A 60,948-nucleotide genomic window follows, 5' to 3' on the forward strand; every position below is an offset into this window, starting at 1 on the left:
AGACATGAAAAAGGAGCTGAGGCCTGGAGGCCCATGGATTTACCAATCTAATATTTTATCTCCTGCATTAACAGTTGTAAGAGATACTAACAGTTTGGATCAGGTATGTATTTTTTTGACCTGAGACCCAAGTTCCATATTATTATTAATGTATGCTTAGAAATTTGAGAAGAAATAAAGAAGATGAGTGTCTAGTGTTCTTAGAAAATTACTACTCCATAAAAAATAGAGATTAAAAATCCTGCAGCTGTACAGCCAAGCTCTTTGTTATGTATGCACAGCTTTCTAAATCCCATAAAAATCTCAACATCTGACCCATTTCACTTTTACAAGGGAAGGGGCTGTTACACTGGAAAATATGCGTAAAAATGTGCAGCATTCAGAGGCATTAAACAGTTTTATTTCACATTTGTTTCCTATGTACACTACATAGGAAACATACATTCCTCTGTTCTATGTACATTGTAGCACCTGCTGCTAAATCTCTACTCTCCGTCAGCTCCCAGCCTTCTCTTTTCAGAAGGGATTAATTTGAGTGTCTTTTTGAATGGCTGAAGTAATGCTGCCATCTCCTGTTTACTGCACAGAATGTAATGAAATTAACCTCAAAAGGAATGAAAGGTAAAATTGGATAAAACTACAAACCAGAGACTGTTGGTTCTTTTGTAAACTTTCTCCAGCCATAGATTAAAAACCAATCTTATTCAAATTGACAGTGTCATAATAATGTTTTAAATTTGATATGTCTTTAAATAAAAGTTATTCTAAAGAAATGTTGGTCTTTATCTAAACATTAAATTGGTACTTCACCTCATTTTTCAGAATATTGCTGTCCTCATGTTACCTACATTTCAGTCATTTATTTTTTACAACATAAACATAAAAAAATTTAAACTTTAAAAATAATAACCATATATATTAAGTTTTAATACTAGCTAAAATGTTCTCAGGAAATGGATTTATCACCAACAATCTCAAATTTAGAATACTCACAGAGAGTATGAGGAAGGCAAAAGTTAACCAAAACAATAGAAGTCGCTGTCTTATTTTGAAATTTTACCAAAGCAGATACAAATAATACACTAACTAAAAAAAATAAACTTAAAAAAAACATTTTTACCTCCAACTCTTAGAATCTGAAAATATATCCACTAAGAAAGTCCATGTCTTCAAAATACATAGATTTTATTTTGCTCTTATTCTTGCTATAAGAAAACTTAATATATATGGGCATTAATGTGATCATATTCCCCAGGTTTCTGTGAATGGGAATAGCATTCTAGTTGAGGATGAGAATCTGTGTCTTAGGCTGACTTGTTAAAGAGATCCTTATACTCTCTTTTCCAATTACAAACATCAGCATTCTGCTGACAGGGTCTCAGAAGAAGTGTATTTAACCCAGTATTATATTTAAAAGCCCAATTCCCTTTACAATCAACTATAGGTACAACACTCCTCATTTAAAGTTATTATACCCTCTTCTAAAAATTAATTCTTATTTGTTTATTTCATGGCAAGGCAAAGCAGCTAGCTGTAATCTTTTATAAAATATACCCTCATCATACACTTCCAGATTGGTTTTCTTCAAATCACTATTTTCTGGACAAATAGCTCCCCTTCCCTTCCCTTTTCTTTAAAGGTGTCTCCTTGGCCCTATTAATTCACCTGTGTTGCTCCCCTACTGAAGGCTTGATAAGACTCAGTGTTGTAAATCCCTCTTTCTGGAGAATTCACCATGCTGAACCACTGTTGTTGGTCTGGATAATATGGAATAAGTAGAGATCAGGAAAATATTGCACAGTTTTTGCACAGCAAAACTCAAAGTGCAGAGCATTGCAAATGAATAACTTATGGAAGACTATGTTTGTACATTTGAATGTTAGCTTTGTATAAACAGTTTTTTTCCAAATCTCTGCATGCCCCTTGTGGAAGCTACCCACCAATTTATAAAATATATTCCTTCAGGGCCAGGCGTGGTGGCTCACACCTGTAATCCCAGCACTTTGGGAGGCCGAGGTGGGTGGATCACAGGTCAGGAGATTAAGACCATCCTGGCTAACATGGTGAAACCCCATCTCTACTAAAATACAAAAAACTGGCTGGGCATGGTGGTGTGCACCTGTAGTTCCAGCTACTTGGGAGGCTGAGGCAGGGGAGTCGCTTGAACCCGGGAGGCGGAAGTTGCAGAGAGCCAAGATCACGCCACTGCACTCCAGCCTGATGACAGAGCAAGACTCTGTCTAATAATAATCCTTCTACATAAATTAAATACAAACTATTCTAATATTCGACAAAATGGCAAATCCTATAATCAGTCAGTTTACACAATGCTCAAAGGTTTCTTGGGTCATGTCCTGGAACTTGGGGTTCTATCTTCTCATTTGGAAAATGAAGGAATCAAACTAGACCATTTCTCAAGTCTCTTCCATCTTAAAAACTCCAGACTCGGCCAGGCACAGTGGCTCACGCCTGTAATCCCAAAACTTTGGGAGACTGAGGCAGGTGGATCACCTGAGGTCAGGAGTTCAAAACCAGCCTGATCAACATGGTGAAACCCCATCTTTATTAAAAATACAAAAAAAATAAAAATAAAAATAAAATAACTGGGCATGGTGGCGCAGGCCTGCAGTCCCAGCTACTTGGGAGGCTGAGGCAGAATTGTTTGAACTCAGGAGACAGAGGTTGCAGTGAGCCGAGATTGCGACACTGAACTTCAACTTGGGTGGCAGAATGAAACTCCGTCTCAAGAAGAAAACAAAAAACAAAAAAACCTCAGACTCCAATTCCAGTAGAATCTGCAGTGGAAAAATATTGTTACATCAGGCCTAAATTCTCTAGAGGCAAGAGAAAGTATCTTCTCCAGAAACACAGGAAAGAAAGTAGGAAGGTCATATTTTGGTCTGGTCATATAATTACTTCTGGAAAATATCAAAACCAATCATTATAATAGAGGCAAGGTGGCTGCTGACACTCAGGAAAATAACTTTTACCATAATTGTCATTAATATTTATTTACCTTCGGTGACAGTATTAAAGAAGATCACTTATGTCATTAGGAAGAATACTTTAATAGTTTGGGTTGTTTGCTTTAATTCCCTAAATTTTGCATCATTTAACAATAAGCTAACTTTGAGAAATGATCATCATAAATATATAAATATACCTTTTTGGTTTATACTAAATGGTTAGTCTTAAATAGACCCTTGTATTTATATTATGTAAGAGTCCCTCCACCATGGTAGAGACCCTCTTCAAAAGACTAAAATAAAAAATGAAGTAATTTGGGAATCACCTAAGATAACAAGATGTTATTATAAAATAAATCCCCAATATTTATTTGTGCAATTATTTAACTCTCATTATCAAGTCATTGAAATAGAAATCAAAGAATCTATAGAATTCTGGAATCACAGAACAAGGTTAAAAGGAGCTGGTTTACATGATCATCCACTCAACTCTACAGAGTTTCATTATTATTTACATATTATTTATATGTTGGGGCCAGGCGCAGTGGATCATGCTTGTAATTTCAGCACTTTGAGAGGCCAATGTGGGTGCGTCACCTGAGGTCAGGAGTTTGAGACCAGCCTGGCCAACATGGTGAAACCCTGTCTCTACTAAAAATACAAAAATTAGCTGGGCATGGTGGCTTGTGCCTATAATCCCAGCTACTCAGAAGGCTGAGGCAGGAGAATCGCTTGAACCCAGGAGGTGGAGGCTGCAGTGGGCTGAGATCACGCCACTGCATTCCAGACTGGGTGACAGAGCAAGACTCTATCTCAAAAGAAAAAAAACAAATAAATAAAATAATACACATACATTATTTCTTGGTTGTCTTCCAATTCAGATAAGGCAATATAAATATTATTAAATATATTGCTTTTCTTAAATAGAAGTTTGCATATCTCATCCAAACTAGCTGTTAATTTTCAAATTTGAATATCTTAGTAGGAGAATAAAGTGCACAGGTAGAGGAACATTTTATTTGCTGCCTTAAAGATTTTCAGCACAAGTACAAATCCGTGAACTGACAATTAATTATAAGTTCTTTTCACTTCAATAAAATGCTATTTCAATTGAGACTTTCTGTTATCTCCAGAGAAAACAACTACTGAGTTCTATCCAATGCAATGAAAGCGGAATCAGTCGGATAATATTCAGTTTATTTACATTTATTTTCTTTTTTTTTCTGTTTTTTGTTTGTTTGTTTTGTTTTTTCAAGACAGAGTCTCTCTCTGTCACCAGGCTGGAGTGCAGTGGCGCAGTCTTGGCTCACTGCAACCTCTGCCTCCCGAGTTCAAGTGATTCTCCTGACTCAGCCTCCCAAGTAGCTGGGACTACAGGCGCCTGCCACCAGACCCAGCTAATTTTTATATTTTTAGTAAAGGTGGGGTTTCACCATGTTGGCCAAGATGGTCTTGATCTCTTGACCTCGTGATTCACCCACCTCGGCCTCCCAAAGTGCTGGGATTACAGGCGTGAACCATTGCGCCCAGACTATTTACATTTATTTTCAACTAACAATTGCATCAAGCTGAATTTCCAAAATAAAAAGTGAATGCTGGCATTTCGTTTTCATTTTTTAACTGGAGAAAATCACCAGCATGGGGCAAAAAAAAATGGGAATCCTCTGTACTAAATTATAGTGACCTGAACATTTTTCTCTCCTTCTGTCTCCCTCTCTCTCCATCCCTCCCTCACTTTCTCTGTCTCTTTTTCCCATTGCCTCCTCTCCACCACCACCAAGAAATACTGCTTTTTTTTCTTTCTTTCTTTTTGTGGAGATGGAGTCTCATTCTGTCTCCCAGGCTGCAGTGCAACCTCTGCCTCTCAGTTTCAAGTGATCCTCCCGCCTCAGCCTCCTGAGTAACTGGGATTACAGGCATGCATCCTGTGCCTGGCTAATTTTTGTATTTTTAGTAGAGACAGGGTTTAATCATGCTGGCCAGGCTGGTCTTGAACTCCTAACCTCAGGTGATCTGCCCACTGCCTCAGCCTCCCAGTGCTGGGATTACAGGCATGAGCCACTACACGCAGCCTAATACTTCTGCTTTTAAAGTATTACCCCCATTTGCTGCAAATAAACTTTGAACATGGACTTTAAAATTGTCTCGTACTGGGATGTATTGGATTCATTGGCCAGGCAGGTTTCTGGATCATAAAAGGTCGTGTTGTTGCCCATTGCTACAACAGGAGAAACACCTTAGCAGTTTTACTGCAATATAGAAGTTTATTTGAAGACCAGTTCACTTCTTACCTGTTCTATTTTTACTGCAACCCAACACAATAGTGTCAAACCAAAGTGACTGTTAAACTTCATCTGTCCTGTATTCTATACTGAGCACTTCTAGAAGGCAGCAGTGCAACCCAAAATACTTTGAATGATACTCACTTCACAAGACAACACAACAACAAAGGTAATATGACAACTTCGCCTTTTATGCCCTGATATGTTACTAAAAATATCTAACAGATTTATTGCGTATCATTTCCTCTTCACATACAACTCTGAATTCTGCTTTTGCACTTTAGCATCGTTCACATTATGTTATCATTTTCATTATTTTGGAGTAAAATTTTCTAGAGTCTTCACATGATAGAAATTTGGAATATAATATTTTGAAATTGGATAATTTTATTTCAAAATGCAGCTTGTGAGGAAATGTAGAAAAGGTTTTAATTTATTCTTAAATTATATGTGTATTTCCTCCTGAAAGAGTGGCATAACTGCATCATGTTATGATCCACGTGGGGCTAAGTACCTCCTACAAGACACAACATGTACCCATTTAGCAAAACATCTGCTGACTCCCAGAATCCATCAAGTTTATCCAGCATCAAATCTACAAGAGAAGGCGGGCTTTTTAATTTGTAGCATTTTGTATGCTAATATTTTATTTTCCCCTTATGCATCTCATATTTATTTATTTTTTTATGTGCATTTTGCTTCTTTTCACCTGGGGGCAGCACTGTGAAATATCACAGACCTTTGACTCAGTATTTCTCTAACGAGCCAACGAGGTACAAACAGGATTTTTATGTCCATTTGTAAATTTTAGTTGGGGGTAGTTGAGAGAAGGAAAAATAAAAAGAAAAATACTACATTTGTATAAGGTTTAATTCACATCACTCGTATAATTCTGTGCTGTTGGCATATGTCTCAATAAATAAGCTTCAAAAAGAAATTATTGCAATGTAAAAATATTTTCCCTGAATTTACATGCTTTTTACTGTTCCCAGGTCTCACAATGGCTTTTAAACTTATTTTCTCAGCTTCTTCGAGCCATGTACTCCATATTGTGATAGGGTATGTTTCTATGCCCTGCTCCCTAGAGTGGAGCTGGAGAGAAAGGAAGTTGAGACAGCTTGGCTCCACACTCGACTTAAAGCAGCCCAACCTGAGAGACTTACTTTCGTTGCCAGAGGAAAAGGAACCTTAAAAAATAGAGGGTGTGGCCGGGCGCGGTGGCTCAAGCCTGTAATCCCAGCACTTTGGGAGGCCGAGACGGGCGGATCACGAGGTCAGGCGATCGAGACCATCCTGGCTAACACAGTGAAACCCTCGTCTCTACTAAAAAAAAATACAAAAAACTAGCCCGGTGAGGTGGTGGGCACCTGTAGTCCCAGCTACTCGGGAGGCTGAGGCAGGAGAATGGCGTGAACCCAGGAGGCGGAGCTTGCAGTGAGCTGAGATCCAGCCACTACACTCCAGCCTGGGCAACAGAGCGAGACTCCATCTCCAAAAAAAAAAAAAACAAACAACAAAAAAAAGCTGCTGTTTATGGCATTACATGCTATTTTCTTATAGTCTCATATATATGTGTATATATATGTGCGTGTGTATATATATCTAGGTAGTACCATTCAGGAAATAGGCATGGGCAAGGACTTCATGTCTAAAACACCAAAAGCAACGGCAGCAAAAGCCAAAATTGACAAATGGGATCTAATTAAACTAAAGAGCTTTTGCACAGCAAAAGAAACTACCATCAGAGTGAACAGGCAACCTACAGAATGGGAGAAAATTTTTGCAATCTACTCATCTGACAAAGGGCTAATATCCAGAATCTACAAAGAACTCAAACAAATTTACAAGAAAAAAACAAACAACCCCATCAAAAAGTGGGCAAAGGATATGAACAGACATTTCTCAAAAGAAGACATTCATACAGCCAACAGACACATGAAAAAATGCTCATCATCACTCGCCATCAGAGAAATGCAAATCAAAACCACAATGAGATACCATCTCACACCAGTTAGAATGGCAATCATAAAAAAGTCAGGAAACAACAGGTGCTGGAGAGGATGTGGAGAAATAGGAACACTTTTACACTGTTGGTGGGATTGTAAACTAGTTCAACCATTATGGAAAACAGTATGGCAATTCCTCAAGGATCTAGAACTAGATGTACCATATGACCCAGCCATCCCAATACTGGGTATATACCCAAAGGATTATAAATTATTCTACTACAAAGACACATGCACATGTATGTTTATTGCAGCACTATTCACAATAGCAAAGACTTGGAATCAACCCAAATGTCCATCTGTGACAGACTGGATTAAGAAAATGTGGCACATATACACCATGGAATACTATGCAGCCATAAAAAAGGATGAGTTTGTGTCCTTTGTAGGGACATGGATGCAGCTGGAAACCATCATTCTTAGCAAACTATCACAAGAACAGAACACCAAACACCGCATGTTCTCACTCATAGGTGGGAACTGAACAATGACATCATTTGGACTCGGGAAGGGGAACATCACACACCGGGGCCTATCATGGGGAGGGGGGAGGGGTTGCATTGGGAGTTATATCTGATATAAATGATGAATTGATGGGTGCTGACGAGTTGATGGGTGCAGCACACCAACATGGCACAAGTATACATATGTAACAAACCTGCACGTTATGCACATGTACCGTAGAACTTAAAGTATAATAATAATAAAAAAAAGAAAATGCCAATGTCCTTTAGTATTTAAAAAGTTTAAATGTAAATGATCTAAGAGCAAGGCTAATTTGGTATTATTATTGTTATTGGAAGCTTTTATTAAACTCAATCCAAATGATGGGTAACAATTTGTAAAAAGCAAATCAATGCAACCAGATATAGTAAACTAAGCTCAACAATATCCTATAATCTCTATTCCTACAAATAGAATTCTCAAAATCTTCAGAGAATGGGATAAGAATCTTTTCCTAGGGTGAACCTGCTATAGTCCCTGCTTCTTACCTTGTCTTCCTGTTTTTCACTGACCTGTCCCTCAGCTGGCATCAGTTTCTTGCTGCCCTCTGTTGGCTAGGCATGAATTCATTCATTTTAAGCAGTTCTGTTTTTACAACTGAAAGTATAGACAAGTATAAATTCACTTGATTCACAAAACATAAATTTTTTAAAAATTATACTAAAGCCGGGTGTGGTGGCTCACGCCTGTAATCCCAGCACTTTGGGAGGCAGAGGTGGGCAGATCACAAGGTCAGGAGATCAAGACCATACTGGATAACATGGTGAAACCCCATCTCTACTAAAAAAGACAAAAAAATACAAAAAAATTAGCCGGGCGTGGTGGCAGGCGCCTGTAGTACCAGCTACTCCGGAGGCTGAGGCAGGAGAAAGGTGTGAACCCGGGAGGCGGAGCTGGCAGTGAGCCGAGATGGTGCCACTGCACTCCAGCCTGGGTGACAGAGCGAAACTCCATCTCCAAAAATAAAAAAAAAAAAAGATTATTATATTAATGGCACTCAAATTAACCCCCAAGAATGTACTGTATCATTATTTCATTTCTTTAATTTACAATGTTTTCTTGGCACTTGACCTTCTTTCTCAGTGCCCACTTGGGTTTCTTCCAAGTAAACTTTCCTTTAAAAAATAAAAATAAATAAAAATAAATATTTTACTTCAAAAGCAATACATGTCGATTAGACGAAAAAGAAAACAAGCAAATGAAAAACTTTCCTAGAAACATTAACACCTTGATGTATATCCTTCCAACCTGTCTTCTCTGCCAGCCTGTACCTTTATATTCTTTTATTTTTATTTTTTTTATTTTTTTGAGACTGAGTCTCGCTCTGTTGCCCCAGGCTGGAGTGCAGTGATGCTATCTTGGCTCACTGCAACCTCTGCCTCCTGGGTTCAAGAGATTCTCCCACCTCAGCCTCCCGAGTAGCTGGGATTACAGGCGCCTGCCACCGTGCCTGGCTAATTTTTGTATTTTTGGTAGAGACAGGGTGTCACCATGTTGGCCAGGCTGGTCTCGAACTCCTGACCTCAGGTGATCTGCACCCACCTTGGCCTCCCAAAGTGTTAGGATTGCAGGCGTGAGCCACCGCACTCTGCCCCTTTATATTCTATGTTATTTTAGTATTTTTTTTTTAAGAAAATGCTATCCTATTGTACGTTTAACTACTTTTCAAAAAATGAATATTAACAAATGCCCTTCCATACTGTCCATTTTGGTGGCATCCTAATATCCCACTATGTAAACATACATTTTATTCAATTATCCTCCATTATCAACACAAAGTATTGTAGCTCTGTGATGAAAATACGTATAGCTATGCCTATTCTTTTATTTGAAATTGGCCTAATAAATGTTTTCTAAACTAAAGCATTCTGAATTGATGCTTTACAATTTTTTCTCTCCCTGGCTGGGCACAGTGGCTCACACCTGTAATCCCAGCACTTTGGGAGGCCGAGGAAGGCAGATCACGAGGTCAGGAGTTTGAGACCAGCCTGGCCAATATGGAGAAATCCCGTCTCTACTAAAAATACAAAAATTAGCCGGGCAGGGTGGCGCGCGCCTCTAGTCCCAGTTACTCGGGAAGCTGAAGCAGAAGAATCACTTGAACCCGGGAGGCAGAGGCTATAGTGAGCCGAGATTGTGCCACTGCACTCCAACCTGGGCAACAGAGCAAGACTCCATCTTAAAAAAACAAAAAACAAAATAAACAAAAACAAAATATGTTTTCTTTCCCTTTATCATCAAAAAGTGAAAGGCAAATAGAACCTCATTGATTGGTAGGGCCTCAGGAGGATCACCAGGGTCTCTATCTTCACAATCTTTGCCGTTCATTTTGCTTAATTCATATTTTAAAAAACAAACTCAAACGAGATAGAAAAACACAGCAAAAAGGCACTTCCGTCTCTTCTCTGGCACATTTCCTTCCAAAAACTAAGGTACTGTGGAAGCCAAATTAACAGTGTGGTGATGAAGACCATCACTGAACATTTAGCCGGGGGAAAAAAAAAAGAAGAAGAAAGGAAGAAGAAAGAGGAGGGGGTGGAAAAGGGGTTCAAAAATACTCTGTAGGAATGTTTCACCAAGTAGGGAAGAGCTTAGAAAACTGCCCATCAACATAGAGGAAGAATCCTTAGAAGATTCATCCTCCACCCTGATTTGTAAGCCTTCCCAAGCAAAAGCCAGATTTGAATACAATTTATCAATAGACTAAGATTACAATCTGTAAACTCTGGGATAAAAGCTGGCTGAAACATCTCACTTATGATAAAGCAATTTGAATTGAGATGTACTGTTATATTTGAAGTGTCAAACCATGTTTTCAAAAAAGAACTCATGATTTATTTTTGCCTGGGATCGGCTTGGTCCCAATCCTTCTGAACATTCTGCTGTGTCAATACTTCTATATCCCAAGCCACCAACAGTGAGTCAGACTGGTGCCCTGAGTGAGTCTTGTGGCCTCTCCCCAGATCACCTCCTTAACCAGGCCATCTCTTTTACTCTTGCTGGGACTTACTGCTGAAGTTGTTCTAGCACATGGATTGACCTTTCTGAAAATGCCTGGCTTGGGAAGACAATGCTGTCCCCTTCTCTACCATCAGCCTGTCCCATCCTTGTCCTGAAGTGGTGATGGCTGTGACCTTATTCCCTGACTAGTCTCTTCCTTCTCAGTGGCTCTCAGGAGTACTTGTGCTTAACATAGTCCTTGAGCACAACTCTTTAAATAACGAACTCATTTAAAACAAAGAAATTCAACTTTGGGAGGCCGAGACAACACCTGAGATCAGGAGTTACAGACTAGCCTGGCTAACATAGTGAAACCCTGTCTCTACTAAAAATACAAAAATTAGCTGGGCATGGTGGCATGCACCTGTAATCCCAGCTACTCTGGAGGCAGAGGTTGCAATGAGCCAAGATTGCGCCACTGCACTCCAGCCTGGGTGACATAGGGAGACTCCGTTTCAAGAAAAACAAAACAAAACCTTGGGATTAACATTCCTTCTGACTTTAGTGTTTTGCAGCTGAGGTGACAGTGGACATGGAAATACAACAACAAATAATCTGAGCCCGGACAATGTGGTGAAACCCCATCTCTACCAAAAAAACCACACATGTAAAACACTTCACCTGCTTTCCATTCCAATTGAACATATGTTAACAGCCCTAACAGTGCCATATATGCAACAGGCACTCAAAAATGTCAACAAAGATTGGTGATACATGGAAACTAGAATTCAAAGTGGACTTTTCTCAGAAAAGCCAGAGTACATAAAGTTGACAATTTCAATATTAACACATATTTCCTGGTTACTCGCACTTCAGAGAAAGTCTCGTAGCTCCTTGCTTTCCATGAGGCCACTCAATGTCACCACCATGCTAAGGTCAACCAGCTTAGCTGTAACTACCAAACCAACCAGTATGGGAGACCCTACTCTGATTCCCAATTAAGGCCTTCAGCCTGTTAATGTGTAAGATTCAAAGAAAAACGTTGGTATAAAGTTCTCAAAACCAAGATTGAGAAAGTACATGGCCTCACATTCTTTTAACAGTACATTTATCCAAGTCTGAAATACACCGAACACCAGCCATGGCTTCTTTCACTGTGGAGATTCCTAGGGACTGGGGTGCATTCAAGCCCCTCTCACTACTGCACAAAAGAAGCCAGGCATGGTGGCTCATACTTGTAATCCCAGCACTTTGGGAGGCCAAAACTGGTGGATCACCTGCGGTTCGAGATCATCCTGGCCAGTATGGTGAAACCCCATCTCTACTAAAAAATACAAAAAATTGCCAGGCATCTACAGTCCCAACTGCTTGGGAGACTGAGGCACGAGAATCACTTGAACCCAGAAGAGGTTGCAGTGAGCCAAGATTGCACCACTGCACTCCAGCCTGGGCACCAAGAATGAAACTCCATCTCAAAAAGTCAAAGGAATGTCCACAACCATTCCTGGACATCACAGATATGTCCTACAGGCAAGATCTGATCCTGGTCCAACTGTGTACTTTCTACTAACCTGCCCAGTATGTCTACTCATTGTCCTTTCATAGACTTTAATCTATTAAAAACACACAGCCTCTCTCCAGATTCTAGGCTAGTCTAGGGAGGGATAAATGCCCATAGCTAAGTAACCCTGGCCATCACCAATACTGCATGGCAGACCTTTCTTTGCTAGGGCTGTCCAGGTTTGAATCGCCCCACGATGCAGTCATTGGTTGGGGAGAAGACTTTGCGAGCACATTTCCAGTTCATCTGTAGTAATCACTTTGCAAAGATTACATTTTACTTGCTAACGGGGACCTTATTTTACTGCCCCAAATAAAAAGCCAGACATGAAGAATGTGAGCCAAAGATTTATTTATTCATTTCTTGCATTTGAAGTACTCTTCGATAACATCCTTGGCCTGAGACTCCTTTCCATAGTCCTTAAAAAAAAAAAAAAAATCACATGCCATTTCTTGTTAACATTTAGGAATTTCACCAAGTTATTATCATCAACTACAGTGGAGCTTCAACAATTAGCTATGTCTTATAAAAATGTTTCTCATCACTAAGATTTGTTATAGCCACTTTCAGGGACCTTAACGACTTCAATGTCCTTAAGGCTCGTAACATGGCTTTACTATTGCCAGTTTTTAAAGTATGTCTGCACAAACACAATCAGGTAAAGCAGATTCATTGGCTGGCTTGTAAATTACAGCTTTTATTTTTTTTCCTGAAATGCAGAAAATGCTTTAAACCTGTTCAATCAGTTTTTTCCTTTTTTAAGATCCTCAACTTAATTTCAATACAAGGTGTTATGATTACCCAGCACAACCTTCATCCCTAAAATAAATGGTGACTTACCTTAACTACTACACAACTGCAACCAACCACTTTACGGGGTTTCCCCTCTCTGTCAATTTTACAGAGGCCTACCCATTCTCCTAGTTTCTTGTTGTCATCAACCTATTGGGAGAAAATTAAACAAAAAAAAATAAATCACATTAACAGACATTAACACTACCAAAAATAAATTCAACCCAAAAGGTGGCCGTAGTCAGAAGGGTGACATGGCAGTTTCCTCACGGCAGTTCAGTAGAGGGAGCCAGTTGTCATCATGTACAGCACAAAGATCACCTACAAGCCTACTAATCTTTGTCGTATACCAACGTCAAAATTAGCATTCAATTCTGCAGGTATAAAATGCTTCTACCTACAATCATCTTTAAAATGGCCGACAATATCAGGTGCGCGTAATGTTTACACCTGCACAAAATGAAGAGCTTGAGACTTCACAAAATGTACCCTGGTATACAAGCATCACTGAACATTAGTCCCAACACAATCCTTAGCAGCCTTACCTTAATTAAGTTGATCTGGTGTTCAGCACAAAGGGCCTCCACCAACTTGACATACATAGGCTCATCACAGTTGGATGCAAGCACACAAAGATGGGCTTGGCGCCTGAAATTCAAATTACAATGAAAATAAAGCTAAAACTCAGATCCAAATCCATCATTCTTGTATTTTAGGAGAGTTATCTTTGCACTAACACTTGCAAAACATAAGCAGCAAATCTATTCAACACATAAATGTGTACAAAATTGCCTGAGTCTGAAGAACCTGCTAGGGAGCATATACATCTTCAATTAACCTACAACTGGTCTTCAGTAAAACCTCCTTCCCTGACACACTGAATTGGTATAAAGGCATTTTTAAAACTTGTGGCCAAATCCCAACCATAATGGCTTTCTTGTAAGCCAGCTTCACGTATCTTAAGAAACATGTGAAAGGCCGGGCGCCGAGGCTCACTTCCATAATCTCAGCACTTTGGGAACACAAGGGGGGCAGATCACCTGAGGTCAGGAGTTCCAGACCAGCCAGAGACCAACATGGCGAAACCCCATTTCTACTGAAAGTACAAAAACCAGCTGGGCATGGTGGCGTGTGCCTGTAATTCCAATAATTGCTTCAACCTGGTAGGTAGAGGTTGCAATAAGATCGCGCCACTGCACTCCAGCCTGGGCCACAGAGCGAGACTCTGTCTCAAAAAAAAGAAAAAAAGCTGTGGCATTAATGGAACAGTTATGAAATGCCTTGCAATACTGCCGAAGTAGAAATACAGAAAATTCATATTAGAACCTACTAAAGACATTAAACAATAATGCCGTTTCCGTCGGATTCAACTGGCTAGATAACACCAAAACGAACTGAACTTGTCCTGTAAAACGTTAAAACTGCATTTAAATTCAGCTCGAGTAGGTTGTCAACGCAACCACCATAAAAAACACATTACTCGATACATTCAAAATACATTAATCAATCTCCCAAATTCAAATAAATCACAGATACTCCTACACCTAGGACCAAATGCTTCTGAAACCTGAGTTTGAAATTCCATTAATGTAATGCTTGTTTTGCAAACTGCCAAACGTAATGTGGCTCTCCATCTCATCTCTCCGCCTAAGTATAAAACTGACTAGCCCCACATCTACAGGTTTGTCAGACTCTTACATTTCACTCATAAAAGGAGTGAAGGGGTATCCGACAATTTAAGTCATCATTCAAACACTGTAGTTTTGAGTGCTTATCCCCATTCCAACAGCAACCCACACATTTTAAGTGGGCTTTATAGATCTAAGTTCTGATACCTTTTCCTAGGTTTCCTGTAGGACGGATGCCATTCAGAACTTTTGTGCTAACACCATGAACTCCACGCCTTCTTCCCTTGGGTGGCAGTTTTGTTCCGGTTGCAAGAACCCACAGTATTGAGACTGATACACGTACTTGTCTAATGCTTTGGCAGCTTCGCGAATTCCACGTGCTAGGCCATCGTGGATGAGGGCGGTCTTCAGCACCTCTTGTAAAGCAGTATTAACGTCCATTACACCTCCAGCAGCAATGCTGAAACACGACACATCAGAACCATCAATTAAAATCCTCACACCACATAAGGACTTGCACTCAGAAAAGGCCTAAGCGTACAAGAGACGCGCTTACGGCGACCCGTTTGACCCAGTCCTGCTCCGCCAGCTCTAGGCCCACGCCTCAGCCGAACCCCAACCCCAACTCCAAACCCGGCCCCAGGGCTCACCCTTCCTCGGCCATGGCGGTGGGTTACGGGTGAAGCCGAATCTTGAACGCACTGAAAAACAAAAGCATTGACCTGCTAAAGAACCAAATACTCGTAACCAATCCCTGTAAAAACACAACGAGCCACGAATCACAACCAACACACCCCTGCCACCTCGCTAAACTTACCCCAAGCCTCCGCCTCCGCGCGACTCCGCGGCGGCAGGGAAAGAGGCCTCATCAGCCCGCATGACGGTATTTAAGGGTTTTTCAGGCCCCCTGTGCGCATGTGCACTCCCACCCTCGAAAGAGGTGGCTCCCGCGGTGCCGGGCCTGGGGACTTTCTGTTTCCGGATTTAGGCGGTTCTGAGGCAAGAGTACTGCGAGTTTTCTGTCTCTGCCAGGCCAGTCCTTGGCGAGTGCAACAGGCACTACCTGGGCAGCTTCGCATTGTCCTTCTTTGAGGGGGCGTGGCCCACCGAGGCCCAGGGAACTCATTCTACGGAGCGCGACAGGAGACAAACAAGTTGGTCCGCGTCGTCTTTAAGGCAGCTGGAGCCTTGTATCCAGCCGAGCGCCAGTTTTAACCCTTTCCACACCACGTTCTACTTTCCCCTCTCTTCCACAAGACCCAGTCTTCCCAGGCAGCGCATTTTGTTCCTTCGCTCCTAAGTCACCCTGAGAGACCCCCATGATTGTGTCGTTGTGGGTGTGATCCTCATCTTTGTCTTCATGAAACGAGAGCCAACACGCTTTCACTATTCCAGGCTGGAGTGCAATGGCGCGATCTCGGCTCACTGCAGCCTCCGGCTCCCAGTTTCAAGCGATTCTTCTGCCTCAGCCTCCCGAGTAGCCAGGATTACAGGCGCCTGCCACCACGCCTGGCTAATTTTTTGTATTTTTAGTAAAGACGGATTTCGCCATGTCGGCCAGGCTGGTCTCGAACTCCTGACCTCAGGTGATCCTCCCGCCTCGGCCTCCCAAAGTGCTGGGATTACAGGCGTGAGCCACTGCCCCCGGCTGCTTTCACTATTTCTAAGCACTTTCCCTGCGGTGTGTTGGTAAAGGGAGACCCTGCAGCCAGGGGGTCAATTCTAGTTTCTAAATATAGGGGGAGTCTTCTGAACGAAGTTTGTTCTGCTTTGTTTGGTTTTTAAGCATGGATTGTGCTCCGAATACACAGTCCTGCGCAAATCAGAATTCCTCAGGTGCATTTTCAACACCTACAGTGTATCTGACGCAGGGCCAGGACTATAGACATGAAATATCCAGTCTTTGAGGAATCCATTTTCTTACGGGAAGCAACATTTTAAATTTGGAAGTGATTGACCATTCCCCAATCCCCACTTCCAAAGCAAACGCACGAAACACTACTGAATATGATCAATACTGCCTTTGTGTTTAATTTCCTCTCCTGAGTAGTCAGCCGCCAATCCAGTGAGCAATTATTAGGCGCTTGGCACGTGCCAGCGCTGTGAATCCAGTGAACAGATACTGTTAGACTGGTGAGTGCAGCGAAAAAAACAAAACTGGATAACGCGGTAAGAGCGCCAGGGAGTTCACCAGAACAGAGACCTGCTGTAATGTTAATAAACTGAGAGTTCAGTTTTAGGTTTTCCGCTGGTTTCAGTTTCATTTTTAAAGCGTTCAAGCTGCTTCTCTGTCAGTAACTCATGCAAATGTTTACTGAGCTTTTGATTAAAAAAAAGAAAACGCGGAATTTATAAAGATAAGGATTCATTCCTGCTGCCCTGGTTTGTTTGTGGTGGGATTAAGATTTGAGACAAAGATCAGAATACCTCAGGGCCACAGAGGAGATAAAAGTGACAGGGGGTTAGGGAGTGGCGGATGGTGTGGAAAGGTAAGAAGAGGACCTCAGGCTTCTGGCAGCAAAACAAAAACTAAGGGATTCCAAATCGGCGAGCATGGAAGGAGAGGACAGGGTATTCTAAATGGATGAAAGTATAGGGGCAAAGGCATGAAGGCCTTCTTGCCTTTTTTGGAGGTTATAGTTAACACGTTTGTATTTTTTAAGGAGAATGTGGCAAATGATCTTTCAGCATATTTCTCATTATCTAAAGATAGTAAAGTTAATATGCTAAGCATATTAGATTCCTTCCCCAAAAAAGTTTTTAAGGAAGAAGCAGGGAATTTGGGAAACCTAAGTGTGAAAACAATCACTGGCAAACAGCGTATTTATGTGGGGGAAATGATCAAGTGCCTTGTTAGCTAAGGCAGTTGTTCCCAGTTCCAACCAACTCAGACTTGGTCTCTATCTTTTAGCAGCTGCTAATCTGTTCTGTTGACTCAGACATGGTGGATCTCTGCTTTAATATTTCACTGCACCAAATGTCCTTTCACACAAACCTCCCTCCTTAGACCTGGAGCTACATTTTTTTTTAAGTCCTACTTATAAAACCAGCTCTAACCCCCAAAATGAAGTCAAAGGGCACACTGGTGATACAGGGGTTCTTTAATATAGATTTTCCTAGTTCACTTGTGTTTTTTTTTTTTTGAGATGGAGTTTTGTTCTTGTCACCCAGGCTGGAGTGCAGTGGCGGGATCTTGGCTCACTGCAACCTCTGACTCCCGGGTTCAAGTGATTCTCCAGCCTCAGCCTCCCGAGTAGCTGGAATTACAGGCACCCACTGCTATGCCTGGCTAAATTTTGTATTTTTAGTACAAACGGGGGTTTCACCATGTTGGCCGGGCTAGTCTTGAACTCCTGACCTTGGTTGATCCGCCCACCTTGGCCTTCCAAAGTGTGGGGATTACAGGTGTGAGTCACTGCGCCCAACCTCCTAGTTGACATTTTTAAGGTTACCTCCTCTCAATTTCTGAGACTGATAAAGGTGGGAGACTACATAGAGGTTAGTGACTGGTCACTCTTATACCAGCAGAGTATAACACATCATGTGCACAAATATGAATCTGACACACATATGAAAAGTAAATGTATTCTAAAGTTTGTTTTAGGAACAATACTGATAGTAAGAGGTAACTTGTTTCACTTTTTCTGTATGCCAGGTAAGGTGCTAAATTCTTTTCAGGCATTTTTCCCCTTTATTGTTATAGAGACTGTATCTGGTAGTGATGGTATTAGCCCACTTTAACAGGTCAGGAAGCCAAGGTTTAGGTAGTTGTCCAAGATCACACAGCTAATAAATGTGGAAGCTGGTATTTAAGCTCCGTGGACTTCAAAGCCTGTGCTCCTAACCCTTCAGTCATTTGATTGATTGCCAGAATGTGGAAAGGAGATTGCTGAGAATTCAAGAATTACTCTTTACATCTCTGGTTTGGCAATAGTAAAATTGGTTCAATCCCGCTGTGCTAAAAACTATATAGATGGAGGAAGGGAATATTGCTGTCAGGCAGAAAAATTTGCATTTGGATTTCTGAATTATCTAAGTGTAGATGTGTAGTTTACTAGGGCTGCCATAACAAAGTACCACAGGCCGGGCGCGGTGGCTCAAGCCTGTAATCCCAGCACTTTGGGAGGCCGAGACGGGCGGATCACGAGGTCAGGAGATCAAGACCATCCTGGCCAAAACGGTGAAACCCCGTCTCTACTAAAAAAATACAAAACCTAGCCAGGCGAGGTGGCGGGCACCTGTAGTCCCAGCTACTCAGGAGGCTGAGGCAGGAGAATGGCGTGAATCCAGGAGGCGGAGCTTGCAGTGAGCTGAGATCCGGCCACTGCACTCCAGCCTGGGCGACAGAGCGAGACTCCGTCTCAAAAAAAAAAAAAGTACCACAAACTGGGTGGCTTAACCAACAGAAATCTCTTATCTCATAGTCCTGAAGGCTGGAAGTCTGAAGTCAAGGTGTTGGGTGAGTTGGTTCCTTCTGAGAGTGTGAGGAAGAATCCATTTCACACCTCTTTCCTAGCTTCTGGAGGTTTGTTGGCAATCTTGGTGTTCCTTGACTTGTGTTAGCATAGCTCCAATCTTTGCATGATGTTCTTCCTGTGTGCATGTCTGAGTTTGCTTCCGAATGTTTCCTTTTTATAAGAATATCAGCCATATTGGATTAGGGGCCCACCTGCTCCAGTATGACCTCGTCTTAACTGATTACATCTCCAACAAACCTATTCCAAATCAGGTCTTATTCTGAAGTAGAAGGTGTTAGGATTTCAACATGTGAATTTTGAGGGAACACAGTTCAACTCATAACAGATGACAAAGAAGGAGGAGATATAGAATGATCAAATGAAAGAAAGCATTTTTGAAATGAACTGCAAAAAAACTTACTTGGAAGACCAGCGCTGGAGAGAAAAACCGGGCTGAGACATAATCATGATTTTATATCATGGAGTGGTCAGGAGGACCCAACTGTGCAGGGTTAAAATTCCAGCTTACTTTGTGACCTTCGGCAAGTTATTTTCTTTCCAAGCTAGTAAAATGGTGGTAATGCTATAATATTTCTGTGAGGATTAAATGAGATAGGCATTTAAAGTGTTTACCACTATGCCTGTAAAGTAATTTACCTTATAAAGAACTTAACATGAAAATACATGGAAAGGTTCTTAAATATTGCCTTTCTCCTGTCCTAAACCATCCAGCACTTAGTACAGTGAATTGCATATTGGAGGCTAAACAGATGTGTACTGAATGAATTCACTGAGTGAAATAAGATTAAAGAAACCTCTTGGGGCCGGGTGCTGTGGCTCAGCCTGTAATCCCAGCACTTTGGGAGGTTGAGGCGGGCGGGTCACAGGGTCAGGAGTTTGAGACCAGTCTGGCCAACATGGTGAAACCCCGTCTCTACTAAAAATACAAAAATTAGCTGGGTGTGGTGGTGGGCGCCTGTAATCCCAGCTACTCAGCAGGCTGAGGCAGGAGAATCGCTTGAACCCGGGAGGCAGAGGTTGCAGTGAGCCGAGATCACGCCATTGCACTCCAGCCTGGGCCACAGAGCAAAACTCTGTCTCAAAAAAAATAAACAAAATTTTAAAAAGCCTCTTGGGTAGATGTCATACTTAAAGGAAAGCCATGTTGAGGACTACCGTAATAAATTAGCATCTGTTGTGAGTTAGTCGGAAGCTTTGAGCATCCCAGGAAATCACTTTTAATTTGAAAACTTCAAGTGTCCCTACCTTTGGAGTAGGGAGTAGAAACTAAATACGATGGATGAGTGATAAGAAATAGGAGAAAAAATTAAAAAATACTATACTGCTGTAACTCAGGAACATATAGGCTTAACTCTCATTTATTATACCATGTAGTGTTAAACATACTGAAGAAAAATTAGTCATAGCTGAAGAAAGAGTTGAATAGAATCCCATTACATCAAAGGAAGAATTAAAGGAAAAAGAGAAGTAGCAAAGAGAGAAAAAAACCAGAAAATAAGAAAGCAGATGGATTAGCAAGAGTGGAATAGACCAATAAAGGCTGTCGGTAGTAGCTTGTAAAGTTAACATGTTTACTAAGTGAAAACAAGGTTGTAGGGGAGAATGGGGTTAGATGATTGTATAGCTAAGTATGAAGCCTGTGCCAATAGCTTATATTTTTGGAGGGTTTTGTGTAATTATCATCTAAGTTTTCACAAGTCTCAGTAAGAATGTATCTTCACCTGCTTTTTTTGTAGTTTTTATCTGGTGGTTTTTTTTTTTCTTTCTTTAGAGACAGGATCTTGCTATGTTGCACAGGCCAATCTTGAACTCCACCGTGCCCAAGCATCCACTTCTGTTTTTTTTTTTTTTTTTTTTGCTACCAGATGTTACCCAGAACTCTTGGGTACTGTAACACACTACAGGGCTGACTTAGAGTTCATGGAAACTAAACAAACATACTATGGAATATAATTAGAGATAATACTTTATAAGTATTATCCTGTGTAGCCGGGATTACAGGCGTCTGCCACCAAACCTGGCTGATTTTTATAAATAAACTAATTATAAACCAACTACAGATTTTTGTTTTGTTTTGTTTTGTTTTTTTTGAGATGGAGCCTCACTTTGTCATCCAGGCTGGAGTGTAGTGGCACGATCTTGGCTCACTGCAACTTCCGCCTCCCGGGTTCAAGCAATTCTCCTGCCTCAGACTCCCGGGTAGCTGGGATTACAGGCACATGCCACCACACCTGGGTAATTTTTGTATTTTTAGTAGAGATAGGGTTTCACCACGTTGGCCAGGCTGGTCTCAAACTCCTGACCTCAGGTGATCCACCCGAATCAGCCTCCCAAAGTGTTGGGATTACAGGCATGAGCCACCACACCTGGCCACTACACAGTAATTTATAAATGAAATAAAGAGTAGTGGCGGGTAGAGCAAAGCTTAAATTAACATTAAATTGATTCCCTTAGGATACAAAGAGAGCTTGTGTGGGTGAGACTCCAGCCCTCTCTGCCACTTTCTCTGCTGTTATCTGTGCAACATTTCTTTTGAAAATGGGTCCTGATGCTCTAAAATGTATTTGATGCCTGCACTTCTTATTAGGGAATCATTAGAATGAAGCCAGTACCACTCCTATCCTTATAACTGAAACTACATTAAAAAAAAAAAAAGTCGTATTTTTATAACTGGTTCTAACGCTACAAATGAATGTGAAGGGCAGACTGGTGATTCAAGGACTCGTTGATGTAGATTCTCTTCTCTACCATTTTCTGACTCTGTAGCCTTGGTCAAGAGACTTCTAATCTCTGGATCTCAGGTACTTCATCTGCAAAATGAAGTAGGCGATTATACAAGATACCCTTAAGCACTTTTTCGGTTTCAGTATTCTACATCATTATTTTCAAACAATTTTCACTGTTAGTAAATGTTGAACATCTATGCTGTCTGCTATATTAGTTTTCTGATTTCACTTGACTTTATCCACATGACTACGAGCTGTAGTTAATGCCTGCTTCCCTCCTATGTCTCCAACTTACAGATGATGTCTTTATTTGTAAATAACAGCTATTGCTTTTTAAATATTAGAACAAGTAAGCATGTTCATTGTAGAAGATTTGAATAATACTGTGTCAGTGATAATTCTTTGCAAGCAGCAGAATGAGCTGTGGCCAACATTTAAAAAATGAATTTGTTGGAAATGTACTGGATGGCTCAGAGAATAGAACAGTTTGTTTGAGCAGCCAGGTCTAGGGAATAGTAAGAATAGAACGGTTTGTTTGAGCAGTCAGGTCTAGGGAATGGTAGGAATGGAATAGTTTCAGGGGTCTTGGTTATAGGACCTCATCAAAAGTCTCTTCAGGTAGTGCTTTACAAAATGACTATCTATCTGAGGATTTTTCACCCAATCCATCACAGATGATTAGTTTAATAAAATACAACAAATATTAATTAGTAGGAGGTTCTGCAAGACTATCCTTCTTGGGGATAACTAATGTAACTCTGAAAATGTAACAAAATAAAAAATAACTACCTGAAGACACTGGAGAGTGACCAAAAGCAGACAGAATTTGGGGATAGATGTGGGGACCAACACTGAGAGGAAGGAATGACACTGGCTTATTTTCCATTTTTATGAGTGTTAGCATGAGGACACCCTTAGTCAGTGCTACATGGAACAACTAACAGTTGTAATGTAAACAGTTGTAAACAACTCAGTTGTAATGCCTTAAAAACCAGAGAACAGAGTTGTATTAGGGTTCTCTAGAAGGACAGAACTAATGGAATATATATATTTATATATATATAAACATATATAACATATATTATAATATTATATTTTATGTTATATATTATATTTTATGTTATATGTATATACATATATACATATGTATATATGTGTACATATATATGTATACATATATACGTATATATACATATATGTATACAACATATAACAAAATATAATGAATATGTTTTGTATATACATGTATATTTTTTGAGACAGAGTTTTGGTCTGTTGCCCAGATTGGAGTGCAATGGCATGATCTCAGCTACACTGCAACTTCTGCCTCCTGGGTTCAAGCGATTCTCCTGCTTCAGCGTCCTGGGTAGCTGGGATTACAGGCATGCGCCACCATGCCTGGCTAATTTTTATATTTTTAGTAGAGACGGGGTTTCACCATGTTGGCCAGGCTGCTCTCAAACTTCTGACCTCAGGTGATCCACCCACCTCAGCCTCCCAAAGTGCTGGGATTACAGGCATGAGCCACTGTACCCGAACCATATGTATAAGGGGAGTTTATTAAGTATTAACTCACACAATCACAATGTCCCACAATAGGCCATCTGCAGGCTGACGAGCAAGGAGAACCAGTCTGAGTTCCAAAACTGAAGAACTTGGAGTCCAATGTTCAAGGGCAGGAAGCATCCAGCATGGAAGAAAGATACAGGTTGAGAGGCTAGGCCAGTTTCTCTTTTCACATTTTCTACCTGCTTATATTCTAGCCAGACTGGCAGCTGATTAGATGATGCCCACCCACCCAGATTAATGGTGGGTCTGCCTTTCCCGGCCCACTGACTCAAATGTTAATCTCCTTTGGCAACACCCTCACAGACACACCCAGGATCAATACTTTGTATCCTTCAGTCCAATCAAGTTGACACCCAGTATTAACCATCACAAGAGTTTAGAATAACCATGGCACTGGAAATTGAAGAAAGTGGGGAAATCCTAGAAAGGAAAGAGCCAGAGAGGGGAAAACCAGAATTTTCCATGTATACTCTGCCTCAATCTCTGGCTGAACCCTGAACTACACATACATAGGGTAGCACGGTGGCTTATGCCTGTAATCCCAGCACTTTCGGAAGCTGAGCCAGGTGGATCATAAGGTCAGGAGTTCAACTTGGTTGAATTTGGTTGACCAAGTTGAACTCCTGACTAACTTGGTTAAACTCCATCTCTACTAAAAATACAATATTAGTTGGGCATGGTGGAGCATTCCTGTAATCTCAGCTACTCAGGAGGCTGAGACAGGAGAAGCACTTAAAACCTGGAAGGCAGAGGTTGCAGTGAGCTGAGGTCACGCCACTGCACTCCAGCCTGGGCAACAAGAGCGAGACTCCATCTCAAAGAAAAAAAAAGAGAGAGAGAGAGAAAGAAAGAAAATAATGTTCAAAACCTTCCCAAATTTGGTAAAACACATAAATTCAGATTCAAGAAGCTCAGTGAACCGCAAGAAGAATAAATACACACACGTATACACACCTAGGCATATCATAAGTGAGATATTAAAACTCAAAGATAAAATTACAGTAGCATTTAGGGGGAAAAAAGATGTATTACATACAGGAAACCAATAATACAAAATTCCACTAATTTCTCTCAAAAGATAGGAGCCAAATGATAACAGAATCACATCTTGAAAGGGCTGAAAGACAACTTTCTACACATATTTCTATATTCAATGAAAGGCCCTTCCAGAACAAAGACAAAATTATGACATTCAGAGCTAAACAAAAACTAACAGAGCTAATCACCAAAAGACTCATACTTGAAGAAATGTTACAGAAAGTTACTCGTGTTGAAGAAAAATGATACCAGATGGAAAATTTAGATGTTCCAGAAGGAATGAAGATCACTGAAAATGGTAAATATGTGAGTAAAGTTCAGAATATTTTTCTTTTTGATTAAACAGTACATATGGCTAAAGTAAAAATTATAATATTGCATGATGAACTTTGTGTCTTCATAGATATAATGCATATGACAACTAAGAATGAAGGATGAACGGAGAAGAGGTGGCTGCTGGGTAAGGCCATCTGTATGAGTCTTAACAATCTGCAAGGTTCTTACATTTTACATGAAGTGCTACAATATTAGCTCTAAGTGGACCAGGAGAGTTAAGAATGTGTGTATTGTAATCCCTAAGCAATGACTAAAAATAGTTGAATTATAGCTAAAATGATAACATATAAATTGCAATGGAATTTCAAAATCTTTTTTTCCCAAATAAGCCAAAATAAGGTTAAAAAAAAAGAAACAAACGAATAAAAAAAGATGGGAAGATATAAAACAAATAGTAAAATGGTAGACGTAAACCCAATCCCATCAATACTTACCTTATATGTAAGTAGACTATCTTCTCAAATTAATACATGTTAATACTGGAGGAGGGGAAGTTTTTGACTTGTTTTATGAGTGCAGAATTACTTACTACCAAAGCCTGACAAAAGAAAATAAAAAGAAATTACAGATCAACATTACTCATAAGCGTATACAAAAAAATCTTCAACAAAATATTAGCAAATTTATCCAGCAATATATAAAAAAGAGAATACATCTTGACCAAGCAAGATTTATCTCAAGAATGCAAGGTTAACATTAGACAATTGATCAGTGTAATTTATTATATTAACAGAATAAAGAAGAAAAGTCATGTACAATAGACGCAGAAGTACTATTTGATAAAATTTAACACAAATTCATTTTAAAATTTCTCAACACATTAGGAATAGAAGGTAGCATCCTTAATCTTCTGAAAGGCACATGTGAAAAATCTACAGCTAACTTCATACTTTATAGTGGAAGACCAAGTGTTTTTCCTGTGAGATTGGGAACAAAGGGAGGCTCTCATTCCCACCACATTTATTCACCATTTTACTGGGCATCCTAGTCAGTGCAATAAAATAAGTGAAAGAAACAAAAGCGTACATTTCAAAAAGGAAGAAGTAAAACTCTATTCACAGATGGCATAATTGTTTATGTAGAAAATCTAATAGAATCTATATAACAATGACTAGAACTAATGAGGGAATTTAGCAAGATTGCAGGATACCATATTCATACAAAAGTTCATTTACTTTTATATATAATCAACAAATTGTTGGAAATTTGAATGTAAAAATACCATTTTTAGTAGCTTCTAAAACTAAGGTATTTTGGAATAAATTTAACATGAGGCATATAATACCTACACCGTGAAAAATGTGAAAATGTTGTGAAGGAAATATCTTTATAATTGGAGAGATATACTGTGTTCATGGATTAAAAGCTTAATAGTGATTCAATATCAGTTCTCCCCAAATTGATACATGGAGTCAAAAAAACACCAGTAAGAATTCCACCAGGTTGTTTGGAGAATATGAGAGCTAACTGTGATATTTCTCTAGAAATTCAAAGTAACCAAAATATTCAAACCACTCTTGAAAAAGAAGAACGTAGTTGGACACTTTTTACTGCCTGACTTCAAACACATCAGGTCTTGATATGCAGTGGAAGCAAGTGAGTGGAAGAAGCCAGCACCACCTAAAATCTCTTCTGGTGAGAGTGGCAACATTCTTGAGGAGTGGGGATGGTATTCTAACTACAATGTCTTATACCTGGCTCCAGTGGTATTGGCAGCATGTGCTGGAGATGTACGTCCAGCAGGGTTGCAGTGCCATGCTTACTGGACCACTTAGGTGGTGTGACTTTAGGCACTTAGCCTCTAAGTGGTATGCGTGATCCTCCTGATGATACTATGTGTTACCTAATAATCAATGATAAATTCATTTTCTCCTTAAATTAGCCAACGTTGCTTTTTTAAATTAGCAACAGGGAACCCTGACTGATAGAAGTGCTAGGAAGAGAAATAGAAAGGTGAAAGGACAAAGGATGACTGGGGCTGTATTTGGATAAGGGGATAACAATGAATTTCTTAGCCAGGCGAGATGGCTCACGCCTGTAATCCCAGCACTTTGGGAGGCTGAGGCAGGCGGATCACCGGAGGTCGAGAGTTCAAGACCAGGCTGGCCAACATGGAGAACCCCCGTCTCTATTAAAAATACAAAATTAGCCGGACATGGTGGCACATGCCTGTAATCCCAACTACTCGGGAAGCTGAGGCAGGAGAACCACTTGAACCCAGGAGGCAGAGGTTGAGGTAAGCCAAGATGGCGCCATTGCGCTCCAGCCTGGGCAACAAGAATGAAACTCCATCTCAAAGAAAAACAAAAACGAATGAATTTCTTGGTCAGGTGTGGAGGCTCATGGCAGTAATCAGTAATCCCAGCACTTTGGGGAACCAGGGCAGATGGATTGCCTGAGTCCAGGAGTTTGACACCAACCTGGGCAACATGGTGAAACCTCGTCTCTATTATTAAATAAATAAATAATAAAAAAGATGGAATTTCTCTGAGGAGGTGGCATTTAACAAAGACCATATTACTCCATTTTAGTTTGTAAAGAAAAAAATACTCTACATGTGTATATATGTATATGAATAGATAATTGTGGTAGGCTGATAATGGATTCCAAAGTTACATCTACATCCTAATCCCTGGAGCCTGTAAATGTTACCTTATGTGAAAAAAAGGGTCTGTGCAGATGTGATTAAATTGGAGAACTTGAGATGAACAGATCATCTAGGTGGGCCCTAAATTCATTCAAAATATCCTTACAAGAGACTGGCAAACAAAGATTACACACAGAACAGAAGAGGCACAGTGATCACAGAGACAGAGATTAGGGTGATGCGACACAAAGTGCCAATAGTCACTAGAAGCTTCAAGGGGCAAGAAACAGACTCTTCCCTAGAGCCTCTAGAGGGAACATGATCCTGCTGACACCTGATTTTGGCTCAGTGAAACTGATGTTGAACTTCTGGCTTCCAGGACCTTGTTTTAAGCTACCAAATTTGTGGTGATTGGTACAGCAGCCTCAGAAAACTAACACAGTAATATATTTGATTATAAAACTGATGATCTGAAGGGAGAATGACAGGTAGAGATTAGAGGAAGAGAGGAGGATAGGGATATGAATAGCCTTGATGTAAATTAAAAATAGATGGACACACAAGAACATAAAGAACAAGATTTGCATTAAACATGCAAGAATGATTGCAAATGGGGAGAGGAATGAGAATGGAGATACAAGGAAATAGATGGCAACAGAAACGAAACATTCAGTTGGCAAGATTCGGTTGACAAAAATTCAGATGGCAAGGTACAGTTAGGGATACTTCCTATAAGATGGAGGGAAAAAAAAAAGTAACTAGCCAGGCGCGGTGGCACATGCCTGTAGTCCCACCTACTCAGGAGGCTGAGGTGGGAGGATCAGTTGAGCCCAGGAGGTTGAGGCTGCAGTGAGCCATGATAGTATCATGGTAGTGGTAGCTTGGGCAACAGAGTGAGACCCTGTCTAAAAGAAAAAAAAAAAAAAAAAAAGAGAGAGAGAAGAAAAAGAGAAATAAGTAAGAAGACCAGTTTGGGTGACCCAACATCCACATAAAGCACAGTCCAGAAAGAAAATAAAAGAGGAAATGTAATCATCAAATAAATCATTCAAGAAAATTTTCCTCTACAGATGTTAGATTGAAGAGAAAGCATAGAGTTAAATGAGATTGGAGAAGCTGTCAGGGGTTAGATCATAAAGATTTCATAAGGCTACTTTAGGGAACCTTTGCTAGAGTGGAACTTTTCTTTTCTCTTTTGTTTCTTTTCTTTTGTTTTCTTTCTTTTCTTTTCTTTTCTTTTCTTTCTTTTCTTTTCTTTTCTTTTCGACAGGGTCTTGCTCTGTTGCCAGGCTGGAGTGCAGTGGTGCGATCTCGGCTCACTGCAACCTCCACCTCCTGGTTCAAGTGATTCCACTGCCTCAGCCTCCTGAGTACCTGGGACTACAGGCGAGCACCACCACGCTGGCTAATTTTTTGTATTTTAGTAGAGATGGGGTTTCACCATGTTGGCCAGGATGGTCTAGATCTCCTGCCTGACCTTGTGATCCGCCCACCTGGGCCTCCCAAAGTGCTGGGATTACAGGTATGAATCACCGCGCCCAGCCTAGAGTGGAACTTTCTGTTCAGAGTGGTTCTCCAGGTTCTCCTTCACAACTCGCCCACTGGGGAATTTTTACATAACCTTCAAGAATCAAGGTAACATTACTTCCTCAGGATGTCATCCAGGACTCATTTGCCAAAGTAAATGGTCTTGCAATATGTTTGTATACAACCGATTGCATTATAGTAGATTATTAATTAGTGTGAATTTCATCTGCTAGAAGGTGTGCTACTTGAGGGCGGAGTCTGGATGGGGCTCATTCATCTTTAAATTCATAATGCCTGGCACAAAGTGGTAATTCAGTCTTCTGTTTTGGTTTGGCTTCAAATCAAGAATTTCCCAGTCCTTAAACATTTATTTATTTATTTATTTGTTTGTTTATTTATTTATTTATTTAAGGAGTTTCACTTTTTCACCCAGGCTGGATTGAAGTGGTGCAGTAATTACAAATTTACTATCCACCATCCCACGTATTGGAATCAACCTTGTACAGTGGATCTGAGGCAGATTCTCAGTCGATAAAGCCACCCTCACACAATTCTTTGGGATCTTGCCTCACTGTAACCTCTGCCTCAAACGATTCTCCTGCCTCATCCTCCTGAGAAGCTGGGATTACAGGTGCCTGCCACCACGCCCAGCTATTTTTTTTTTTTTTTTTTTTGTAGTTTTAGTACAGACGGAGTTTCACCATGTTGACCAGGCTGGTCTAGAACTCCTGACCTCAGGTGATCTGCTCACCTTGGCCTCCCAAAGTGCTGGGATTACAGGCATGAGCCACCGCGCCCAGCCAGTCCTCAAGATTTAACACTTCCCAAATAGTAAAAAAGGTGAAAATAAGTGAAACCTATTTTTTGTGCAAGAAAACTGTGAGTGTGAGAGTAAGGTAGTAGCCATCATGTTCATGTGCTAGCTACTAACACACTTTATCGCCAATGCTCACAGCCACCCTACAAGATAAACATTATAATCTCAGTTGTACAGATAGAGAAACTGACTTTGTCGTCCAAAGTTACATACAGCCAGTAAGTGCTCTGACTTGAAACCCTGGCACCTGCCTCCAGAGGTCGCACTCCTAGCCACGTCACCATGCTTCCTAAATATTCATTAGTATTCTTGCAAATATTTTTCGACTACAGGTGCTTCATACTGATTAATTCATTTCCAGTTCAATAGTGTCTGGCTTCAATAATTACGAACACTACCGCATTTACCCACTGTGAAAAATAATTCACTCTTTCAAAGGTCCTGTATAAACCTAATTTTCTAATTCACTTTGGTGTCTTTCAGTTGACGTACTCCCTACCTTTTCTGTTTCTACATAAGCTTCCTTTCTTTCGTTTCGTAGGAATAAATTGAACTTATTTTAAGATAGAGGGGGGTACAACTGTATGGAATATAGACTCATCTTTTTTCACTCTCTCTCTCTCTCACAGAATGAAAAAGGACACCATGATATAGCAGCTGAGGTGGTGGATTAAGATAATGGGGGGGCAAAAAAAAAAAAAAAAAGGAGCCATGCTTCACCCCTGCCCCGCCCCCGGCCGCCTCCCGGGGACTCAAGAGTCCTAGAAGGCTTTGCGGAGCTCCGGGCTGGGCGGATCGCTGCCCACAGGGAGTCGGGAATGCCAGGTTCCAGCTGAGCAGCGGTCTCCGGCCGGAGTGCCAGTGGCTCCTTGGAGGTCGAGTCCAAGGACGTGGCTTGAACCCGGGAGGTGGGGCGCCGGAGTCCACGCACCGGGGATGGACGCGCCGGGTGATCTGGAGGGCCCACGCGCACCAGGAGGTGACCGTGAATTGCTTGGCCGGGAGCCCGGAGCCCAGCGGCGGCTTCGGGCCTGTCTCTTTAGCAACGATTGAATTGCTTTTAGCTTGATTCGTTTCCGAGAGATTGGAAAAGGCTGGGGCCTGATCGTGGGGTTCGGGCCAGCGTTTCTTTTCTCTCTGGACGGGGCAAAGTTCCAGGACTGGATATGTGTCACGGTATCTAATGACTTTCTAACCTATGCCTCTGCTTTTAAGTACTGTGTGTTTAATGCATTCAAATAAGTATGCCATTAGGCAAATGTAAAACGTTACCTTTCGAGTACCCAGTGTTGTTGCCTTTGTTTTTAGCTTTCATTTCCCTTTCGCATCTACTACAAACATTTTACAAAGATTCATAAGACTTCCTCATATTGCACAGATTTGTTTTTTTTTTTTTCCTTCTGGACTGCAATGGCAACCTCTGACAAATAGAGCAAAGCAAATATATTTTTCTTAAGTTTTTCCTAAAAACAGTTTAATTTATAAATGGCTGATGGATTTGCTTGGATATTTGGAACTCTGAGTAATTGATTTAGTGTTTTTAAATGACAATTTAGCCCTGGAAATAAGTGTTAAATTAGCTGATGCAAAAGACTAGTAATTAGGGTAAGAAAAGTATTGATTTGTGAATTTTGAGACTTGTCTATCCAGAAGCATACCATTGTAAATATTAATTCACCAGCTGAATGATTTCGCTTGTTTTCTCCTACTTACACTTCATTTGACTTCAGTATTGCCTTAGAAATCTTTGTGGGTTTTTTGTTTGTTGGTTGGTTGGTTTTTTGATACAGAGTCTCCCTCTTCGCCCAGGCTGGAGTGCCGTAGCGCGATCTCCGCTCACTGCAAGCTCGGCCTCCCGGGTTCACGCCATACTCCTGCCTCAGCTTCCCGAGTAGCTGGGACTACAGGCGCCCGCCACCACGCCCAGCTAATTTTTCTGTATTTTTAGTATAGATGGGGTTTCACCTTGTTAGCCAGGATGGTCTCTATCTCCTGACCTCATGATCCGCCTGCCTCGACCTCCCAAAGTGCTGGGATTACAGGCGTGAACCACTGTGCCAGGCCAGAAATCTTAATAAGTTAACATTACATGCTTGAAACATTGAGTTCATGTAGCATATGATTCAAGTAACTTGAGAAAATAAGGACATTATGCTTCAGAGAGCATCACCCTTTGGAGATCACCCTGCCACCTCATCTTTCTTGAAGGGTTATTAAAGACCAGAGAAACGTGCTTTAAAGTGAAGGCGAAACAAATCAGATAGCTTGATGATTTCTGCATTTAAATTCTAGTAGAGAATAGTATGTAAATGAAAGCAGTATGTTTTCAAAACTGCAGTAATGTACAAGGATTGTGTTCCGTTTGATCAAATGTACTATATTCAAAATAGCCCTAAGCTCAGCAAATGATATCTTCAGAGTGCAACATATGTGCACAGAAATCACATTTGTGTACTTTGATCAGTAGTCTCAATTATATGCCTAATTGCTGCATGTTTGCATTCAAGGTGATGATCCTGCAGGAGGTGCAGGAGAGACTCCCAGGTGGCTTTCGAGAGAACAGGTTTTTGTACTGATATCGGCAGCTTCGTTGAACTTAGGTTCCATGATGTGCTATTCTATACTTGGACCCTTTTTCCCCAAGGAGGTAAGACATTTTTAAATCCTTAGTGTGGGGAAAAGAAAGAGAGATCAGACTGTTACTGTGTCTATATAGAAAGAAGTAGACATAAGAGACTCCATTTTGTTCTGTATTTGAGATGCTGTTAATCTGTGACCCTACCCCCAACCTTGTCCTTGCAAGAGACATGTGCTGTGGTGACTCAAGGTTTAATGGATTTTGGGCTGTGCAGGGTGTGTTTAACACAAGTGCCTGAAGGCAGTATGCTTGTGAAAAGTCATCACCATTCTCTTAATCTCAAGTACCCAGGGACATGTACACTGCCAAAGGTCGCAGGGACCTCTGCCTAGGAAAGCTAGGTATTGTCCAAGGTTTCTCCCCATGTGATAGTCTGAAATATGGCCTCGTGGAAAGGGAAAGACCTGATCGTCCCCCAGCCTGACACCCGTGAAGGGTCTGTGCTGAGGAGGACTAGTATAAGAGGAAAGAAGGCCTCTTGGCAGTTGAGATAGAGGAAAGCCCTCCTGCCCGTCCCTGGGCAATGGAACATCTCGGTATAAAACCCCATTGTATGTTCTGTTTACTGAGAAAGGAGAAAACCGCCTTAGGGCTGAAGGTGGGACGTGCTGGCGGCAATGCTGCTCTTTATGCACTAAAAAGGTTTATGGAGATGTTTGCATATGCACATCAAGGCACAGCACTTTTCCTTAAACTTATTAATGTCACAGAGCTCTTTATTCATATGTCTTACTGCTGACCTTCTCCCTATGATGATCCTATTATCCTGCCACTTCCCTTTTTCTAAGATGGTAAAGATCAATAAATACTGAGGGAACTCAGAGACTGGTGCCGGCGTGGGTCCTCTGTATGCTGAGCGCTGGTCCCCTGGGCCCACTTCTTTCTCTGTACTTTGTCTCTATGTCTCATTTCTTTTCTCAAGTCTCTCGTTTCACCTAACGAGAAGCACCCTCAGGTGTGGAGGGGCAGACCACCCCTTCACTTAGGAGCTCTGTTTTTTTTTTTTTTAAGCCATTTGAATTATTTTATTTTATAGTATATAAAATGTAAAAATCTGCATATAGGACAGATGGTGTATAGAACTCCAGCCAATAGAGTACTTTTTATAGAATGCTTGATACCAGGAAAAAAAATCCAGTCAGGAAGAACATCTTCTTGGGAGGTAATTCACCTAAAAGTAGTTGATCTTCTGAGAATTACTTTGCTTACCCTATAGTCTGATTAATCTTTATTTGGTTTCTGCAACTGAAAAAAAGGAGTGCACTGAATAACTGAGATTCAAATGTTACTGCAATAGGTCTGTGTTAAAACAGTAACTATTTTCTTGAGGTTTTATTCACATTTTAGAATTAGGATGTTTTGATTCCTGCCCCCACTTCCTTTTTTTTTTTTCCTTTTGAGTCAGGGTTTCACTCTTGTTGCCCAGGCTGGAGTGCAATGTTGCGATCTCAGCTCACTGCAACCTCTGCCTCCCGGGTTCAAGTGATTCTTCTGCCTCAGCCTCCCGAGTAGTTGGGATTACCGGCGCCTACCACCACATCTGGGTAATTTTTGTAGTTTTAGTAGAGATGGGGTTTCGCCGTGTTGGGCAGGCTGGCCTCGATCTCCTGACCTCAGGTGATCTGCTCACCTTGGCCTCCCAAAGTGCTGGGGTAACAGGTGTGAGCCACCATGCCCAGCCCCTGCCCCACTCCATATTCCCTCTTTTAACTTGAATTTCTTATGGACTCTAGCAGCAATGTTTATGCAAGGGAGGAATTCTGATTAATAGGGCCTGTTCCTTCTAGGCATAGCCTTTTATATGGTGTTAGGATTTATTGACACAGATTCAATAGGATATAGTATGAAATGAATATGACTGGCTTGGAGTGTAGACAATATAACCATGTGTTTTATTTTGTTCTTTTTGCCAGATCCTTGGCTCACAGTGCAGTGGCAGCTTCTTAGTCCTCCAGCTGCCTTTAAAACATGTAGTCCTTTGTTCTGTGTGATACAAAAGAAGATAAAGTGGCTTCTCTGCTAAAGGAACAATATTGCCATGTACCCATACAGTGCTCTCTGGCTTTTAGTACACAATACCCCTCATTTATCCATTTGATCCCTGCAACAACCTCATACAGAATCTTGAGAATCTCAGCATGTTGCAAATGAAGAAACAGTCTCAGAAGTTGTGAGTTGCCCAATTCAGTTCTATTAAGTAGAGGTTTAATGAGTTCCTTCTCTAGAGCAGGCAAAGCATGGGATGTGTTAGGGTAGAATAAAAAAATCAGGGAAATGGTTCTCTCTTGTCCACCCATTGGGAGTGAAAAAATATGGGAGAAAAAAAGGTTCCAATGATTTGGATATCCCTTAAGAAAAGGATTTTTCAGAATGTTATAAGACTGTTTTTTTTTTTTCTGTTTTTACATTATCATTTTCTTCTGGCTTTCCTCTATCCATACTAATGTTATAAGACCCTAGAAAGAAGAATGGTTAATTCTATCATACATGGAGTGGGGATAGGAGAAGAAAGGGTGGTACTGAAAGGAACTCTCAGGATAAATTTAAGTTGGGGCTTTTTTTTTTTTTTTTTTGAGACAGGGTTTCACTCTGTCACTGAGGCTGGAAGTGCAGTGGCATGATCAGGGTTCACTGCTGCCTCAACCTTCCAGGCTCAAGAGATCCTTTTGCCTCAGCCCCATGAGGAGCTGAGGCACAGGCATGTGCCACCACGCCTAGCTATTTTTTTTTTCTGTTTTTAGTAGAGATGGGGTTTCACCATGTTGCCCAGGCTAACCTTGAACTCCTGAGCTCAAGCGATCTGCCCACCACGGCCTCTCAAAATGCTGGGATTACAGGTGTGAGCCACTGCACCTGGCCTAAGGTGGGTCGTAAGAAATTTAATTCTTATAGTGAACAACAGAGATGGAGGTGTTCTAGGTATAGTCACAGGAATTGCAGAGTGAATGGCATGTTCCTGGGGAACAGCAGACAGCTTCTTGATGTGGCTTGAGCCTGGGGTGAAGTGAGGTCTGATAGGAGACAGTGGATCTGAGGAGGCAGGCTGGAGATAGAAAGAAGAGCACTTGTCAAGGACTTAGTCAATGGGCAGTCATCAGAGGTGTTTGAGCAAGACAAAGCAGTCTGGCCAGACTTGGGATTTGTAAATAATAATAATAATAATGCTAGGCACAGTGGCTCACACCTGTAATCCCAGCACTTTGGGAGGCCGAGGTGGGAGGATCACCTGAGGTCAAGAGTTCGAGACCAGCCTGGCCAACATGCTGAAACCGTGTCTGTACTAAAAATACAAAAATTAGCCAGGCATGGTGGCACGTGCCTGTAGTTCCAGCTGCTCAAGAGACTGAGGCAGGAGAATCGCTTGAACCCAAGAGGCCGAGGTTGCAGTGAGCCGAGATTACGCCACTGCACTCCAGTCTGGTGACAGTGTGACTCTGTCTCAAAAAAAATTTTTTTTAAAATAGTAAGAGCCTGTGGAATTGAGATGGAAAAGAATTGGAGTGAGTGAATCAACCAGTGGGAAGGGCATTTCTTAGCTCAGCTGGAACTCAGTGAGTGCAACTAACGTTAGTTTCCTCTAAGTGAATAGGGACAAAGGAAAACCGGGGTATGGGTGTGTGCTTTTTAAGTTTTTGACTGAGTGTTTTGCTTATAGAAAATGTTGACTAAGGAAAAAAATCAAGGTTTTAAAGAATTAAAGTTCATTTTATTCAGGAGTCTTACTGAAGACTACAGGCTGAGTATTTCAGTTCCTAGTTCATATACAGGTGATACAGGTGGTGGAGATTCAGTATGCACAAGGTCACATCAAAGTTTAGGTGTAAGAATATATCTGGTTATAGATTACGAATGTACCTTTGGTAACAGTTTATAAAAGTATAATCACAACCCTGTTAGATGTTATCTTATGTGTAGGAAAAGGCAAGGCTGGGGCATTTATCATTTAAGGAATGTAATAGCTCAGGCAAGAGATGTGGGGGGCCATGTGCTCTATCCTGCTCTGTCTTCAATTCATCCCTCCCAAGAGCTGCATGTTGTCACAGAGTCAGGGGTTTTGTGACATTACGCTGGCAAGCAGAAGTGAGCAAAATGTGGCTTCTTACATTTGCTACTTTGTCTCGCCTCGCAGAGGGAAGGCAGAAAGAAAGGAGACAGAGGCAGGAGAGAGAACATTCTAATTTTAAAAGCTGTAAATATGAAGAGCAGGCTTTGACTTTTCATTTCTGATTAAAATCTTATGGTTAACAAATGCATTGGTGAAGCCTCACCCTTCCTCCTGCATGTTCTGCCATCTTTCTTATTAGCTAAACTAAAAAGGAAAGGAAAAACAGTGCCTTTCTTAAATTCTGGTGTGGGATTCCTACTTCTATTCATCATTTTTCTTGCCACCCTCATCCTTGGTCAGAGAACCAGAAATTGCTTATTTATTAATTGTTTATTTTTTGAGACAGAGCCTCGCTCTGTCATGCCCAGGCTGGAGTGCAGTGGCATGATCTCGGCTCACTGCAACCTCTGCCTCCCGGGTTCAAGTGATTCTCCCACCTCAGTCTCCCAAGTAACTGGGATTACAGGTGCATGTCACCACACCCAGCTAGTTGTTTTGTATTTTTTAGTAGAGATGGGGTTTCATCATATTGGCCAGGCTGGTCTTGCCCCTGACCTCAGGTGATCCGCCCTCCTTGGCCTCCTAAAGTGCTGGAATTAAAAGCATCAGCCACTGTGCCCGGCCTAGAAATTGCTTTTAATAGCTGTTTTTGCTTTCCTAATGTGAAGCAGGATCCGTGTTCCAAAAATGGCACGTGGCTGCTGCCGTAGCATGTGGTTCTAGCACATCCTGTGTCAGCGTTCCATTTCCACAATGAATATGGGAACATGCACACGATGGAAACTGTAATGGCTTATGACCTTGTAACCTTTGCAAGTCCCTCTCCTCATCTATAAATGAGGCCAGCTAAAAATACATCCCTTATTTAATTGTTGTTAGATACCATGTAAAATGGCACTTAATAGAGATCCTGGCTCATAATGAGGGTCTAGTAAGTATTAATTGCTATAGGCATTATATATTTTCTGCTAGATTGTAAACTAAGTACTTATTGGAACTATTAAGCATTGATAATGTAACTTGACTAATGAATGTTTGTCTTTCTTTTCTTCCTTTCCTTTCCTTTCCTTTCCCTTTCCCTTTCCCTTTCCTTTCTTTTTTTTTGAGGCAGAGTCTCGCTCTGTCACCCAGACTGGAGTACAGTGGCACAATCTCGGCTCACTGCAACCTCTGACTCCTGGGTTCAAGCAATTCTCCTTCCTCAGTCTCCTGAGTAGCTGGGATTACAGACATGTGCCACCACACCTGACTAATTTTTGTATTTTTAGTAGAGACGGGGTTTTGCCATGCTGGCCAGCCTGGTCTCGAACTCCTGACCTCAAGTGATCCTCCCACCTCGGCCTCCCAAAGTGCTGGGATTACAGGTGTGAGCCACTGTGCATGGCATGAATATTTTTCTTATGCCTTAATTGACTCCTTTCACAACGTTTTCTTTTTGAGGAACCTGACCCATGTGTAGTAGAAATGTAGACCTCATGTTCCAGTCGACATACAGCATAACCATTTGTTACAGTGCCATTAAAGGTATTTTAATGAACTCTCTCTTGTATCCACACCGTTATTTCCTGTGGTTATTAGTACATGGAAAGGGAATGACTAGTTATGAAGCCCAAGAATTATGGACTTAAATCTTTCCCAAGCCATTACTGTGGAGCTGTGGGCCCATCCTCTCTGCCTTCACGCACCACCAAGTGCTTAGGGACATTTCTGAGGACTTTTCCTAGAGTAAGAGGGAGGCCCTTCCTCAAATTTAGCTTAGAACAACAGAGTTCACTTCTCTGGCTTCCTGTGGTATGACGCTATGAGAAATGTATGGTTTATTTAAAGAGGCACAGTCTGACATGGAAAAAAAATCCTTGAAAAAGACAAAGATTGAATGATGATAGTATCTTTACATGGGAAGGGATGGAGAAAATTTTTATCGTAAATTATAGTTAGAGAGAAACGGTAAAGAAAGGCAATCATGGTTGTAGAGAATGGATGTTGAAGAGCGCAAAAGTGTGTGTGCATGTGTGCATTTCTGTATTAATTATAGAGTTAATTTGCGAAAATCCAAAGCTCTGCTGAAAGGATGGATCTAAACTGGACTCTTCTGACCATAAATATTCACTGCTGGTACAATGCCTTATATATACAAGATGGTCAATATGTGACAGTTCAGGCTTTCCCTTTGTAGTATGCCAAGTGGCCAGTCCTATCTTAAAGAAATTAAACTCGTATTTTGATTCCTTAAACTTCTATAGCTAGAATCTGATTTAAGGATCTGCCATAGTTCTAGGACTTGACAAAGTTTGTTAAACGTTCTATTTTTATATGTGAATGTAGTTGTGTATCACAGTGGCAGTATTTGAAGTTCAAAAGAAGTAGATTTAGGATCAATATTACCTGTAGCAAATCTTAGGAGCTCACTGACAGAATAGGCTATAAACATTAGTAACTGTAATTGATGGATGATAAACTACCTCGGCTGTTTCAGGAGAACGTAGAATGTCAGGGGAGCATGTCTCACCTGTGTTGTTGATGACAGGAAGGAAAACTGTCTTCTCCAAACTGTCGGGTAATTGGTATTACTGTCAGAAACAGAGACCTAGACTGATTGGGCCTCGGTCTGACCCATGTGCCAACTCATGGAACTTCCTATTCTTGAGTTTGAAGGCTGGCCAGTGTTTTTCGTTTGTTTCCTATAATTAAATGTGATACCCAAAAGGAAGTGTGTCTAAATCAGCTGTTTCCTCGGTCCTGTGACTATGCAATACAGCCCAAATTTCCTTAACCAAGGCATTTTTTGTGTTTGTTTATACACTTTAATTCTGACTTTTGCCAGCTAAAGCTAACAATTCTTTATAGGCATGGTGAGTGAATTATTTTCATTTAAGAGACTATGGTTTACTGTCTAAACTATTACTGGTTTCCCTTCCTTCCCCACCCCATTTATTTTAAAAGAATAATCTTTTTGAAACTGATATACAGATAAAGTTCACAAGAAGATGATGCTCTGATCTATTATTCCCATTTTTCCATATTGATGCTAATTTTTCTTTGAAACTTTGTTTCCATTTCTGTTACTTAAAGGCTGAAAAGAAGGGAACCAGCAATACGATTATTGGTATGATCTTTGGATGTTTTGCTTTGTTCGAGTTGCTGGCATGCTTGGTATTTGGAAACTATGTAAGTATAAAGTTCATATGCACATCTTAATTTTTAAAAATTATATGATGAATTATTTTAGTTTGCTAGTCTAGAATTTGCATCGATACCGAAATAACCATGGTTATAATTTTATAAATTGTGCCACTATTGACAGTTCCCTCCTCAGATTTGATTGATTTTTAACTCTTTCCATGTTTTTAAGCAATGAGTACTGTCACTATATTAAAGAATTATTATAATATACTAACTGTACATGTCTTAACCCATCCTATATTTTCCAATACAGTGGATTTGTTTCTATCAGTATAGACTTTCAGAAGTCATAAATTTACCACTCTTCTTTGACATTTATTATAGCTTGTACATATTGGAGCAAAATTTATGTTTGTAGCAGGAATGTTTGTCTCAGGAGGAGTTACAATTCTCTTTGGGTAAGTCATTTTCTGATTATATTTGGGAGCTTGAACAGATTTCATAACCTATCTTCTGTTTAAATTGTTAAAGGTTCTTTAAGTCAATGGTTCCATTATTGTCTGTCAAACGCATAGCATGTGACTAATGGCAGAAGTTGAGTAAGTAGAGAACAGGGATAAATGGCATTGATTTTAAGGAAACAGGCCTCTGGGGGATCTCTTGATGCTTGCTACTGAACCTATTCATTAGGACTCCTGTGACTGTGAGTGACAGAAACTTAACTCACTTTTCTGAGTTACGGAAATGTACTAGCTTTAGTAAAAAAGTGAATTTCTTTAATAAAGTGTCAACTCAAAAAATATCAGAATACAGATTTGAAACGATGTCATGAGAAATTTTTCCTCTTGTGATTTGAACAAGCTCTCCCCTTTAGGTGGCAAGGTGACCCCTAGCAGTTTCAGTAGAAAGTGCCAGTTGCCTAGTAGTTCCTATTAGAGTCACAGAATGAAGCCCCACTGACCTGACCTTTGCTGATGGCTGTAGCCGGGGGGAAAGAATGTTCTGCTTGACCAGGCCAGGTCACATGCTCAGTTCAGAGCATGGAATAGAACGGTTTCCCCCATTGCTACTTCCCGAAAAAGGAAAAACGAGTGCCAGTGAAAAAACAGATGTGAAAGTTCTTAAGCTTAGAGTTCTTAAACCAGCAGCGTAATGCCAAATAATATGGAAGAGCTTATATAAGTACATGGGAACAAGAGGAATAACAGTATAGTAAGATTATAATGAAGTAAACTCAAGAAAACTGTTAAGTGAAATGGGTTAAAAATTTTTTGGAAGGGTCTTTTTTTTTCTTTCTTTATTCCTTTTTTTTTTTTTTTTTTTGGTTTGAGTCCTGCTATGGGAGAGATCTGAAACTGAGTTCTTTCTTTTTTTTTTTTTTTTTTTTTTTTTTTTGAGAAGGAGTCTCGCTCTGTCACCCAGGCTGGAGTGCAGTGGCCAGATCTCAGCTCACTGCAAACTCCGCCTCCCGGGTTTACGCCATTCTCCTGCCTCAGCCTCCCGAGTAGCTGGGACTACAGGCGCCCGCCACCTCGCCCGGCTAGTTTTTTGTATTTTTTTTAGTAGAGACGGGGTTTCACCGTGTTAGCCAGGATGGTCTCGATCTCCTGACCTCGTGATCCGCCCGCCTTGGCCTCCCAAAGTGCTGGGATTACAGGCTTGAGCCACCGCGCCCGGCCTGAGTTCTTTCTTCTATATGGGTCTTGTCAGTGATTCTACATGTTATTCTTCTTTTTCTTTTTTCTTTTTTTTTTTGAGATGGTGTCTTGCCCTGTTGCCCAGGCTGGAGTGCAGTGGCGCGATCTCGGCCCACTGCAACCTGTGCCTCCCAGGTTCAAGCGACTCTCCTGCCTCAACCTTCCAAGAAGCTGGGATTACAGGTGCTTGCCACCATGCCCAGTTAATTTTTGTATTTTTTAGTAGAGATGGGATTTCGCCATGTTGTCCAGGCTGGTCTCCAGCTCCTGACCTCGGGGCATATGCCTGCCTCGGCCACCCAAAGTGCTGGAATTATAGGCATAAGTCACCACACCAATTCTACATATTCTAGAAAGGTTTATTTAGTACTATCATCTGGGGGACAAGTTGTATCGCAGAAAAGGGCAACTAAGCTGTTGTTATGACTCGAATTGTTACCAAAAAAGAAAAAGGGTAATTTCCTCCTACTGAAGAGACAACAACGCAACTCTTTTTAAAAAAATTATATTCTAAAGTGATTTATTCTAATAACTATGGGTGAGGTACTGCTCTTTTTAGTGAGTACATACAGTTAAAAAGGAAAAAAATAAAAACCAGCCTGGCATTTGAGAACTGTCTTATTCCTTTTTAGTGTATTGGACCGAGTTCCAGATGGACCAGTATTTATTGCTATGTGTTTTCTAGTGAGAATAATGGATGCAGTTAGCTTTGCTGCAGCAGTGACTGCGTCCTCTTCTATCCTGGCAAAGGCTTTTCCAAATAACGTGGCTACAGTATTGGTATGTATTTTATAAGTATTTCCCACTTTCCTTTGAGTGTAGGCCAAAATATTTGCCCTTCCAAGTTAAAGCTGGCATCCACTCTTCTATACTCGCATTTCTGTACTCTCTGGATTATTGTTGCCTTTCACCCCGAGTTGGACTAGCAGCAAGCCTGTCAATAAATGTAACACTGGCGTTACTTAGGTGCTCTTCCTGGTTTTAGAATTCCCTGAATGGGCAGTTTGACAGGTAAATGTGGTCCAAATCAGTCATTCTTTTTACCACTTAAAAAAAAAAGTCCTTGGTAGTTTTTTTTTGCTGTCTCCCTGTAACCTAGATTGTGGTTGAGCTGCCTGAAGCATTCCTCTGCCTTAGAAAAGAGTTATCCCTAGTGGCAAAATAATCAATTCATACTAAAGTCCTTCCTCCACCTTCCCCAGATTTATGCACGGGATCTTAGAAATCATCTCAAAGTCCTTAAGTGCTTCTGTGCTGTCTATCTGAGGATGCTTTTGCATTTTGACATAAAAATCCAAATCCTGGTGGCATCATATTGACATGTGTTTTTGTATACTGCTTAGATGCTTATAGAACTGGTATTAGTGACATATCAGATTCCCATCCCATCCATAGGCAGCTGCCTCTCTGACCCCCAAGAAGTCTTTTCTATTATAGCTCTCTCTCTCTCTGGGCCCATGCACTTCTGAAAGACTCATATCAGTCTGTATGGTGCCCTTATAGCGTTTAATTGTTCTCTTAGACTTCAGAATCTAATCAGCTTAGTAACAAGGACTCCCTTATTTACTCATTTAATACTGTAGTTTGAAAATTTTCACTATCAGGTAAACCCTTTGCTGTGTAAATACTTATTCCCACTTTTTGTTAAGCATTTATGTATATAGCTGGATAGGTTTACGTTAGATTCTGTTGCCATTTGGCAGGTACACCATTTACATTTCCAGAAAATACATTTCTCTGGAAAGGGAGGAAAAAAAATACATTTTTCTGAGAAAGGGCTCAGAAGAACACTAGTCTGTTAATACGCCCTATAAGATAAGGGTTTATGGCTAAGCAGGTTTGGAGAGTGCTGTCGGCTGCCTCTAACTTACAGATGCCTAGTTCACATTAATGTCTTCAGACCTTGAAAATCCTGGAGTAGGATTACTTTATTAAATGTTCTACAATGCACTTTAACTATGGAACCACTTTTTTCTGTCTTTTCTTTCTTTCTTTCCTCCCTTCCCTTCCCTTCCCTTCCCTTCCCTTCCCTTCCCTTCCCTTCCCTCCCCTCCCCTCCCCTCCCCTCCCCTCCCCTCCCCTCCCCTCCCCTCCCCTCCCCTCTCCCTCCCTTCCCCTCCCCTCCCCTCCCCTCCCCTCCCCTCCCCTCCCCTCCCCTCCCCTCCCCTCCCCTCTCCCTCCCTTCCCCTCCCCCTCCCCTCCCCCTCCCTTCCCTTCCCTTCCCTTCCCTTCCCTTCCCTTCCCTTCCCTTCCCTTCCCTTCCCTTCCCTTCCCTTCCTTTTCTTTTCTTTCTCTCTCTCTCTCTCTCTCTTTCTTTCTTTCCTTTTCTGAGACAGGGTCTTACTGAGTTGCCCAGGCTGGTCTTCAATTCCTGGCCTCAAGCAATCCTACCACTTTGGCCTTCCAAGGTGGCTGGGATTACGAGTGTGAGCCACCACGCCTGGCTGGAACTATTTTTTCAAAAACACAAGACTTGTTAATCTCTTAAAGAACTGCTATTCTGTGGAACACTCTGGAAAGTGCTACCTAATAAATTCCTATGATAATGATAATAGTCCATTGGATCTTCTGATCAGTAAGAGACACCAGTGTTGCTATACCAAGTTTCTGTATAAAATTGCAGCCAACAGCTAACACACTAACATGGTAATTGATCTGGATGGCCTTATTGTGATTAAAGAATTTCAATTTCTTTTTGAAGTGTTGAAAGTTATTAATGGAATACGTTTTTGTGCTCTATAAGTCTGAGGATATAAGGCTACAAGCCACAGATCTCTGTTTAAGGTCCCTAAAAACTAGATTGATTTAAAATGTTGCAATATCTATAGTGGTAAACTCTTTTTTTCCATGGCATTGTTTTGTTTAACTTTAAACAAAATAATTTTATATTGTACAAAATTCAAAAGTTACAGACGAGAACATAGAATATAGTAAATATATTTCTACATATAACTGTTGCTCAGCCTTTGTATACACACCAGTTGTGCAGGTGCCCAGCCCTCCATCCCCTTAGGGAAGGCAACAGATATTGTAGGTTTGTTCCAGAGAAATTCCACATCATATATGTGTGTACACACTGACACACACACACACACACACACTGAGAGAGAGAAAGAGCGCAAGCGAGAGAGCATGATTTCCCTTCCCCTTTTTTCTTTTTTTTTTTTTCACTTGGGCAGGACTATTGCAGTATCCCTCTTTTTTCTTAACACAAATGGTAGCATACCATAAGTACCATTCAGCACCTCACTGGTTACACCAACAATGAAATCATCTTGAAGATCTTCCTGTATCTACATATAAGGAGCTTTCTTACTCTTTGCTTTTCTTGCTGGCTGTATAGTATTTCACTGTGTGGATATAACCTGGTTTACTTACATCATTGATGAATATTTAGATTATTTTCATCTTTTGCTATTGCAAAACTCTGCTATAGTGCATAAGCTTGTATACATACCATGTCACATCTGCATGTCTATACTTGTAAGTTAATTTATTACAAGTGGAATTCTGGGTCATGAGATATGTGCCTTAATTTGCCAAATTGCCAAATTGCAAATTCGATAGGAAATAGGTGAAAATTGGTGTCTTGTGGTTTAAATTTACTCATTTCATTTCTTTTAAAAAGTGAGGGTGAACTTCTAAAAGATCTTTGTATTCCACTCTCTGTGTCAACAGTTTATTTATAGCATTTGCCCATTTTTCTTTTCCTCATTGTAGCTCTCATGATGTATTTAGGGAATTAGTTCTTTGCCATTTTTTTCTCTGTTCTTCATTTATCTTTTGATTTTTTTAATGCATAGTTTTCATATTTTCACATAATCAGATTTGTCAATCTTTTTTATCTTCTGGTGTTTTATGTCACAATTACAATACCTTCCCTATGATAACAATTTTTTAAATACTCCCATATTTTATTTTTCTAATATTTTTATGATTTCAATATGTGCGTTTAAATTTTGAATCCATCTTGGGAGTGTGTGTATGTAAATTATGAAGAAGACAGAATTTCTTGTTTTTAGATAGTACCTTGTTAATTATTCAAATGAAATATTTAAACTGATTTTTTCTTTTTCTCATTTTAAGGGAAGTCTTGAGACTTTTTCTGGACTGGGGCTAATACTAGGTCCTCCTGTAGGTGGCTTTTTATATCAATCCTTTGGCTATGAAGTGCCCTTTATTGTTCTGGGATGCATCGTTTTGCTGATGGTACCACTGAATATGTATATTTTACCCAATTATGGTAAGTCCACACTTATGACTCATTTTAAGAACCTTAAATATATGTTTATACCTTTGTAAGAGACCAGTTTACCAGATATTGTTTTATTTTATATAATCAAAAGTGGCTTTTAAAAATAACTGATTATTTTTTCAGTAATGCAGGCAATTAGTTTATATGAATTTCTGTAAATTAAAAATTCTTTCCAACCTTTAGAGCTAGCAAATATTAATTTCTGATCATAAACCATTACCGTATGCTATGTCTATGAGAGATTTTCTTGGACTGAACTAAATATCAAAGCCAGAAGTTTCTGTGGGCCACACATAGCCCAGTCTTCCTAGAAGGCTATAAGCTAAGAGAATAATGCCCATCCTTCTTTCCCAGTGGTTCTTGCAGCTGTCTTCACAGAGTAGCTCAGATACAAGGATGTAGATTCAGGTGTTCTCTTTTAATAGTGCTTTTGAAAAATTATAAACTGGGCCGGACACAGTGGCTCATGCCTGTAATCACAGTGCTTTGGGATGCCAAGGCTGGTAGATCACTTGAGGCCAGGAGTTCGAGACCAGCCTGGCCAACATGGTGAAACTCTGTGTCTACTAAAAATACAAAAATTAGCTGGGCGGGGTGGTGCACACCTGTAGTCCAAGCTACTCGGGAGGCTAAGGCATGAGAATCGTTTGAACCCAGGAGGCGGAGGTTGCAGTGAGCCGAGATTGTGCCACTGCGTTCCAGCCTGGGTGACAGAGTGAGACTGTGTCCGCCCCCCCAAAAAAAATTATAAACTGGTATTTAAAAAAAATCTCTAGGATTGATAATATTAAGGCTGTAAATGTAGATTTAAGTATTCCCAATTAGTACTACTTTTAAAGATGGTTATTATTTGGTCAGGTACAGTGGCTCATGCCTGCAATCCCAGCACTTTGGGAGGCTGAGGCAGGTAGATCACCTGAGGTCAGGAGTTCAAGACCAGCCTGGCCAACCTGGTGAAACCCCGTCTCTACTAAAAATACAAAAATTAGCCAGGCATGGTGGTGCATGCCTGTAATCCCCGCAACTCAGGAGGCTCAGACAGGAGAATTGCTTGAACCCAAGAGGCGGAGGTTGCAGTGAGCCGCGATCACGCCAGTGCACTCCAGCCTGGGCAGGAGAGTGAGACTCTGTCTCAAAAAAAAAAAAAAAAAAAAAAAAATTGTTATTATTTTAGAAGAGTTTATAGATAGATGCTAGAAAATCAAATAAATTTTAAAAATTACTGATATTGGCAGAATTTTTTATTTTATAAGTTCTGCCCATTTCTTTACCACCTTTTAGACCCATAGACAATGTGGCTTTAGCATTGGGTGGCTAAGAATCATTCATTATATCTGCTCACCAGGTCCCCTCTCCTGTACTGCTCTAAAAAGAAAAATACTTCTAAAATAGAGTCATGGACGTGTCAGTTATCTTACTAAAATCTTTAAATCTAGTAAGTTTAAGAGATCTATTGTACATCATGGCGACTATAGTTAATAGTAACATATTGTACACTTGAAAATTGTCAATAGTAGATTTTAAGTGTTCTCGCCATTAAAAAAAAGTATGTGAGGCAAAGCATGTTAATTAGCTTCATTTAGTTATTCCACAATGTATACATATATCAAAATATAATGTTTTATACCATAAATAGAGACAATTTTTACTTGATATTTTTTAAAATAAAAAAATCCTTAAATCCATGAAATGTGAATGTTATCCTGAAAGCCATTGGGAGTTATTGTTAGATTTTTTTTTTTTTTTTTTTGAAACGGAGTCTGTAACCCCGGCTGGAGTGTAGTGGTGTAATCTTGGCTCACTTCAAGCTCTGCCTCCCGGGATCAAGGAAATCTCAAGCTTAAGCCTCTCAAGTAGCTGGGAGTACAGGTACATGCCACCACACCTGGGTAATTTTTGTATTTTTAGTAGAGACAGGGTTTCACCATCTTGGCCAGTCTAATCTCGAACTCCTGACTTCAAGTGATCCTCCCATCTTGGTTTCTCAAAGTGCTGGGATTACAGATGTGAGCCACTGTGCCTGGCCTATTGTTAGATTTAAGTAGAGGAGTCATATGATCTGGAATATCTTTCTTCTACTCTACCTAACCCTTACTTATCCTGCAAAACTTGATTTTATTACCTTTTTGGGGGCGGAGGGGTTTCTTTTTTTTGTTTGTTTGTTTTGAGACAGTCTTGCTCTGTCACTCAGGCTGGAATATAGTGGCGCAATCTTGGCTCATTTCAACCTTCGCTTCCCAGGTTCAAGCAGTTCTCCTGCCTCAGCCTCCAGAGTAGCTGGGATTACAGGCCTGTGCCACCACACCTGGCTAATTTTTATATTTTTAGTAGAGACAGGGTTTCACCATGTTGGCCAGGCTGGTCTCAAACTCTTGACCTCATGATATACCCACTTCGTCCCCCCGAAGCGCTGGGATTACAGGCGTGAGCCAGTGTGCCCGGCCCTTTTCTGGGGAGTTTTTCTAAACTTTTTCGATTACTGGACTAGATTTGGTGTAGGTAGTGCCATAGTGCTCAGCATTTTTCCTGCCCCCTCACACTTGAGGACAACCCTATTCCCCATCTCTAACAGTAACTTCCTGTGGCAGGTTTTGTCAGCCAGGGAGTCATGTCCCTTCAAGCAAGTACCCCAAGTTTTCATTACTTGGTCTTCAACAGCTTAATTATACTAATTATGTTTCTTTTTCATGGATGTTTTAACATATGCTCACTATGACAACTCCTTTTCTCACCCTGAATTTTAGGAACAGGGACTATTATGCAATAATGATTTATTTTTTACCATAAATACATGATACTTCTTACTTTCACAATAAATGTAACCAATTAAAATTATAATCTTTTATAATTTTTATTTTAAAAGTGACTAATATCCTTAGTATATACAATTCAAAAATCACACCAACTTGTCTCCCTGCTGGCAATACCTCACTGAGCCACACAGTGGTGTTTCTCCTCTTTCTAAGTCCAACTACATCCTGTAGTTTCTGTAGTTGAGCGTCAAGGATGTGCTCAGATTTATTTCACCATTGAATACTTGGTTCATAATTAAGAAACTAACACTGGTCAGGCACGGTGGCTCATGCCTGTAATCTCAGCATTTTGGAAGGCCAACGTGGATGGGTCCCGAGGTCAGGAGTTCGAGACCAGCCTGACCAACATGGTGAAACCCTGTCTCTACTAAAAATACAAAAATTAGCCAGACGTATTGCGTGCACCTGTAATCCCAGCTACTCTGGAGGCTGAGGCAGGAGAATTGCTTGAATCCAGGAGGCGGAGGTTGCAGTGAGCTGAGATCGCGTCACTGTACTCCAGCCTGGGTGACAGAGTGGGACTCTGTCTCAAAAAAAAAAAAAAAATACAAACAAAAAAACAGAAAACAAAAACAAACAAACACTAACCAAGGTTTCACTTTATCTCTTATATCCTGAAAAAATCTAAGGATAACACTTAAAATAGTTGAACCACACTTCATGATGTTTTTGCACTTTGCTCCATATTTGGTCGTGATTCAACAAGTATTTATAGAATAATGAACTGTGCAGGATATTGTGGGAGAAATGGGGATAAATGAAGGCTGTCATGGCTGTCAAAGGAGATCACTTTAGTCCAAAAATTTGCGACCAGTCTGGGCAACATATGGAGACCCCATCTCTAAAAAATTTTTAAATTAGCTGGTTGAGGTAGTGCACACCTGTAGTCCCAGCTACTTGGGAAGCTGAGGCAGGAGGATCACTTGAGTGCAGGAGTTGGAGGCTGCAGTGAACTATAATAACACCACTGCACTCCAGCCTGGGTGACAGAGCAATCTCTTAAAAAAAAAAAAAGCTTTCATGTCTGATATGTTGCTTTCATGTCACTCCATCTCTTAAAAAAAAAAAAAAAAGCTTTCATGTCTGATATGATTTTGCCATATCCCCACCCAAATCTTGCCTTGAACTGTAATAATCCCCACATGTCAAAGGTGGGGCCAGGTGGAGGTAATTAAATCATGGGCGTGGTTTCCCCCATACTGTTCTTATGGTGGTGAATAAGTCTCACAAGATCTGATATTTTTATAAATGGGAGTTCCCCTGCACAAGCTCTCTTGCCTGCAGCCATGTAAGATGTCCCTTTACTCTTCCTTCGTCTTCCACCATGATTGTGAGGCTTCCCCAGCCATGTGGAACTTTGAGTTTATTAAACCTCTTTCCTTTATAAATTACCCAGTCTCAGGTATGTCTTTATTAGCAGTGTGAGAACAGATTAATACAATGTCTAAACCTGATATTATCTCTGGCCAGGATGAGTATAATCGTTACATCTCGATTCCAGTTGATTCTTTCTAATTTGGGAAATTGTTTTTGATAAATTGAATGTGGCCTCTAGGTTTGAATAATGTATATGCAAGTGCAGATTGTGTACAATTTTAGGCAAACTCAGAGGTTGAGTTGTGTTCATTACCAGATAAAGATGGTCTTACCAGTTTTCCAAATAAGTTAAAATTAAGATATTTTAATTGCTTTGTTTTTTTTTTTTTCTTTTTTCCCCAAAGAGTCTGATCCAGGTGAACACTCATTCTGGAAACTGATTGCTTTACCCAAAGTTGGCCTTATAGCCTTAGTCATCAACTCACTCAGCTCGTGTTTTGGCTTCCTTGATCCTACTCTGTCTCTCTTTGTTTTGGAGAAGGTAAGTTGCCTGATTGCTGAAGAGTGCTGCATTGTAGCAGGTGGATGTAACTGCTTGTTCTTGGGCCCTGCTCTGTGGAAAGACCCTTGCGTGGCTGGGAGAAGGAGGCAGAATGGACACTACACACCGAGGTAGCCTGTCCGTCTCTGCTGTGCCTGTGAACTAGGGATCTGATTCAGTAAAAATGAAAGAAGTCTTTCACCAAGTGGCCAAAACATTAGTTTCCTTCTTTCCAAGACCTTGCTCATGTCATTGTAGGTCTAGCTTGGGCATCATCCATGCTGCTTAACAAGGATACTTTTCCTCTGTTTGTTTGAATTGCAGTGAGACATTAGGGGTACACAGTAGCTCATTTGATGTAAGATGTGCTTCTTCTGTAACAGATCCCCCCTGGGTCCACTGACTTTTTAGGCTACTTCATATAATCAGATGACTACGGACTGTGTTATTCTAGGATTTGAGAAAGGAACCAAGTATCCCTAGAATTAAAAAATAAAATGTTGAATTCTAAAAGTTTGAAGTCATCGAAATTTGTTCTTAGATATTTTTGAAAAAAATATTATTACGGATACAGTGAAGTCCATTACAAGGTGTGGTAGTTAATTACACTGGACAATTAATATGTGTTGATAAAAGGCAAAAATGACTAACTTTGGCCCATAATGACTTTGAGGTACTAGATTTAAAATAGCACAGAAACTTAAGTTTCAATATACTTTCTAATATCAATAAAGTACTAATATGGTCATTTCAAATGCTTTCTGAACATTTACTGATCATAGAATATAAAGATTAAAATTAATTTTTCTTATAATTTTACACTACCCCTTGAAATCACTGAAGACAGTTTGGGGAACTTAACAGGTAAACTTGGAGACTGTTATTTTAGTGCCTGGTCCAAGATTTAGACAGTAATATAATATTGCCTTTGGCCAGTGAGTACCATAAGTTACCCAAAGTCAGGCCTCTGAGCCCAAGCTAAGCCATCATAACCCCTGTGACCTGCATGTATACATCCAGATGACCTGGAGCAACTGAAGAACCACAAAAGATGACATTTTACCATTGTGATTTGTTCCGGCCCCACCCCAACTGGTCAATTGACCTTGTGACATTCCTCCCCTGGGCAATGAGTTTTATGATCTCCCCACCCTGCACCTTGTGACCTCCGCCCCTGCCCGTAAGAGATAACCACTTTTAACTGTAATTTTCCACTAGCTACCCAAATCCTATCAAACTGCCCCACCCGTCTCACTTTGCTGACTCCTTTTTCAGACTCAGTCCGCCTGCACCCAGGTGATTAAAAAGCTTTATTGCTGACACAAAGCCTGTTTGGTGGTCTCTTCACATGGACACGTGTGACACCCATAAGAAAAATGTTTTGTGATTATACTGACACAGTCCATTTAGATCGTCAATAACCTGTATTTTTCAGCTGTTTTTCTGTGCTTTTAAGAAGTTGTGTCTAAAGAACGAAAAAAATCTATAACTAATCTCTGGGAAATCCAAGTTGTTTGTGTATATCTTATAAGAAATCTTTTCTGTTGTTGTTTCTCAAGAAAATGTAATTTATTTTAAAAAGATGAGGAAGACAGGAGGTTTCCTCAAAGATAACTACAATCAATCCATTTGTGGTATGGGAGGTAGTATAGGCCCTTCTTGTTTCTGGCTGATGATGGACTGTATCAGAACTTTTTTTTGCTTTTGAGACAGAGTCTTGCTGTGTCACCCAGGCTGGAGTATAGTGGCATGATCTCGACTCACCATAGCCTCTGCCTCCCGGGTTCAAGCGATTCTCCTGCCTCAGCCTCCTGAGTAGCTGGGGTTACAGGCATGCGCCACCACAGTAGGCTAATTTTTGTATTTTTTAGTAGAGATGGGGTTTCATCATGTTGGCCAGGCTTGTCTCAAACTCCTGACCTGAAGTGATCCACCTGCCTCAGTCTCCCTAAATGCTGGGATTACAGGCATGCGCCACCATACCCAGTTTTACATCAGACATTGACTCCCTCAGGGCTATTGGTGGTGCCTCATCACTGCTGCCCCCTTTTTAGGTTGAAGTGCTGCAGCCCATCCCATTACCCAACTCCAACCTAAGAAATCTTTAGAAATTTATTTTCCTCTTTTTCTGAATCAGAAACCCTATGGTTGGAATCCAAGAATCTCTTTTAGCAAGTTCTCCAGGTAATTTTTATGCACATTGAAGTTTGCAAAACATTAATTTACATATAAAAATGCTCTGAGTTATGGAAGCAAAATATGTTTAATGCCAAAGGCTACAAAGAAAAAATCTACTCTTCTGACTTCTGGTTAGGTTGTCCTCCCATAGAGAAAAAGTAACGCATTTTCAAAGGTAAGATGAAAATTAGGACAATGCAGAATATTATTAGTAGACTCATGGTAATAACAAGAGCTAAAGAAATGGTAGAAGGAAAAGAGGGATGTTTACTTAAAAATGACTTAATTATGTAACTTTAATATAGGATTTCTTTTACAGTTTAATTTACCAGCTGGATATGTGGGACTAGTATTCCTGGGTCTGGCACTGTCCTATGCCATCTCTTCACCACTATTTGGTCTCCTAAGTGATAAAATGCCAGTAGGTACACTTAATTTATATTTGAGTCACTTTTGCATGTTTAGAGCAGTGGTTTTCCAATTGCTCCTTTGGAACTCTAGGGGTGCACTGGTTAGACTTGATATATTCAATTGGACTAGGGACAGGTTGCAGTATCTTCTATCATCCTAAGGGTCAGCTATCACACTAAACCAATTCACTTTAAATTGCTTCACCTGGGAAAAGAGGCAGAGTCTTATGCTTAAAAAAAAAAAAAATTGGATTAGACTTTCTTTTTCTAATTTCTTCCCCCAACATTGTCATCCAGACTGGAGGGCAGTGGCGCGATCATAGCTTACTGCAGCCTTGAACTCTTGGTCTCAAGTGATCCTCCTGCATCAGCCTCCTAGGTAGCTGGGATTATAGGCATGTGCCACCACATCCGGCTCCTAGATTAGACTCTCTAAAGGAAAAAACTCTTTTGATGTAAAAAAAATGGATTGATCTTAATAAATAGGGCAAAGTCCTAGAGGCTATTACAGACTTGATCAAACTGAGAGATTTCTTCTTTAGGAGGAGATCATTTAGATTTTCTGTGTGAGTGAAAAAATTGACCACATAAACATGCACTGGTTATCTCATAGCCTTTCTGTTTAAAAAAAAAAAATACCCTTCTGTTCTCTTTCAACCAGGTTTAAACCATTCGGTACAGATGATGAGAGCACAGAATTAGTACTGCTAGTCAAATCTTAAACTTCTGTGGTTTTAGGGCTTATATTTTGTATTTCCCTTCATTTCATTTGCATATTTATTTATCAAGAACTGATTTACTTGCAGATTACTTAGTAACCCAGATGTCAAAAAGCAAGTATCTTAAACAGTGTTTGGAGCTTGGTTTTCAGACATAATCTTACATAACTGAGCGGATATGGTACCCCTGTAATTTTTGTCCTGATTCAAGTAGTTTAGAAGGGATAGTTTTACTGGATACAATCTTAGTCCATGCAGGGTACTGTAATGAAATACCATAAACTGAGAGGATTTATAAACAATAGAAATTTATTTCTCACAATTGGGGAGACCAAAATGTCCAAGATTAAGGCATTGGTAGATCTGATGTCTGATGAGGGCCTGTTGCCTGGCACACAGATTGTCATCTTTCACTGTAACCTCACCATGTTGGAACAGGCAAGGGAGCTCTCTGTGACCTCTTGTATAGGGATACGAATCCTATTCATGAAGGCTGCACCTTCATTACCTAATCACCTCCCAAAGGCTCACCTCCAGATACCATCACATTGGGTGTTAAGATTTAATGTATAAATTTTAGGGGGATATAAGCATTCAGTCTCTAGCAGATAATTTTTTAATGATGTGATTTTTCTAGGTATTGTAACTATTAATACCTGGTAGGGTTTTTTTTTGTAGTCACTGGTTTTTTTGTTTTTTTTTTTTTTGACAGAATCTTGCTCTGTTGCCCAGGATGGAGTGCAGTGGTATGATCTTGGCTCACTGCAACCTCTGCCTCCCAGGTTCAAGCAATTCTCCTGCCTCAGCCTCCTGAGTAGCTGGGATTGCAGACATCTACCACCATGCCTGGCTAATTTTTGTGCTTTTTTTAGTAGAGACTGGGTTTTACCATGTTGGCTAGGCTGGTCTCAAACTTGTGAGCTCAAGCAATCTTCTGACATCGGCCTCCCAGACTGTTGGGATTATAGGTGTGAGCCACCGCGCCTGGCTGGTCATTGCATTTTATAGTTAGTTTTTTTGTTGTTATATTTGTAATAGTTCCTCATGTGCAAAATCTGATTTGCAATACACTCCCCTGCTAAGAAATCTTTGTCCTTTGTTCACTTTCTGTCTTGTTATATATCGTCCTTGCTTGCGAGTTTATCATCTCCTTATTTTCCCACTGCTGTAATCCCAGCACTTTGGGAGGTCAAGGCAGGTGGATCACGAGGTCAGGAGATTGAGACCATCCTGGCTAACATGGTAAAACCCCGTCTCTACTAAAAAAACACAAAAAAATTAGCCAAGTGTGGTGGCGGGCACCTGTAGTCCCAGCTACCCGGGAGGCTGAGTCAGGAGAATGTCATGAACCCGGGAGGCGGAGCTTGCAGTGAGCCGAGATCGCACCACTGCACTCCAGCCTGGGTGACAAAGCGAGACTCCGTCTCAAAAGCATAAAAAATAAAATAAAAAATAAATAAATAATAAATAAATAAATCAATGTAAAGTTTTGTTTTCTTCATTGTATTGGGGTTTTTGAATATCATGATTTGTGTTTTTTACTAATGTTTTATATTGTTTGATTATGGAGGGTCTTTGGCTCTAAGACTCATTTTGACTCTCTTTCTCCTTACCAGCCTCTAAGGAAATGGCTTCTGGTGTTTGGCAACTTAATCACGGCTGGGTGCTACATACTCTTAGGGCCTGTCCCAGTCTTGCATATTAAAAGGTAGTTTTTTTTCTTCTTCTGTATGTTTGGCTAAATAACATTAGGAATTATTTCAAAAAATTTTGTTTTAACACTGGTATAGTTTAGTATTTGGAATATTAATATTTAAATAATTAACTTTAGTACTCTATTGAATTGTTAGGCTGACAATATTTTACCCTACTAGAAGCTAGCAGTGGGAGAAGCAGAAAAAAACGCATAAAATCTGTCTCAAATGACAAAAATGCATATTCTCCTTCTGTATTTCAATTGTACATACTTGTTTATACTTTCTTTTTAAAAGAGAATTTGTTGCTACTTACCTTTACTTGATAGTTCTTAGAATATATTTTTGTTTTTTTCTATTCTTTTTCCTTGAGGCAGGGACCAAATCTGTTTTTTGTTTCTGTATCATCCTTAGCATGTAGTAGCTGCCTATTAAACCTTGCTTAATGTAATTTAGTTGCTAAAATAAAATGAACTTCTTAGACCTTTTCAGGTACTTCTGGGATAAAACATAGTAACACGGAAAGGAAGGGGTTTCAGAGTCCTTCAGACCTGAGTTTACGTTTTGGCTTTGCCATGTACTAGTAAGCAAACCACTTAACTTCCAAGAGCCTCAGTTTTCTCATCTACAAAAAGGAGCTGATAATAGTACTTACATCACAAGGATTAAATCTGGTAACATGTATTAAGTAACTGGCATAGTCTCCTCATATGGAACAAATGTGTTTCCTGACTCTTCTTTTACCTCTCCTTCTATGCCATTTTTAAATTAATTGAAGTTCAAAGCCAAGTGATTGGAAGAACAGTATTAGTACTGAAATTTTCACCAATTTTGAAGGGATTTTGTCTGGTGAGAAGAAGCCAGGTTGGCTCCAGACATGTGATATATATAACCAAAGGACCAAAAAGATGGAGATATCAGGATGAATTCCCCCCAGACCCCCAAAAACTGTAAGGAGCTAAAAGGCACTCTCACTGAAGGAAATGGGTTAGATGGGAATGGGAATGAGACTAGGCACATAATCAGTGAAAATAACATATCTGGGATCCTCACTTCCTTAGCATTAAGCTTTGTGTTTCTTAAAATGCTAATGTTTTTCTTTGTATTTGTTTTCTCCAAAACCCTTTTGCAGTCAGCTTTGGCTGCTGGTGCTGATATTAGTTGTAAATGGCATCTCTGCCGGAATGAGTATAATTCCAACTTTCCCGGAAATTCTCAGTTGTGCACAGTAAGTTACTTCCATTGCTTGAAGAGCTGTATTGTGAATAAGTAGTATCACAGGCTTTCTTGAATTTCTCAGTTTTGCAACATGTTGGATATTTTTGCCCCAATGTCAAATCTTCATGATTTTGTAGCATATGATATCATGATATAAATAGTAATAATACACTAATAGAAATGATCATAGTACATTAATAGCTAAAATGGGTTGTGGACAGATATCTGGCTTGATGTATGCCTCAGTATGTATGTAATTGTGAAAAGCTAAAGCAAAATAGATAGGTCTCAGCATTGTTCCTCTTTCATGGAGGAGGTCCATGAGAGAGCCTAGAGTGACCAGCATGTGTCACCTGGTCATCATTCTTTTGTTTAATAGGTGTGATGATGAAGAGCACTAAGTACTGTGGCTGTGCTGGGTCAGTTCAATAGTTCTCATGGGAATAAGGAGCTATCTCTGTTTTTTTAAAGTTGTCTTTGTTCTCTTTCCATCTTCATCTCATTTTAAGAATTTCTTAATTGTATATTTTTATAAGTATTTAATGCAAACAAGCCATGCTTCTTAATATCATATATATGTAGAAGAATTATTTCTAGAAAACCATGGACTAAATGTAACTATGAAAATTCTTTTAAATTAGATTTCCTTTTTATCTCAGAAGTGGAGTGTTCTTGCTGTTGGTTTTTTCCAGATTATCCTTGGTTTATCTTAATTGATCTATCATACAATTTTTTCTTTCACACAGGTTTTCCTTTTAATAATGGATACATTCATGTCTCTTTTTGCAGTGAAAATGGGTTTGAAGAGGAATTAAGTACATTGGGACTTGTATCAGGTCTTTTCAGTGCAATGTGGTCAATTGGGTGAGTAGTCATTTAATTTCTTTCTTTTTTTTTTTTTTTTGAGATGTAGCTTCACTCTCGTCACCCAGGCTGGAGTGCAATGGTGCGATTTTGGCTCACTGCAACCTCCGCCTCCCAGGTTCAAGAGACTCTTCTGACTCAGCATCCTGAGTAGCTCAGATTACAGGTGCCCGCCACCACATCTGGCTAATTTTTGTATTTTTAGTAGAGACAGGGTTTCAACATGTTGGCCAGGCTGGTCTTGAACTCCTGACCTCAGGTGATCTGCCTGCCTTGGCCTCCCAAAGTGCTGGGATTACAGGCATGAGCCACTGTGCCCAGCATCATTTAATTTCATTCGTACTTGCAAGATGGAAAATATTAATACTGTCCCTATTTTAGTTGATGAAGAAATTGAAACACTGAGAGATCAGATGAGTTTCTCAAAGACAAACAGTTCCTCTAGGGGAAAGCCAGAGTTCTAATCCATACCCTCTCACTCAACAATCAATGCCTATACCAACAGTTTAATACTTAGTCAAAATGGTTTCATATACTTTATCTTATTTAAGTGATATTTACGAGTTCCTTTAATAGAAACATGTCTCTAATTTTTACAGTTTATTCATTTATTCATTCATTTGTTTATTTTTACCTTCTACCAGAAGGGTAACTATGCTAACCAATGTAATATATTGTTTTGAATTGAGTTATATTAGTTGCAAATACTGAGAATAGAATAATATAAAGAATTTTTTAAACCTGTTTCATCTTTTTTATTTTTATGTAAGCCATCTACTTTTAAGAAGCAGTAATAATTTCACAACTGTTAAAAAATGTTGAATGTCATTATCAGGTAGAATTATTTTCTTTTACTGAATGCTGTGTCCAGGAATTAGTTTTTTCTTTGGTACTTATCTTCCAGTTTTATGAATACTTACAGTTGAAGGATCATGTGTTTTTTTATGAAGTAATTATGTATTTTTTGCACTATTGAATACTTTCTTTCTATTGTTAGCGCTTTTTTAGGACCAACGCTGGGTGGATTTCTGTATGAGAAAATCGGTTTTGAATGGGCAGCAGCTGTACAAGGTCTATGGGCTCTGATAAGTGTGAGTAATCAGTCTTTTATTTTCATTTTCCTTATATTTGTGGAAAAACTTGACTTGGAAAATTCACATTAATCAGTACTTTTAATTGTGTTTAAGGGATTAGCCATGGGCTTGTTTTATCTACTGGAGTATTCAAGGAGAAGAAGGTATGGTCAATTTGGGGGCTTTTTTTCTCTCTTTAAAAGTTAGCCAGTGCAAGTGGAAAATAAATAACATTTTACGTTTATTCTTTCAGTCCGTGGATTTCTAGGCACTCTGAGGCTCATCAGTTGGTAGATACTCTTTTAATTTTTATTTTTTGAGATGGTGACTTGCTCTGTCACCCAGACTGGCATGCAGTGGCACAATCTCAGCTCACTGCAACCTCTGCCTCCTGGGTTCAAGCGATTCTCCTGCCTCAGCCTCCCATGTAGCTGAGATTACAGGTGTGGGCCACCATGCCCTGTTAATTTTTGTATTTTTAGTAGAGACAGGATTTCACCATGTTGGCCAGGCTAGTCTCAAACTCCTGACCTCAAGTGATCTGCCCACCTTGGCCTCCCTAGGATTACAGGCGTCAGCCACCTCGCCCAGGCAGTAGATACTTTTTTAAAAAGATAGTTGGATGGAGATACAGGTACTGGCATTTTGTTTGTTTGTTTGTTTGTTTGTTTGTTTTTAAGATGAGAAATATTGATATTCATCTCTTCTTTCCTTCAATGTAGGTCTAACTCTCAAAACATCCTCAGCACGGAAGAGGAACGAACTACTCTCTTGCCTAATGAAACCTAGTCTGATGGATCCTGGATTGATACAAAGTTGAGAAATGAATGCTTCTGGCCTTAAACATCACTGTAGGAAGGGTTTTTAAAATTTTACGCACAAAACTCCATGGACCCCATGCCAGTGTCTTGGAAGTGTCAATGTGTTTTTGGATGATCTTGTATTGGGTTGTACTTACTGTGATACTGAAAAGCAGTCCTGCTGAACTAGCTATATTTGAAATATTAAGTATGAAAGGGGTAATTAAAAACAAGCAAAACAAAACAAAACAAAACTTAGTTTTTAAGTGACCAAACTTGTCCTTGAAGATGTTGTTATTAACTTGAGTTAGTTCTCATTTCCTCTGTTTATTTTTTATTCTGAGTACACTAATTCTGTGAATGTACTTTTTTATGAACAGGGAAATAAATGAACTAATTTGATATGCTCTAAATGTATAAAGGTGCTTCAAAATATATAGAAACATTACTATGAAATCAGTTTTTAAAAGATATACTTTCTGTCCTGAGGTTTTTCAGTCTTGTTCAAAAGGAAGAATTCTTGCCTGCCATACAGAAACTCTCTAGCACTCCCTGGCTTTAAGCTTTTCTAAAAATTCTGTTTGTGTGAAAAGTACAAGAATAACAATACTTACAACTTCCATTTTTGTAACTTACGTTCACTTATGATCTGGATTTATAAACATTACTTGGTATAATATTGTTCATTTCCTTTAATGTCTCTGTTTTTTGGTTCTGCCATCTGTTTTGTTTTTGTTTTTATCCATATTCTTGGTAGATGTATTTCATCCCTAGAGCAGGTCAGCCTCCTTCCCCTAATGCAAATGCTTGTTTTGTTAGGGAAGGGCTTCCTCTAACTTTGTGTGAAATCCATGATGTTGTTGAAGTGAATAAATGTCTACTGTGTAGCTCTCATGCTTCTTGACCTATTTTCATGGTGTCGTAGCCACACTTACAGCAATTTTTTAAAGGAAGAAATGGTTTTATGTATTCATTCAAAAATATCTTTTGAATGTCTTCTCTGGGCTGACACTGTGCCAGATGCTAGGGATTTGGCTGTGATCAAGATAAACACAATTTCTGCTTTTCTGTAACTTATACTGGTGGAAGAGACAAACAACAAGTAAATATCAGACTCTCCAGTTATCTTACAGAAATGCTAAGATGGAAAAAAAAAATGGTGATGTGATAGAGTAGTTGGCTGGGGTTGTTTAGATGTGAGTGCCTAATTTGAAAAAGTCCATGGACGTGCAACCTTTGAGTTGAGATCTGAAGGAGGATAATGTAGCCAGCATTCATTCATTCTGACAGAGGACAGTCCGTAGTATGTGCACAAGGGCTTGACATGGTCAAAGATGAGGCTCGGTCTGCTGGCTGGAGTCTAGTAAACTGGAGGTGATGCCAGAATCTGATTCTGTCTGCATGTGGACAGTGAGTGGGGATAGGGATGGTAAATGGGAATGGAGGGGGAACCTTGGAAGATTTGAGAGACAATAATGGTTTGGACCAGGGAGTTGGTGATGGAGAGAAAAGGTTCTATCTGGGAGTGGAACCAACAGAACGTGCTGATGTGGAGGGAGGAGAGAGGAATCTAGGAGGACTCCTAGGTTTTGGCTTACGGGTGTGGGTGGATGGTGGTGACTCAGTGAATCGGGGAAGAAGAGGAGCAAAATGGATCCTGAAGTGGCAAAAGTTCAAGCCACCATGGTTTGTCATTGCATACCACCGAAACCAAAAATATGGAAAAGGAGGACAATACCAAGGGTT

The 60,948-nt window shown here is 40.2% G+C and overlaps 2 protein-coding genes and 3 non-coding genes across 9 annotated transcripts; 1 reads left to right on the forward strand and 4 right to left on the reverse strand.

The window, feature by feature from the left end:
- Positions 1 to 12,593: 12,593 nt before the first annotated feature.
- RPS12 (ribosomal protein S12) lies at positions 12,594 to 15,598 on the reverse strand. The gene is made up of 6 exons (XM_010357886.2): positions 15,497 to 15,598; positions 15,330 to 15,380; positions 15,023 to 15,139; positions 13,597 to 13,699; positions 13,100 to 13,201; positions 12,594 to 12,678 (listed from the first exon to the last, which is right to left on the reverse strand). Exons 2-6 carry the CDS (start codon positions 15,341 to 15,343, stop codon positions 12,616 to 12,618), a joined length of 399 nt encoding a protein of 132 aa, XP_010356188.1. The 5' UTR covers positions 15,344 to 15,380; positions 15,497 to 15,598; the 3' UTR covers positions 12,594 to 12,615.
- On the reverse strand, positions 12,812 to 12,942 carry LOC115897184. Its single transcript, XR_004057113.1, has one exon. It is a non-coding gene; the product is annotated as a small nucleolar RNA SNORA33 (small nucleolar RNA).
- On the reverse strand, positions 13,286 to 13,361 carry LOC115897191. Its single transcript, XR_004057120.1, has one exon. It is a non-coding gene; the product is annotated as a small nucleolar RNA SNORD100 (small nucleolar RNA).
- On the reverse strand, positions 14,733 to 14,805 carry LOC115897166. Its single transcript, XR_004057095.1, has one exon. It is a non-coding gene; the product is annotated as a small nucleolar RNA SNORD101 (small nucleolar RNA).
- A 14,882-nt stretch (positions 15,599 to 30,480) lies between the features above and the next one.
- Positions 30,481 to 60,096, forward strand: SLC18B1 (solute carrier family 18 member B1). 5 transcript variants are annotated; one of them, XM_030929389.1, is made up of 14 exons: positions 30,483 to 30,933; positions 32,265 to 32,404; positions 39,573 to 39,668; positions 40,008 to 40,081; positions 41,953 to 42,100; positions 45,407 to 45,563; positions 50,110 to 50,246; positions 52,744 to 52,845; positions 55,170 to 55,261; positions 56,380 to 56,475; positions 57,255 to 57,329; positions 58,327 to 58,420; positions 58,517 to 58,566; positions 59,125 to 60,096. In XM_030929389.1, the coding sequence occupies exons 1-14, from the start codon at positions 30,924 to 30,926 to the stop codon at positions 59,189 to 59,191; spliced, it is 1,338 nt and encodes a 445-aa protein (XP_030785249.1). In that variant the 5' UTR covers positions 30,483 to 30,923; the 3' UTR covers positions 59,192 to 60,096. The 5 variants fall into 5 exon arrangements, with proteins under 5 accessions (XP_030785250.1, XP_030785252.1, XP_030785249.1 ...); XM_030929388.1 differs by having other exon boundaries at positions 30,513 to 30,736; XM_030929390.1 differs by lacking the exon at positions 52,744 to 52,845 and having other exon boundaries at positions 30,481 to 30,736.
- Positions 60,097 to 60,948: the final 852 nt, after the last annotated feature.

The sequence above is a fragment of the Rhinopithecus roxellana genome, chromosome 4, assembly GCF_007565055.1.
Source record: "Rhinopithecus roxellana isolate Shanxi Qingling chromosome 4, ASM756505v1, whole genome shotgun sequence".
NCBI lineage: Eukaryota > Metazoa > Chordata > Mammalia > Primates > Cercopithecidae > Rhinopithecus > Rhinopithecus roxellana.

Coding starts and splice junctions, on each gene's coding strand:
- RPS12 (XM_010357886.2), bottom strand. Junction 13,202..13,596: donor ACCAGATCAACTTAATTAAG/GTAAGGCTGCTA, acceptor TTCTCCCAATAG/GTTGATGACAACAAGAAACT. Junction 12,679..13,099: donor GCAGTTGTGTAGTAGTTAAG/GTAAGTCACCAT, acceptor TTTTTTTTTAAG/GACTATGGAAAGGAGTCTCA.
- SLC18B1 (XM_030929388.1), top strand. CDS start 30,694: ATGGACGCGCCGGGTGATCTGGAGGGCCCACGCGCACCAGGAG. Junction 52,846..55,169: donor TCCTAAGTGATAAAATGCCA/GTAGGTACACTT, acceptor TCTCCTTACCAG/CCTCTAAGGAAATGGCTTCT. Junction 58,567..59,124: donor GAGTATTCAAGGAGAAGAAG/GTATGGTCAATT, acceptor CCTTCAATGTAG/GTCTAACTCTCAAAACATCC.